The 72089-nt window shown below is 36.4% G+C and overlaps 2 protein-coding genes and 1 pseudogene across 2 annotated transcripts; 2 read left to right on the forward strand and 1 right to left on the reverse strand.

The window, feature by feature from the left end:
* Positions 1-32824: 32824 nt before the first annotated feature.
* LOC142163293 (protein RALF-like 19) lies at positions 32825-33166 on the reverse strand. The gene has a single exon (XM_075220565.1). The coding sequence runs from the start codon at positions 33164-33166 to the stop codon at positions 32825-32827; it is 342 nt and encodes a 113-aa protein (XP_075076666.1).
* Positions 33167-34651: 1485 nt separating this feature from the next.
* Positions 34652-38120, forward strand: LOC107826130 (anthranilate phosphoribosyltransferase, chloroplastic-like). Its single transcript, XM_016653078.2, has 10 exons — positions 34652-35017; positions 35115-35258; positions 35532-35693; positions 35787-35870; positions 36146-36334; positions 36547-36637; positions 36745-36804; positions 37141-37259; positions 37437-37571; positions 37654-38120. Exons 1-10 carry the CDS (start codon positions 34832-34834, stop codon positions 37684-37686), a joined length of 1203 nt encoding a protein of 400 aa, XP_016508564.1. The 5' UTR covers positions 34652-34831; the 3' UTR covers positions 37687-38120.
* A 296-nt stretch (positions 38121-38416) lies between these two features.
* On the forward strand, positions 38417-42483 carry LOC107826131 (serine/threonine protein phosphatase 2A 55 kDa regulatory subunit B beta isoform-like; annotated as a pseudogene).
* Positions 42484-72089: the final 29606 nt, after the last annotated feature.

Consider the following 72089-nt stretch of genomic DNA (forward strand, 5'->3'; position numbering starts at 1 on the left):
CAAGGTTTGGGTAAACATGTAAATCTTAGCACAACCTTCCATTTATAGACCGACGGGTAAGCAGAGCGGCCTATTCAGACACTTGAGGACATGTTGCGTGCTTGTGTTCTTGATTTCAAAGGAATCTTGGATGATCATCTACCACTCATAGAGTTTACTTATAACAACAGCTTTCATGCTATTATACAAATGGCACCATTCAAGGCATTATATGGGAGGAGGTGTAGATCTCCTATTGGGTGGTTCGAAGTTGGAGAAGCTGAATTGATAGGACTAGACCTCGTGCATCAAGCTATGAAAAAGGTTAAGATCATAAAGGAACGGTTGAAAACTACTCAGAGTCGTCAAAAATCCTATTCGGATGTTCGTCGCAGAGACTTAGAGTTCAAAGAAGATGATTGGGTGTTTTTTAAGGTCTCCCCCATGAAGGGTATTATGTGGTTTGGAAAGAAAGGGAAATTGAGTCCGATGTATCTCGGGCCGTATAGAATCATTCAAAGGATCGGTCAGGTGGCATACAAGCTCGAGCTACCACCTGTGATATCATTTGGTATACCCGGTATTCCATGTGTCTATGTTGAAGAAGGTAGTGGGAGATCCATCAGCCATTATGCCAATTGAGACCATTGAGGTTAATGAAGAACTGTTATACGAAGAAATCCCAATTGCCATTCTTGATAGGCAAGTGCGGAAGTTGAGGAGTAAAGAAATTGCCTTCGTAAAGGTGCTATGGCGGAACTAGCAGGTTGAAGAAGCTACTTGGGAAGCCGAGGAAGATATGAAAAAGAATTACCCTCATTTGTTCGAATAGCCATGTAGTAGTATCTATGAAGTTACTTCCTTTAAATTTTGTATCACTTGTTCAGTTAATGTAAAAGTGTTCTATGAAGTTACTTCTATGTTGCTTATGAGGCCATAATTGGTGTTGTTTCTGTTATGTTACGTTATTTGATCATATATATGTTGTTAGGTGTGATGTTAGGGTGGTTTTGATGATTCTCTGACAGGTGGATAGGCCGAATTATAAAGGAAACTCTGCTGAAATTTCTGAAAAGTTTGGGAGTTAGTCAAAATTTGGGAGTTTGAGGTGTGTAAGAAAAGAGATAAGTTATGATAAGCGTTTGGGGAAGACTCTACTTCTCATTCGAGGGCGAATGATCCTAAGCGGGGGAGAATGTAAGGCCCCGGAGAAATTTCGTTAAGTAAATTAAGGTTTTGTGGTACCAAGGTAGGCTAATATATTGTATTTTCAGAGTTTTTGGGTTGAACAATGTGTTGGGGAGTTGAAATTTTTCGGCCTGGAGAGGTCAGGTCTGTAGCACGCTAGACCAGGCTTTAGCCTGGCGATGCCAGGTCTGTAGCACGCTAGACAAGGCTTTAGCCTGGCGAGGCTAGGTCTGTAGCCCGGTTTGGAACTTCAGAGTATCTATTCTTCTATCACTATAACCCGACCCAACTTCGTTAAATACACCCAATGAGTCATTTTTTAGGAGAAACCTGATGCTTTAGAGTGAGATAAGGAGTCCTAGAGAGAGAAAGTGATCTTCACCAAATCATCCTTCAATTCTTACACAAATCTTTGAAGATCAACAAGGAAAACACACTAGATCTTCATCCTTGAGATTGAGGTTGCTAAGAATTCCAGAACATTGTAGAGTTTAAGGAAGCTCAATTGAGGTATGTATGACTAAACTATCTTCTTCTTAGTATCAAACCCCTGGTGTTCAGAGTATTTGGTGTAAGTTCCTAACTTGATCATACTAGAATTGGCTGCCTTAATATGTTGTGTTGAAAGATTTATGTTCAATAATTATTCTAAATGTTTATTGTGTCATCATGCTATTTGAGAATGTGTTTGAAATGAGGAATATGTGTTGAGAAAGGTTAAGAATTCGTGTCAAGAGTCGAATAAAGCTTGCTAACCTAATTTGTATGAAAAGCCTCCATATGATTAAGATTTTCCAAGCTTTTTCCTTCATGCCGTATATGATAGGACTTATTGACGTGAATGATACTGTTATTTGAATGTATACAAAGGGAAAAATTTGAATTGTAAGATACGGACAAGTGACAAGAATGACTTAATAAATGAGGCTACTCGTGCCATGTAACGAAAGATGGGAAGAAAATGTGAATTGAGTTGAACAATTGAAAGGATGATGTCTCAAGTGGGATGGCCTAGTCGATCTGGCCATGATCGGACACCATGCCGCACACATAGTGATTGTAAGCACGTGAATTTTGCCCTATATGAGAAATACTCCCAAAAAATGTAAAATAAAATGATTTTCCTTGGTGTGCAATTTTGAGTACTTTTGTGATATTTTTAGATAATTATTTGTATTTGTCTGTGTTTGCTTATTTGTTAAATTAATAAAAAAAATACAAAAATATGTCGCATTTTGAATGTAGGATTTAATTCTACAATTGTTAGTAATTAAATTAGTTTTACAAAAATTAAAAATTACAAAAATAGGCATCTTTTGCATTTTTAGCATTTAATGTCCAAATGAACAATTTTATGCTTAATTATTACTTAATTGCGTGTTAATTGTTATTGGGAGTTAATTTGCGATTTTATAACTTAATTTAGTTCTTAATAATAATTTAAGTATTTTTATAATTTAGTTTTAGAAAATAAAAGAAGAAAAGATAACAAAAATACAAATAAAAATCGGATTGGGCCACTTCTTCAATTTTCAACCTCAGGCCCAAACAATTTTCCACGACCAGTCCACTTCACACGGGTCGACCCGGTCCGCCCCATTAACCCATTAACCCAACACCCCCCTTCATTCAAAAAACAAAACAAAAGAAAAAACAAAAAGAACAAAAAACCCTAAAAACCAAACTACCATCCGCCTCCCCCCTCCATCTTCTTCTTCCCCAAAAACTCAAACACCCCAACGTCCATGGCTGCTGCCATTCACCAGCCCCGTCAACCACCAACTCCCCCTTGCGTCGTCACTATCCCGTCGACCACTGCCCAAACCACCACAAAAACACCACCTCCTTCCTCCAGTACCACCCGCGAACCCTACTGCCCAAACTGCTAGCCCATCGACTTCTTCCTCCGTGAAACCCATCACTACTGTCGCAACCATTCCTACATTGAAGCCGACGACCACAGCTATTGCTGCTGCGTCGTCACTGCTCAAACGACCCTCCACAGCTGCTCAGTCCCGTCCAAATGACCACCGGAGCCCCGACGAGCAGCAGTTGTTGCTGTTGCGTCGTCACTGTTCCATCACCTTCTTCCACCGTTACACCCAGTCACTGCCATGGCCAAGCTCATCGTCGACCAGCTGCTCATGTTGCTGTGTCTTCTCCTTCGACGTCCTTAAGCCGAACAGATCCATCGAGCTGCTGCTACTGTTTCTCTTCCTCACGCGAGCACCAAATATGCCCCCAGCTGCTTCTGCCTTCCACTTCATCGTCCAGTTTGCTATTGCGTCATCAACGTGTTCGTCGTCGTTTGGTTGAGCTTTGGTCGAGGGTCGCCGAAACAGTCCGTATGTATGATTGTTCGATTCGGTTAGTAGATTTTCGAGTTTTATTCTGTCCGCATTTTGTTTTGATATTTTCGAATCTAAAATCGGCGAATGTTTGTTTTGTTCATGTTTATGTTTAGATATTTGGATTTTGGTTTTGTTCATGTTCATGTGTTGTTTGTTAAATTAATTTTTCAGATTTTAAATGAAAGATTAATTAGTTATTTTTCATGTTTATTTCATGTTTGTATTGTTGTTTAAGTGAATATTTGTTAGTTTAATGTTTGTTAGATCCAAATTGAAATTTAATTGGTTATTTCTTCAATTTGTTTCATGTTGTTATGTATTTTCCAGAAATTAGTAATGTTGTTTGAACCATGTGAATCCGTCATGTTTTGTTGCTTAAAAATAGATTTAATTCATGTTCATCTTTGTTTGAAGTTCATGTTTAAATCCAGTGATTTAATGTGAGTTTGTGTTTGTTTTTGATTTGTTAATTTAATTTGAATCATGCATATTGTTGTTTGTATTATTGTCTCTTTGTTCATCCATTAATGGTCTAAATTAACCAGGATTGGTTCCCGATATGGTTGATTTATTTCCATTAATTTGGAGTTTGTGTTGTTCATCATGTTCATGTAAATTGTTGTTGAAGATTGTTGAGAAATTGGTCATCTTGACTATATTTTGGTTGAGTTATGATTAATTGATTGTTTAGAGCAGAGGGGTAATTTGGTAAATTGCATTGCATTCGGGGGTAGATTTGTAATTGCAATAAGGTCGGAGGGGTAGTTTGGTAATTGAACATTATTTTGATTCTTTATGTTAAGCATGGGGGACAAATATAATGGGGTGGGGTTTTTGAGGTATTTGTTTAATATAATGGGGGACAAGACAAAACATAATGGGGAGGAATCTTGTACTTTTTTAATATAGGCATGGGGGACAAATTATAATGGAGAGGAATCTTGTACTTTTTTTAATATAGGCATGGGGGACAAATTGTAATGGGTTGGGAATGTGTTAGTTATTTAATGTAGGCATGGGGGACAAAATTTAAAATAAAGAAGACATTTAATAGTGGGCCAAAGCATGCCGTTGGGGGAATAATTTTGGGGTTGGGAATTAAAGACTTGTCTTGCTATATATATAGGGTCATTTGGCACATTTTAGGGAGAGGTTTTTAGGGACTAGAACTTGAACCTTGAGAGGATTTTTAGGAGAGAAAAAAAGAAGAGAGTTTTTAGAACTTGAATATTATTAAGAGAGACTCGGAGAGTTGACATACTTTGATACTTGAGAGAGTTTGTGATAGTAAAAGAGAAAGATAATTTGAACTTTCACTCGAATAATTCTGTTTGTTTTTCTTCGAGTGTTATTCAAAATCCGAAGCTACTGCATCTCGTATCTTTTCTCTTCTCTGCTTTGATTGTGATTGCACTTTGGCACTGCTGATTTTTCAATCCGTTGCTGGGTTATTCTACTGGTTGTTACTGGTTTTGCGGTGTTGCTGAACCTGCTGTTGCCACGTTATTACTGTTGCTGACTCCTACTTCTTTTTGTTCTTGTACTGCTGTTTCCAGGTACACATTTGTACACTCTTGGCTTGAAGCGAAAAAATGAAATATTAATCAGGCTCCTGTTTCTATTGAATTCTTTTGTTTGATCTGTGTTTGAATATTAATTTTCCTCTCTTGGTATAAAAATGTAGTTGATTGATTAAATGAGCAATGATGTCGCATATGTATAACTTCTTCATCTAATCATGATAGTTTACATTAATCGAAGAATAGTTAATCTGTTTTGATATTATTGTGTATTTATCTCATGTTCTAGCAAATAATAAAATGTGGAATGAAAGCAGTTTTTCCTTGTACAAACGCGATCGCAATTTTCCGTTCACATTAGCCGTAACTTAATAACTAATAAGTTGCGTTTTTCAGCATGTAAATAATTAGGAGATTTTTCTTTTATTTCAGAGACGAACTTAATAGAAAATGTAGTCTCTATAGGTTTATCCTTTTAAAATAAAAATGAGACGAGCCTCGCCAAATAAATTACAAACCGCCGGGGCCCTCAATAAAATACATAACCATTAACTAGACTTTGGATTTGGCCGTTTAATGAACCTTCACGGCCTCTTCCTAAAATAACAATACGTTAGACTCTTTAAGACGCGCCTTAATAAATCTTACTTTCTTAAACTCGGGTGCACATTTATGTGACCCAAATCTAATTCTCAACGGAGTCGAAATGTGTTTCCAATCACGGGTACATTGATTGTGACGTGGTTCGAGATGCGTGTCCATGACGTTGCAAATTTATTTTAAAAAATAAGAATGAGATGATGCTCGCCAAATAAAAATACAAATTGCGGGACCCTTAGTAAATATTTGCTTTAAAAATTGTTTAGACTTCGGGATGGACCGTTTAGTAAAATTCCACGGTCCTACCCAAAATAAATACGCTAGTCGCTTTATGCGCGCCTTTAATAATTTAATTTCCTTAAACTCGGGTGCACATTGATGTGACCCAAATTCAAATCTCAACGGAGTCAAAGTGTGTCGACGACCACGGGTACATTGATTGTAACGCGGTTCGAGATACATTTTCACAACGTTGCAATTCTTGATAAAAACAGTAAATGATAAAAGCGGTTAAAAGTTAAATTTTGCACATAAGCTCACACTTGTATAAAATCAGATAATCAAGCCGAATATAACAGTTGAGCGACCGTGCTACAACCACGGAACTCGGGAATGCCTAACACCTTCTCCCGAGTTAACAGAATTCCTTATCCGGATTTCTGGTACGCAGACTGTAATATGGAGTCATTCTTTTCCTCGATTCGGGATTAAAATTGGTGACTTGGGACACCCTAAATCTCCCAAGTGGCGACTCTGAAATAAATAAACAAATCCAGTTTCGATTGTCCTTTAATTGGAAAAACTCCCTTGCCCCCCCGCGGGTGCGTAAAAAGGAGGTGTGACAGCTCTGGCGACTCTGCTGGGGATGTAAAACCCAGAACCACTGGTTCAGGGTTAGAAATTCGAGATTAAAATAACAGTTATAGTTGGCTTTATCTGATTTTTACATGTTTGAGCCTAAGGTGCTAAATGTTGCTTTTACCGCTTTGATATTGTTTGGACTGTATATATAAACTGTGTCGAAACCCTTCTCTTCTTACCTCCGGGGAGAAGCTCGCTGGTCGAGACTCCCTATTCTGTTAGTGTCAATACCTGAAAATAAGAAAGAGGCCGGACAAGTTACAAAGCCGGACGATCCCACGGGTCCCCGGTACGTAGCCCCCTCCTCGACTCGAGTTGTCCGCTCGGGTACACAATCTAGAACAAATACCCAGGTTATGAACCTAGAATAACTCAACTTCATGCCGGATCCCTAGTAGGAACGTTTGTTTGCATCACGTGCATTTGACTTTGGAGGCTCAACACAGGGGTCGGGTCTGTCTAGGACAGGTGTACCAAAAATGGAAATGACCATCCTGATGCATCTTACTTGCTACTACTTGCGCATTTATTTGATTTAGACTTGTGTGTTGACTGTCTTGTGAATATCAGGAATAATATTTTGAAATGCGAAAAAAAAGGAAATAGCGGTTAGAGAATTGATTGCTTATTTTTTAATAAAACCAAATGCCTGAATACTGTCAAAACTCTGCCGGAATTTTAAGAAAATGAGAAAAAAAATGTTTAGTTTGTTTTATTAAAAGGAAAAATATATATAAAAAAAATATCATCATTGTTCTGTTTTGTTTTTCAAAAAAAAAATAGAAAAGAAAATGTTTATTTATTTGTTTATGAAAATGCAAAAATAAAAAATAATAAAAGAGTCTTTCTTTATTTGTCACAAATATATATATTTATATATATAAATCCAAAAAGTTTTTTTTAATTTCCAAAAAATATATATATGTCTTTATTTGTTGCAAAAATATTTGTCTTGAAAAAAAGTCTAGAAAAGTTTTTAGACCCCCAATTTTCAAAACAAAAAAAAATCCAAAAATATTTTCCCATTATGGACTTCTTTAGAAAGTCTTTCTAATTTTTTTTATTTTTATTTTTAAAAAATAATAATAAAAAAAATCCGAAAATATTTTGATTCTTCTTTCAAAATTGAAAAGAAAATTCAAAATTCAAAAAAAAACATTTTTAGAAGCATTTCTTTTATTAAAAAGTAAAATTCCAAAAATATTTTCTTTTTCTTTAGAATAAGAAAAAAAAACGAAAATTCAGAAAAATATATCTTCCTTTCACTTTTGAAATTCTCAAAGTTTAAATCAAAAGAAAAGGAATTTTTACAAGTCTTTCTTTCAATAAGAAATCAATCAAAAAAAATACTTCCTTTCTCTTTTAAAGTAGTTCTTTCGCAAATTAAAAAAAAAAGGTTAGTTCATCTACTTATTCTTGACTGCCCGAACTACGCGGGTTTGATTCTCACCGGATGTGAGATACGTAGGCAACCTCATCGGGTCCAACCCCACCTTTTGCTAAAATAGCCAAAAGCAAATAAATAAATAAATAATAAAAAAAACGTCCAAAATTTTAATTCTGTCATAAAGAGGTCGGGTGACGTTGTTTTGTCAAAATATAGCCGAATGTTTCCAAAAGGGACGCTGGAAGGCTGACTTTGCATAAACAGCCACCTTCGGGTCATATTTAAGATTTGGTCCAGTTGACCCACACAGCCTTAAAAATCTTCGTCCCCGAGACGTTGAAAGGCCGTGTTTGCAATATTAACTTTTCCAATTCGAAAAACGATAAAAAGAGTCATAAATAAGTCAGGTGATGTTGTTTTGTCATAAATAGTCGAATGTTCCCGAAAGGGACGCCGGAAGGCTGACTTTGCATAAACAGCCACTTTTTGGGTCATGTTTAGGATTTTTGGTCTAGTTGACCCACACGGCCTTATAAATCTTCGTCCCCGAGGCGCTGAAGGGCCGTGTTTGCAACACCAGGTTTTTATTGTAATTCGAAAAAAAAAAAGAGTCAGCGGTCAGGAGAATACCGTTTGAATTTTGTCATAATAAGCCGAGCCAGCTTCGGCCGCGTCTTAAACCGTTCTTGCCGAAATAGCCTTAGAGTATCTTTCAGTTGTCGAAAGGTTATTTTCGTAAAAGAACGGACAAGTTTGTAAAGTGTCAAAAAAATAATCCTCCCCGGCCTCAAAATTCATGTGAGATTCGGAAGGGGCCACATTTGCAAAAATAGCCGTTCGGTTGCATTTGTCAAACGGGGAAAGAAACTGGCCGTTTGTAAATCTTTTGATTAGAATATGTGGGTTGTTTGATTTTCGAGTTTGTAGGTCATCTTCAAACCTTTGAAACCCAGTTTGTTTTAATATGAAAATTGAAAAAAAATATTTATTATTGTTTATCTTTATTTGGTCCGAACTACGCAAGGTCTGATTCATGCGGGGACATGATACGTAGGCAATCTCCATAAGATTCGACCACCACTAAAAAAAAATAATAATAATAATAATAATAAGAATAAATAAATAAAGGAAAGTGTGGGAAATTTTCGGAGGGGCACAATTGTATCTCTGATATATGATTGTCTGTCAAATGCCCTAACACTAACGTTGATGGCTTCCCTTTGTTGTGTTCATATATAGAAAAGTGGTTGGTTGTGGTAGCTTTTCCCTGCAAAGCAAAATCAAAGAACAATGGCTCAGAACTGCAGAACCGAGTGGGTCGGTATCGATGACCGACAACAATTGGTCGAACGGAATAACGGGTTGGTAGAGGAAGTGAAAATGTTGAGACAACATGTGGCAGATATGTATCAGGCATGGATAACTGGAAAAGCACCACCCCCTCCACCGCCAAGCCTCTTGAACTCTGTCATTTCCCAAGCACCCAACACCATAACGGAAGATCCCCCATACTCTCCATCCCAACCCACTTATGGCAGCTTTCCCAGCTACCCGAGTAGCTCCATCACTCCTCAATGCTTCTCCGCTCCCCAACACCACTTCTTTCCCCGCCATACTTCACTTTCCAGGCACCCGGCTCCAAAAAATGCCTACCCACCTACACAAGCCTACCAAAAGCCACCTGGATCAGGTTTCCGGCCCTGTCAACATGCAAGAATGAAGAGGCTGCTGAAACGAGGAAAGGCTCTCACCCCCTTTGGGGTATCTTATGCCAGTCTGTTTGAAAGGCTAAGGCATGCTGGCTCGATTGAGCCACTCCCCACATGTACTCTAAATCCACTTGCAAGGAGCTTTGATCCGGCAGCGCGATGCGCCTACCACTCCAATGTCATAGGGCACAACATTGAGAGCTGTCATAGTTGGAGAAGGGAAGTAGAGAAAATGATCCGAGAAGGGCGGGTTGTGATTAATAACAGTGACATGGAGCACTCGAACCCCCTCGAGAACTTGCCGACGGAGGTTGATGAGATTGAAGCTGGTAATGGTCTCGGCAGTATTGATGCAAAGCTCAGTGGCTAAAATGCCAATTTTGATAAAGTGAGAGGACGTTTCGTTCCTTGGTCAGCAAGAGAGAAGCTTGTGGTGGCTCATTTTGTTGTCATTTCTGTTGTTCGGATTATTAGGGTTATAAGTCGGATGTTGTCTTGTCCAATTTGTTTTAGGATTTTGTTCTAGATTGTTTTGTTTGTTTTGTTATTTAAACCATTTCACTGGTAGTCTAATACAAAATCCGGTCTTTTATTATTTCCAGTCATCTTTTTGTTTAGTCCTTTTATCATTTTTGTTCAATGCCGATTCTAGGGACATGACATGCGCACCTAGTTTGGGCCTAGTCTTAAAAGTTAATCATAAAACCCTAGGAAGGTGATCAAAGCATTTAAAGGAAATAAGAACGGTTTGAGATTATTTGGAGCCCGAGTCATGTGGAAATGGGGCAAGTTAAACACAAAGAAAACCGTTAAAGAAAGATTTGCCTAAATTGGCATGAGGGTCGTTCATAATAATGAGAATGAGAGTGTCGCCCAACGGTGCTTTAGAAGGGACAAATGAACAAACATATGTTGAATATAATTGTCAAGTCCAGCACCATCGGAAGAGACTATAAATCTATTGTTTAATTGTGTTGTTTGCACTTGGCATGTTTTGAAGACTGGAATGACGAAGGCATTTTGTTCTGCTACCCAAACACTTTATCCTTCGTTAACCCCTTTTGAGCCTTATTTATTTTCCTTTCATACCCCTCGTTCGGAATTAGTAGCAACGAATAGAATACGCAAACGCGGCAGGTAAACAAAAGAAAAAAAAGAGAAAGAAAAGAAAACAACAAAACGAAAAAAAGAAAAGAAAATGGTAACAAAAAAAAAGTCAAATGAAAAAGAGGAATTGGGAACTACGTTTGACCTGATTCCTCAAAGAGGATACGTAGGCGCTTCACGGCTCGGTCATAGTTTTGAAAAATAAAAATAAAAATCAATTAAGATATCCCCAAGCAAGAAACTGGGGCAGAGGTTGCGTTCGTTGTAAATAAATCTGGTTCCGAAAGTTGTAATTAATAACCCAGAATCGATGCACTTTTGAGCCTTTAATACCCTTTCTTTCTAGCCCTATCCAAAACCCACATTACGGTCCAAAGAAAGACCTTCTGATCAGTCTTCAAAAGATGCCAAGTCAGACAAATGAAGAGTCTTACCGGCGAACATAACATTCTGTTCCACAGCAGAAAGGACTCTAATCTCCAACAGAAAGAGTCATACCAGAAACACTCCAAAATCCCCAGCTGGAGAGAGATATAAAACGAGAGAGTCTTATTGGTGAAAACCTTCACAGGCACCATAAGGCGATGAAAGCTGAGAGAGGAACAAAAAATGAGAGAGACTTGATAGCGAAAACCCTTCGGGCACTACAAGTCGAATAAGATTAAGAATCCGATGGGGAATCGCCAACTGAAGATCTTGAAAGATGATTGACGGTAAAGGATAGGCCACATGCGCATGTCATGGCCATTAGAGTCGGTATCTGCATTTGATAGGTTTTATTTATAGTTTCTTTTGTTAAAGAGTCGTCTTTCCCTTGGTCTTTTTATTCTGTTCTTTTTTTATCTTTTTCCTTTCATAGAAAAATCCCCAATAGAGTCTGTCTGGTCAGAACAAGTATGAATTGACTTCAAAATATGCCATCAGCTTTCCAATTATGCCAGATGAGATCTGACTAGTGCACCCAAATGGTATAGTCGTCAAGGAACAAGCGCGAGGCCAGTGTCAAAAAGATATCCCCAAAAGGGAGTTGACAAAAAGATTGACAAGTGTCAAGAGGGATACCATCGCCTTTACCAAAAGTTATAAACCTCAAGGCCAAGGCCCATGAACAAAGCAAGGAAAGCAGTGTGCATGATTTGGGGAAATTCATGCTAGACTAAAAGGTCGGGGAAATGCCAGTTTCCGAGCTATGCCACGAAAGAAGAGGGATATCCCCAGCAGGAAGGGATTATCCCCAGCACATAATATCATCCCCAACAAGTTGTGGAGCACAGAGCAAGGAAGAGAGAAAGGGAAAGCCATCCCAGTAGGAGTATCACAACCAACCACCACGTTTTAAACTAACAAAATTTTGTTTGATTTGAAGCAGGTAACGGAGATGGCATTGATGCCAGAACTGCATGCCACAAGGGATATTATCAAACTGGGACAGAAAATTTTCCTTCAATTTAGAAAAATTTTCTGGAAGTCAGGTACCCCCAGCTGATAACATTTTATCCCCCAGCAGGTAAGTAAATAATCCCCAGCAAGTGTTGAGGTAAGACATTTTCAAGCCTTAAGGATATTTTGGGTTCATCCGCCCTCGAATAGGATATTTTGGGTTCGTCCGCCCTCGAACAGGATATTTTGGGTTCGTCCGCCCTCGAACAGGATATTTTGGGTTCATCCGCCCTCGAACAGGATATTTTGGGTTCATCCGCCCTCGAACAGGATATTTTGGGTTCATCCGCCCTCGAACAGGATATTTTGGGTTCATCCGCCCTCGAACAGGATATTTTGGGTTCATCCGCCCTCGAACAGGATATTTTGGGTTCATCCGCCCTCGAACAGGATATTTTGGGTTCATCCGCCCTCGAACAGGATATTTTGGGTTCATCCGCCCTCGAATAGGATATTTTGGGTTCATCCGCCCTCGAATAGGATATTTTGGGTTCATCCGCCCTCGAATAGGATATTTTGGGTTCATCCGCCCTCGAATAGGATTCTATTTTTAAAGTTGTTGTCCATGCCAGGCATCCACCTGTATAACGAGAGGAATACTTTCAGTCTTTAAATTTCTTACCAGGCGCCTACCTGTATAACGAGAGGAATACATTTCAGTCTTTAAATTTCTTGACAGGCGCCCACCTGAATAACGAGAGGAATACTTTTGTCTGTGCATTTCATATTTTAGGCGCCCACCTGTATAACAAGGGAATACATTTTGTGTCTTTACCATTAGGCGCCCACCTGTATACCTAAGTTGGTTTTAGTTTCACCCATAGGAGATGCATTTCCTCCTAAGTTGGTTTTAGTTTCACCCATAGGAGATGCATTTCCTCCTAAGTTTGTTTCAGTTCTACCGATAGGAGACGCACTTCCTAAGTTCAGTTCTACCCATAGGAGACGCACTTCCTAAGTTCAGTTTTTACCACAGGAGACGCACTTCCTAAAAAGTTTCACCAATAGGAGACGCACATCCTAAGTTTATTTCACCCAATAGGAGACGCACTTCCTAAAAAGTTTCACCAATAGGAGACGCACATCCTAAGTAAGTTTCACCGATAGGAAACGCACTTCCTAAGTTAAGTTTTACCAATAGGAGACGCACTCCCTAGATCCATTGTACCAATAGGAGACGCACTTCCTAAGTTTAGTTTCACCAATAGGAGACGCACTTCCTAAAAAGTTTCACCAATAGGAGACGCACTTCCTAAGTTAAGTTTCACCGATAGGAGACGCACTTCCTAAGTTAAGTTTTACCCATAGGAGACGCACTTCCTAGATCCATTGTACCAATAGGAGACGCACTTCCTAAGAAGTTTCACCAAGAGGAGACGCACTTCCTAAGGAGACGCACTTCCTAAGAATAATTTCACCAATAGGAGACGCACTTCCTAAGGAGACGCACATCCTAAGATAAGTTATTTCACTAGTAGGAGACGCACTTCCTAAGAATAGTTTCACCAATAGGAGACGCACTTCCTAAGTAAGTTTTACCCATAGGAGACGCACTTCCTAAGTTTATTGTACCCACAGGAGACGCACTTCCTAAGTTTATTGTACCCAATAGGAGACGCACTTCCTTAAAGTTTATTTTTACCCATAGGAGATGCATTTCCTCCTAAGTTTGGTTTAGTGTTACCCGTAGGAGATGCATTTCCTCCTAAGTTTAGTTTTACCCATAGGAGATGCATTTCCTCCTAAGTTTAGTTTTACCCATAGGAGAGGCATTTCCTCCTAAGTTAGTATTGAAGTTGGGAGCCCGCCCAGATAACAGAGGCATACATTCAGTCTTTAATTTTCAAGTATTGAAGTTGGGAGCCCGCCCAGATAACAGAGGCATACATTCCAGTCTTTATTTTCAAGCATTGAAGTTGGGAGCCCGGCCCAGATAACAGAGGCATACATTCAGTCTTTACTTTCAAGCATTGAAGTTGGGAGCCCGCCCATAATAATAGAGGCATACATTCAGTCTTTATGTTTCAAGCGTTGAAGTTGGGAGCCCGCCCAAATAACAGAGGCATACATTTCAGTCTTTAATTTTCAAGTGTTAAAGTTGGGAGCCCGCCCATACAATAGAGGCATACATTTCAAGATTAAGTCAGAAGACAATAAAACAGAGGGTTACAACAAGAATCCCCAGCAGAAAACAATAAAATCCCCAGCACCGGGAAACAGAAGGTTGCAACAAGAGATCCCAGCACAAATTCAGGCGCCTGAGTCAAATAGAAGAAAAGAGGCGTCTTGAAACAAGCAGCTGGTGAACATTAAATCATGCCCAACATAACAAGTCTGATGAAGAAAGTCGTACCCACCAGAGGAACCGCCAAAAAGCTTAATGAAGAAAGCCATGTCCCCAGCGGACCGAGCAAAATGATATTCAGAAAAGCAAATGGCCAGTATCATTCCAAGTTCAAGGAAGAAAAGCACCGGAAGAAGCACAAGCCGACAAGAAAGCAAGGCAACAAGAAATAATTTCAATCTAGCCTAGCTTCTTGTTTTATTTTAAGCACGGTGTAATAAGGAGATCAGTAAGCAGTGATAACAGCATGCAACAACAGTAACATTGCAGTCCCACGGTAGTCCCAGCTACCAAAACTTCCCGAACTACATTAACCTGATTCCCCTTTAGCCAGGGATATGTAGGAAACCTTTGAAGCAAAGGTTCGGTTAAATCTTTTTCAAAAAATGCTTCACACGGAGTACTCAGACGGGCAAAAATCGCTCGCTTTATCTTTGCACGAAAACCCTTCGTGTCTCCGGGCAAAGAGGGGCAGCTGTAAGCACGTGATTTTTGCCCTATATGAGAAATACTCCCAAAAAATGCAAAATAAAATGATTTTCCTTGGTGTGCAATTTTGAGTACTTTTGTGATATTTTTAGATAATTATTTGTATTTGTCTGTGTTTGCTTATTTGTTAAATTAATAAAAAATACAAAAATATGTCGCATTTTGCATGTAGGATTTAATTCTACAATTGTTAGTAATTAAATTAGTTTTACAAAAATTAAAAATTACAAAAATAGGCATCTTTTGCATTTTTAGCATTTAATGTCCAAATGAACAATTTTATGCTTAATTATTACTTAATTGCACGTTAATTGTTATTGAGAGTTAATTTGCGATTTTATAACTTAATTTAGTTCTTAATAATAATTTAAGTATTTTTATAATTTAGTTTTAGAAAATAAAAGAAGAAAAGATAACAAAAATACAAATAAAAATCGGATTGGGCCACTTCTTCAATTTTCAACCCCAGGCCCAAACAATTGTCCACGACCCAGTCCACTTCACACGGGTCGACCCGGTCCGCCCCATTAACCCATTAACCCAACACCCCCCTTCATTCAAAAAACAAAACAAAAGAAAAAACAAAAAGAACAAAAAACCCTAAAAACCAAACTACCATCCGCCTCCCCCCTCCATCTTCTTCTTCCCCAAAAACTCAAACACCCCAACGTCCATGGCTGCTGCCATTCATCAGCCCCGTCAACCACCAACTCCCCCTTGCGTCGTCACTATCCCGTCGACCACTACCCAAACCACCACAAAAACACCACCTCCTTCCTCCAGTACCACCCGCGTACCCTACTGCCCAAACTGCTAGCCCATCGACTTCTTCCTTCGTGAAACCCATCACTATTGTCGCAACCATTCCTCCATTGAAGCCGACGACCACAGTTGTTGCTGCTGCGTCGTCACTGCTCAAACGACCCTCCACAGCTGCTCAGTCCCGTCCAAATGACCGCCGGAGCCCCGACGAGCAGCAGTTGTTGATGTTGCGTCGTCACTGTTCCATCACCTTCTTCCACCGTTACACCCAGTCACTGCCATGGCCAAGCTCATCATCGACCAGCTGCTCATGTTGTTGTGTCTTCTCCTTCGACGTCCTTAAGCCGAACAGATCCATCGAGCTGCTGCTACTGTTTCTCTTCCTCACGCGAGCACCAAATATGCCCCCCAGCTGCTTCTGCCTTCCACTTCATCGTCCAGTTTGCTATTGCATCATCAACGTGTTCGTCGTCGTTTGGTTGAGCTTTGGTCGAGGGTCGCCGAAACAGTCCGTATGTATGATTGTTCGATTCGGTTAGTAGATTTTCGAGTTTTATTCTGTCCGCATTTTGTTTTGATATTTTCGAATCTAAAATCGGCGAATGTTTGTTTTGTTCATGTTTATGTTTAGATATTTGGATTTTGGTTTTGTTCATGTTCATGTGTTGTTTGTTAAATTAATTTTTCAGATTTCAAATGAAAGATTAATTAGTTATTTTTCATGTTTATTTCATGTTTGTATTGTTGTTTAAGTGAATATTTGTTAGTTTAATGTTTGTTAGATCCAAATTGAAATTTAATTGGTTATTTCTTCAATTTGTTTCATGTTGTTATGTATTTTCCAGAAATTAGTAATGTTGTTTGAACCATGTGAATCCGTCATGTTTTGTTGCTTAAAAATAGATTTAATTCATGTTCATCTTTGTTTGAAGTTCATGTTTAAATCCAGTGATTTAATGTGAGTTTGTGTTTGTTTTTGATTTGTTAATTTAATTTGAATCATGCATATTGTTGTTTGTATTATTGTCTCTTTGTTCATCCATTAATGGTCTAAATTAACCAGGATTGGTTCCCGATATGGTTGATTTATTTCCATTAATTTGGAGTTTGTGTTGTTCATCATGTTCATGTAAATTGTTGTTGAAGATTGTTGAGAAATTGGTCATCTTGACTATATTTTGGTTGAGTTATGATTAATTGATTGTTTAGAGCAGAGGGGTAATTTGGTAAATTGCATTGCATTCGGGGGTAGATTTGTAATTGCAATAAGGTCGGAGGGGTAGTTTGGTAATTGAACATTATTTTGATTCTTTATGTTAAGCATGAGGGACAAATATAATGGGGTGGGGTTTTTGAGGTATTTGTTTAATATAATGGGGGACAAGACAAAACATAATGGGGAGGAATCTTGTACTTTTTTAATATAAGCATGGGGGATAAATTATAATGCGGAGGAATCTTGTACTTTTTTTAATATAGGCATGGGGGACAAATTGTAATGGGTTGGGAATGTGTTAGTTATTTAATGTAGGCATGAGGGACAAAATTTAAAATAAAGAAGACATTTAATAGTGGGCCAAAGCATGCCATTGGGGGAATAATTTTGGGGTTGGGAATTGAAGACTTGTCTTGCTATATATATAGGGTCATTTGACACATTTTAGGGAGAGGTTTTTAGGGACTAGAACTTGAACCTTGAGAGGATTTTTAGGAGAGAAAAAAAGAAGAGAGTTTTTAGAACTTGAATATTATTAAGAGAGACTCGGAGAGTTGACATACTTTGATACTTGAGAGAGTTTGTGATAGTAAAAGAGAAAGACAATTTGAACTTTCACTCGAACAATTCTGTTTGTTTTTCTTCGAGTGTTATTCAAAATCCGAAGCTACTGCATCTAGTATCTTTTCTCTTCTCTGCTTTGATTGTGATTGCACTTTGGCACTGCTGATTTTTTAATCCGTTGCTGGGTTATTCTACTGGTTGTTACTGGTTTTACGGTGTTGCTGAACCTGTTGTTGCCACGTTATTACTGTTGATGACTCCTACTTCTTTTTGTTCTTGTACTGCTGTTTCCAGGTACACATTTGTACACTCTTGGCTTGAAGCGAAAAAATGAAATATTAATCAGGCTCCTGTTTCTATTGAATTCTTTTGTTTGATCTGTGTTTGAATATTAATTTTCCTCTCTTGGTATAAAAATGTAGTTGATTGATTAAATGAGCAATGATGTCGCATATGTATAACTTCTTCATCTAATCATGATAGTTTACATTAATCGAAGAATAGTTAATCTGTTTTGATATTATTGTGTATTTATCTCATGTTCTAGCAAATAATAAAATGTGGAATGAAAGTAGTTTTTCCTTATACAAACGCGATCGCAATTTTCCGTTCACATTAGCCGTAACTTAATAACTAATAAGTTGCGTTTTTCAGCATGTAAATAATTAGGAGATTTTTCTTTTATTTCAGAGACGAACTTAATAGAAAATGTAGTCTCTATAGGTTTATCCTTTTAAAATAAAAATGAGACGAGCCTCGCCAAATAAATCACAAACCGCCGGGGCCCTCAATAAAATACATAACCATTAACTAGACTTTGGATTTGGCCGTTTAATGAACCTTCACGGCCTCTTCCTAAAATAACAATACGTTAGACTCTTTAGGACGCGCCTTAATAAATCTTACCTTCTTAAACTCGGGTGCACATTTATGTGACCCAAATCCAATTCTCAACGGAGTCGAAATGTGTTTCCAATCACGGATACATTGATTGTGACGTGGTTCGAGATGCGTGTCCATGCCGTTGCAAATTCATTTTAAAAAATAAGAATGAGATGAGTCTCGCCAAATAAAAATACAAATTGCGGGGCCCTCAGTAAATATTTGCTTTAAAAATTGTTTAGACTTCGGGATGGACCGTTTAGTAAAATTCCACGGTCCTACCCAAAATAAATACGCTAGTCGCTTTAGGCGCGCCGTTAATAATTTAATTTCCTTAAACTCGGGTGCACATTGATGTGACCCAAATCCAAATCTCAACGGAGTCAAAGTGTGTCGACGACCACGGGTACATTGATTGTAACGCGGTTCGAGATACATTTTCACAACGTTGCAATTCTTGATAAAAACAGTAAATGATAAAAGCGGTTAAAAGTTAAATTTTGCACATAAGTTCACACTTGTATAAAATCAGATAATCAAGCCGAATATAACAGTTGAGCGACCGTGCTAGAACCACGGAACTCGGGAATGCCTAACACCTTCTCCCGAGTTAACAGAATTCCTTATCCGGATTTCTGGTACGCAGACTGTAATATGGAGTCATTCTTTTCCTCGATTCGGGATTAAAATTGGTGACTTGGGACACCCTAAATCTCCCAAGTGGCGACTCTGAAATAAATAAACAAATCCCGTTTCGATTGTCCTTTAATTGGAAAAACTCCCTTGTCCCCCGCGGGTGCGTAAAAAGGAGGTGTGACAGTGATAATTATACTGGATTGATTGATTGAAATTGTAGATATGGTTGATGTCTCAAATGAGATGACCTAGCCGATCGGGTCGAGATCGGACTCCGTGTAGGAACACGGTGGCATTGTGGATTGTGGCACATGGCACTAAGATTATCAACCTAATAAGATGGAAATTGAACCGGAAACTATGTGATCCTTACTTGATGTTTTTTGCATTTGTTTGAAGCTCTTATTGTACATTATGACTGCTTCCCCTTTATTTCATTGTTCGTTTATTAAGATTGGTGTATAGATTTACATACTAGTACTATTCGACAGTACTAACGTCCTTTTTGCCCGAGGAGCTACATCTTTAAATGGATGTAGGTGGTTCCACAACAGACAGTATTGATCGCAGCTAGTGGCGTACCCTCTTTCCAGCTGACTTGGTGAGCCCCACATCATTTCGGGGCCCTATATCTTTTGTATCTCATGTTCACCTTCTTATCATATTTTGAGGTATAGTCGGGGCCTTGTCACCAACACTTTTATAACACTTTATTTTGTATCTACTTAGAGGCTCCGTAGACATTGATGTGGGTTGTATATGGGTATTGGGAAGGTCAATGAATTATGTTGTGCTTTGGATTTCTGTTTCACTAAATCGTAAGATGTATGTACCTTAAAACTTAACAATGAGGTACCTAATGAATCGGCTAAGTATTTTACTTGTATGATCTCCTATGGTCTAATTGATGAAATCATGTCTTCTCTTGATCGTAAGTGAGTCAGGTAGAATGTGTCTAACAGGCTTGCTCGGCCGGATTCACTCGGTTGAGCGCCAGTCGCGCTCCCCGAGCTTGGAGCGTGACTCTATATATATATATATAGAACATGCGTTGCACGTTATCGACCGTTCGTAAATGTTCAATCTATCAAAATCTCGCATTGAACATTCGAGCGGAAGAATAGTTAAATTTATGAAAATAATATTTATATAAATGTGATAGTTAATGTGGATGAAATTGCAACAATCTTCAATTATTGCACATTAACATAATAATTGAATTCAAAATGACTCGACATTTTTTGAACCTGCAAATATTCTTAATTTAGTTAAGTTAGATATTTATATGCACTAATAATTTAGAAACATTATCTGTAAACAATATTTTTTTGTGTGTATGTTTTATGACCCTTGATCCGTAATGACCAAATGCTTCTGTCAGTTGTAAGGATGGTGTATAGGATATTAGCCTTTGAGGAAAAGAAAAATTGGCATAAAAAATTTAAGTTTTAGCTATAGATTACTTAACGAAAGGAAATGAGTCCCGACAAAAAGAGTTTTTCTTTGAAACTTTTGGAATTCCTATTTTTTGTCACTTAAATAAACGAATTGGGTCCCAACATGAAACTTTCGAAGTTTCTGAAAATTGATTGTAATTACAATGTTGTTCAAAGAATAAAAAACTTTATTGAATAGTAACATGTGTGGTAAGATATATTTCGTCTTCCTCCTAGTTACTATTATTTAAAATTAGTATATTTAATTGAAAACTAAACTCAAAAATATTGATCTCAAATAAATTATGTTGACTCAACACAAGAGGCCATAATTGTTTGGCATCTAAACCTGCCGCATCAAAATATCAATTGCACAAAACTCGTGATAAAAAATTGGTAAACAAGTTTTAGGCATATGCATTTTGAATTTGTGGAAGTCTTTTGGCTCAAGTCCAGTAAACCTACAATTCAGAAAATTAAAAATTAACTGCATGTGATTACTATAATGATAGTTCAATATGGTAAATTTCACAAATAATTATATAACTATGACTTTTTTCACGAAAGTTATTTAACTATATTTTCTCACACAAAAATCATAAAATTTTCATTAACTCACACAAAACTCATATTGACTGCAAATATATAACTTTCCGGTATTATTTTCTTGTTCCATATTTTTTTAGTCTAATAAATAATAACCCAATTAAAATAGAAGAATATCTATTGTGCCACTCCCAACAATAATAGCCGATATATATATATATATATATATGTGTGTGTGTGTGTGTGTGTGTGTATGTGTGTGTGTGTGTGTATTATGTACGTATAATATACATAATCTATATATTTTTTTCGCTAACAAATGCAATTAATTTGGGCCGATTGATTATTTTTCATTAAAATAGTAATGACCCAACCCAACTGACCCAATACTCATATACATGTATTAAAATAATATTAAAGTTGGATCCTTTCCCACAAAAAACTTAGTTTGAAACGCATAAGATTCTGATCAAAAATGAAAAAGAAATAAGAGGTATAATTAGAGAGCACTTGAAACAAAAATGCTATAAATTTGAATGAAAATCTTGAAATGAAAAGTGAAAAATAGATGTATCATATTTTGAAGGATTCACTTTTAGTATTATTTTAATTTTTATATATGGGTAATAGGTCGGGTGGGTCGGATTAGTTTGTGTCATTCCTATTTTAATTGGATTATTATTTATTATATAGAAAATAAAAATAGAAAACCGTGAAATAAGAAAATACTACTGAAGAGTTGTATTTTAGGTCACCAAAATTTTTGTGTGAGTTAGTAAAACTTTTATAATTCTTGTGTGAGAAAATATAGTTATATAATTTTGATAAAAATAAAAAAAATCATAATTATATGGTCATTTGTAAAATTTACCCTCCAATATTTAAAGGTCATAAATCAAACATGATCACATTTAATATTTTTGAGTATATGTTTGTCTCTCAACACTTTGCTTCTAAGTAAGAGTGCTTTAGCCTTTACCAGCACAAGTTGCCCATTGTTAAGAAATTAATGAAATCTAGTGAGAAAGTGTTATAAATATAACCCAAAATAACAATATAGAACAAGCAAAAACAAACTAAGAGATATAGAGAGAAAGAGAGGAAGAGAGATTCTTATTTCTTCTTCAATTGTGTGTATTTTCCTATCTATTACAAGGCCTTTATATAGGCATAAAAAGTGAAGAAAATATGTCATGAAATATGTCATTGAACATACAAAATATGTCATTGAATATGTCATTAAGCATTTGAGATGAAGATCATGGAAGAAGAGTAGACATCCACCATAATGTGATATTTATCATAACATTCCCCCTTGGATGTCCAAAGATAATGTGCCTCGTTAAAACCTTACTAGGAAAAAACCCTATGGGGAAAAAAATCCTAGTGAAGGAAAAAGAGTACACATGATTAGAAATACGCCCTTTTATTGCCTCATTAAAAACCTTGCAAGAAAAACTCAGTGGGACAAAACCTTGTAAGGGAAAAAGAGTACAACGCGTATTAACTCCCCCTGATGAGAGAATCAACTCACATCCTTGAGCCTTCGCATCCCAATTTTGTACACCAGTTTCTTGAAGGTTGATGTTGGTAGAGATTTGGTGAACAAATCAGCCATATTATCACTTGAACGAATTTGTTGTACATTGATATCACCATTCTTTTGAAGATCATGTGTAAAAAATAATTTTGGTGAAATGTGCTTTGTCCTATCTCCTTTTATGAATCCTCCTTTCAATTGGGCTATGCATGCTGCATTGTCTTCATACAAAATTGTGGGTAGTTTTTCATACTTCAAACCACATTTGTCTCGGATAAGATGTATTATAGACCTCAACCAAATACATTCTCGACTTGCTTCATGAATAGCAATTATCTCAGCATGATTAGAAGAAGTAGCCACGATTGATTGCTTAGTCGATCGCCAAGATATGGCAGTGCCGCCACATGTAAACACATAACCTGTTTGAGATCGAGCCTTATGCGGGTCAGATAAATACCCAGCATCGGCATAACCAACAAGATCGGGATTGCAATCATTGCCATAAAATAAGCCCATAACGGTAGTCCCTTTTAGATATCGCAATAAAATAAGCCCATATCAGGTTTGTCCCTTTTAAATATCACACGTGTGGTTACTGTTCACGTGTGTGGTCACTGTTCACCCACGCGGTTACTGTTCACGCTGCTAAAAAAATACAACAGCAGCCAGAAATTGCAGCACTTTTCTTTTTACTAAAATGGCTCTAACTCCATCATACGAACTCGGAATTCGATGATTCTTGTTCCTATGAGTCACAAATAATGATACGAACATAGTCCTTCAATCTAAACTCAATTCGGAGCTCGTTTGCTCAGTGTGATATCCATTTCGCTCGTTAAACAATTAACTCATGTTTCGTGTCAAAAACTCAATCGCGACTTGATGAAATTAGACCAAACTTTCCAGATCACTCCTATAATTCATTATTTAAATTTTGGAAACCTCGAAATAAAATTTCGATCTCTAGAACTAAAAATGGACCTTTGGATCATTACATGTTTATGCTCAAACGGCAAAAATCTTTCAAAAACTCTTCCAAAACTTATCCAAGCCTCATGGGACCCCGACCAAATATGCCAACATAATCCATAACATTATTCAAACCTCTTCCAATCATCAAAACACCTCAAACAACATCAAATTATCCAAAACTCATCGAATTCAAGCCTAATTTTCTAAAAACTTCCGAAATACATTTTCGATCAAAAACCCGACCAAACCACGTCCGAATGACCTGAAATTTTGCACACATATCCCAAATCACCTAACGTAGCTACAGCAACTCTCAGAATTTCATTCCTACTCTCGGATAAAAATCTCACCTATCAACCGGAATTCGCCAAAATACTAACTTCGCCAATTCAAGCCTAATTCTACACCGGACCTCCAAAATTACTTCCGATCACACTCCTAAGTCACAAATCATCCCTCGAAGCTAATCGAATCATCGGAATTTACATCCGATCCCTCCAACTCATAAGTCAACATCCGGTTGACTTTTCCAACTTAACCCTTCTTAAAAGAGACTAAGTGTCTCATTTTCTATCAAAACCAATCCGATTTAACTCTAACACACCGAATACCGATAACGAAACATGAAGAAGCATAAAATGGGGGAAATGAGGCAGTAACTCACGTGACGACGGGTCGGGTCGTCACAACTACAGGCCAAAAAACTTCACGTTTTGCAAGTGAACTTAACTCTAATTGTATTGCTTCTTGCCATTTTGGACAATCAAGTCTTTGTCGACATTCTCCAACAGATTGAGGTTCAAGATCCTCACTTTCTTGCATAATACTAGATGTAACATTATATACAAAGATGTAATCCACCACTATACCCATTCGATTCAAATTTGTCTCAATATCGATTGGATTTATTGATAGTTCCTTATTTTCTTGAGTCTCAGGCTCATTGATTTCCTCATGAATCTCAGGATTGGTTAAATCGTGAATTTCATTATGAGACTCTTTCGTAGTGTCATCTTGATTATTTGTTTTCCTTTTTCTAGGATTTCGATCCTTAGAACATAATGGTCTGCCACGTTTTAGGCGTGCTTTTGACTCATTAGCTATGACACTAGAAGATTGTCCAATAGGGACATCAATACGGACTGGAACATTCTCTGTAGGGATATGTGATTTTGTTATCCTTTTCAGATCCGTAAATGCATCTGGAATTTGATTTGCTATTTTCTGCAAATGGATAATCTTTTGCACCTCTGTGTCATAAATAGAGGCACGTGGATCAAGATGAGACAATGATGTATTTTTTCACAAAATTTCACGTTTGGTTCCACTAATTTCTCCCCCTAATTTTGGGAAAAATGCCTCATCGAATCGACAATATGCAAAACGAGCAGTGAACAAATCTCCCGTTAATGTTTCAAGGTAGCGAATAATGGAGGGCGATTCAAACCAAACATATATTCCTAACCTTCTTTGGGGACCCATCTTGGTGCGATATGGGGGTGCTACAGGCACATATACATCGCATCCAAAAATTCTTAGATGAGATATATTAGGTTCATGACCCAAAACTAATTGCAACGAGGAATATTTGTGATAATTTGTCGGTCTGAGACGAATTAACATTGCTGCATGCAAAATGGCGTGACCCCAAAAAGAAGTGGGCAACTTCGTTTTCATGAGTAACGGTCTTGCTATCAATTGCAGACGTTTAATTAAAGACTCTGCAAGGCCATTTTGAGTGTGAACATGAGCTACAAGATATTCCACTTTTATCCCAATTGATAAGCAATAATCATTAAATGCTTGGGATGAAAACTCAGCATCATTATCAAGTCTAATAGACTTAATTGGATTATCGAGAAATTGTGCCCGTAATCGGATTATTTGTGCCATTAATTTTGCAAACGTGAGGTTGCGAGATGACAATAGGCATACATGAGACCATTTAGAAGATGCATCTATTAAGACCATAAAATATCTAAATGACCCACTAAGTGGGTGAATAGGTCCACAAATGTCCCCTTGTATACGTTCCAAAAACGCAGGGGACTCAATCCCAACCTTTGTTGGTGATGGTCTTATAATTAACTTGCCTTGATAACAAGAAGTGCAAGAAAATTCATTATTTAAAAGAATTTTCAAATTCTTTAATGGATGCCCATTTGAGTTTTCTAAGATTCATCTCATCATAATTGATCCAGGATGGCCCAATCGATCATGCCAAAGTACAAAAGTATTGGAAGCAGTAACCTTTTGGTTTAAGGTAGAATGTGCCTCAATTGCACTAATTTTTGTCCAATACAGGCCACAAGATAAAGATGAGAACTTCTCAATAATTCTTTTCTGGCCAGAGACATTCTTGGTAACGATGAGATATTCCATATTATTCTCATCTATTGTCTCAATATGAAATCCATTTCTGCGGATATCTTTAAAACTCAACAAGTTCTTCTTGGACTTGGAGGAGAACATTGCATTCTCTATGATAATTATTGTTCCCATAGGCAGAGTTATAGTAGCTTTTCCAGAGCCTTCAATTAGATTACTACTACCAGAAATTGTAGTAATATCTGCCTTACACATACTTAAATGAGAGAAATATTTCTTCTCTTTGAATATTATATGTGTTGTACATGAATCAATTAAGCAAATATTTTTACATTTGAACTTTGATCCAAGTTTGCTTTGAAAGATATCCATATTTGTTTCCCGTAGTTTGACATACAAAAGAAGTATATGAATAAATATTAGTATTTTTAGAGAAAAATGGAAAAGAAATAAAGTTAAACCAATAATTCAATATCAGCCTTTAATGCATTGTTTTTTGGCAAATTCTAATTATTATACAAATAATTACACAAAAAATAATACAAGTACACATATGACTAATACAACTACAACAAATTTATTTACATGTATAAATTATTTGTATTTTCCTACACATTGTATAAAAAATAATTGATCCGTGTAAGAAAAGAACATACTCATAAAAAAATCAAAAGTTGTTCCAGGGTGCTTGTAAACCTTTTCTTAAAGAGAATTAAAGCAACGTAAAGGAAAGTTAAAATTGTTAAAAGATCACTGAGACTAGAATACTAATTAATAGGATATTACTCCTTGTTTGTGAAAGTTATAAAATTTCGGAAATAAATATATTCTTAAGAACTACATAAGAAGAATTATAAAGTGCAATAAAAATTACGAGATGTTTATTCATTACATACTACGAGTAGGAAAGCATAAAAATTAAATTGCTCAATCATCTCTAACCACAAATCCATCACCGATCAAGTGGTTTATTTTTTCATTAGGGTGCTCAAAAAAATTCACATCCAAGTGAGTGATGTCAAATTCATTGTCATAGACAAGATTGGCTTCAGGGCCTTTATTCTTCAGAGATGCTTGATAAAGCTCAACCAAATATTTTGGTATGCGATAAATTTTTGCCCAATGCCCTTTTCTACCGCAACGATAGCATTTAGTTTCTGAACCCTCTGCGTTTAGCTTCTCATATTTCCCTTTCCATTTTTGGAAGTTATTTTTCGGCGGAGGATGATTAATACCAGGAAATTTTCTTCCTTGGATATGGCCACGACCACGACCACGAATATGACTACGACCTTTTCCACGATTAGCATAATGGGAATACACCTCATCCTCTTTAGGCAATGGTGTAGACCCAGTGGGTCGATTTTCGTGATTTCTCATAAGCAATTCATTGTTTCGTTCAACCACAAGTAGAAGAGAAATCAACTGAGAGTACTTTGTGAAGCCTTTCTCTCGGTACTGCTGTTGCAAGACCATATTGGAGGCATGAAACGTTGTAAACGTTTTTTCAAGCATATCATAGTCACTGATATTATCTCCAAAGAGTTTCAATTTAGAAGTAATTCTAAACATAGCAGAATTATATTTAGAAATAGACTTAATGTCTTGGAGCCTAAGGTGAGCCCAATCATATCATGCTTGTGGAAGAGTGACCAACTTTAAGTTGTCATATCTTTCCTTTAAACTATTCCACAAAACAAGTGGATCTTTCACTGTGAGATATTCAATTTTCAACCCTTCATCAAGGTGATGGCGCAAGAAAATCAAGGCCTTAGCACAGTCTTGGGTAGATGCTTTATCTTTATCTTTAATGGCGTCTCCAAGACCCATTGCATCTAAATGGATTTCAGCATCTAATACCCATGTCATATAGTTCTTGCACGAAATTTCAAGGGCAACGAACTTTCTTTTCATAATATCAGACATAATTTAAAAAATACAAATTTGAGAAAAATTATACCTTAATTTTATCAAAGATCTTCTTGAGATAGTAGAGCCTCGTGATGATAACGTGTTATAAAATATAACCCAAAATAACAATATAGAACAAGCAAAAACAAACTAAGAGATATAGAGAGAAAGAGAGGAAGAAAGATTCTTATTTCTTCTTCAATTGTGTGTATTTTCCTATCTATTACAAGACGTTTATATAGGTATAAAAAATGAAGAAAATATGTCATGGAATATGTCATTGAACATACAAAATATGTCATTGAATATGTCATTAAGCATTTGAGATGAAGATCATGGAAGAAGAGTAGACATCCACCATAATGTGATATTTATCATAACAGAAAGAAAATTTAAAATGCTAACATGAAAATAGTTTGGGTTGATACAATAGCAATATTTTAAAGAAGTCTCTTTTGTCTTTATTATTCTTTTCGCCATTTATATTACTTATTTCATAAACATTAATAGCACGAACAATTCTCAACGTCATACATATCTTCAACAATTATGCTCCTTTTAATGCTACTGATTTTAACTTCTTAATAATTTTGACCAAAAAGTGAATTCCTTATCTTTACATAAGGTCATTTCGGTATAATACTCTGACTTTTTTTAAAAAAGAAATTTTAATTGTATTACCCAAAGAAAGAAATAGCTAAAATATTAGTTTACTAAAACGTAGCACAAAAATATTCAAATAGTCATCAACTTATATATTCCGGGGATCGATTCAATATAATCTTTAACATTACAACCTATCAAGAATCTTAATGCATTAAAAAATTATATTGCTATGTCGTTTTACGTTCAAGCCTAGATTTACAATTAGAGCACGTATTAATTGCATTAAATAACTTTGTCTATTATTCGTTAATTGAGATAAATATATAATATTTTAACTAATTCTAACTTACTTTTTATGCATAACTATTACTCCATATATTTTTTCCTCCCAATCGGTGCCTTTGCTTCCATCCTGTACAAAATTGTCAAGGTACTATATAATAAATAACAAATATTAATTATATTGTCCGCTCACAGCTTTTAAGTATGTCAAGCATAAACGTATTTGAATAGAATTCTTCGACAAGTTCTTTCTCTTAAACTAAAACAAATCCGAAACAAAAAGGAAAATAACAATATTACTATTATATCCAATAATAGAGTTATATTTTGGGCTATTTGGGTCTTCCACCATTCTATATATTCATGTTTTTATAATAACTAGTATCTATGAACGTGCGTTGCACGTTAATAATGGCACGTGATGATTTAAACATTTATTTATATGAAGGAATAATAAAATTTAATAATGAGAAAAATTTTATGTTTAATAACACAACAATCATCAAATGCCAAAAAATATTATTACATTAGCATAATACATGAATTTAAAATAAAAGAACATCATCAAAACTTACACAAATAATCAATTTTGTCACGTTAGTTAGATAATTATGTATTATAGTTTAAAAGTATTTAATACGATTGCATATTAACGAATACTTCTTTGTGGATAATTTCTTTTTTCCCGTATATGTTTCCTCCTAATGCTTTGGTTGCTCTGCCTTAACCACAACTCTTGTTGCCGATCTTGATATCCCTCTTGAAAGTGCAACATACAGTTGTTCGTGCAAGAAAACATACTGCGATAAATATAGTCCAATATTTAGGATGTTTTTCCTTGTGCTTTATTTATTATATTTGCAAAACATAAACATACTAAAACTTATTTCCACACAAATTTAAAAGAATATCCTTAGTTTCGGAAGACAAAAGTTGAATTCAGTGATAAGAATATACTTAGAAGTACATTGACCCGTTTCATAATTTTTGCATGTATGATATTATTGTCAAAACTTCTATATACCATCTGTGTGCTATTACATAAGTTATTCGACGTATCTAAGTTTTTCAGTAGCATGATGGGCATATTCTGTTCTTGCTTTTATATTTCTTGTTAGTTGAATCTTTTTCATTTGAGGCCAGAAGTATAACTTTGGGAAGATAGCTTTTACAGTCTCAGCTTTTGTCGATTTTGAAACTACTGGTAGTACTTGATAGAAATTACCTCCCAAACCGTTAATTTTCTACCAAACGGTTCATTAATATCTAATATATCTCTAGAACTCTAGGCAATTATTTCGATCGTTTGACACTTAGCCATAAGTGCTTCCATCCCATATTATCAATTTTGGTTTCCTTATAAATTTAGCACCATTACTTTGCTTTGATATATTTGTGATGATTATTTAAGTTGTTTGAAAAGGTATACCAAATCTAAAGTCCTCACAATAAAATTGTTGTTGGTACACCAGTTGCTATTATTGTTAATAGTGTCATGCCTCTTAATATGATATTTGCAAGTAATACATGACATAGAAATATTATTTCGATTCCGTCGGAGGCATCTACAAAGAATAATCCCGTTATACCAGAGTCGACTCTTAATATAGTTTGGAAATCCTGTTCTTGATTAAGATTAGCTTTGATTGTGCTTCCTCAGACACTTGTATAACATTTTGATTCTTAATAATATACTATTCTTTTTACTTTGTGTTCTAACACTCTTTTTTATTGAATAAATTTATGTACCCTAAGATGTTTTTTAAAATTTGAATAAGAATTTTACTCATATGATGAATTTAAAAAATAATTGAATTAGATTCTCTTGCTAAATATTAATTTTAAAATTTAATTATTTGGCTTTAACATAAAAAATAATTTATTTTATGTTGATTCAGATCTTAATATTAGTTCATCTCTTGGTTTGACTATTTAACCTTAATTATAATTTTATCCACCATAAATTTTATTTTCAAAGAGTAAAAGATTGATATGCTATTTCACTTTTAGATCATTATGCTTGTAGAATCATTAGTGGTGTTGACTCTTACCAATCATTATTTTTCTCTCTATCACACATTTATATTCTTAAATATTTTCTTAATTGTTTTTAATAATTTGGTATTTTTTAATATTACACGAAAAATTGATTAAAATATATTATTTGAGTAGAAAAATACTTTAAATATAAAATAAAAATATATTAATGTGGGGGTATCTTTTTCTCAATTTCAACTCTTTATGCAGTCCATTTAATATTACTTTTATTTTTTCTTGGTATTGGACATTATAGAGTGGTAATGTATTGCCAATGGAGGATTCTTATGAAATTAATTTTATAAAACTTTCCTACATATTTTTAATAAGAATTTAATAGACAAAATTTTATTCATTTTAAAATTTTAAATATTAAAGATTAGCATAGAAGGTATTGTTGTCCAAAAAATAGGTTATTACAGTTATGTCATTTCCTTATGAGTTCTTTTGCTTAATATTTTAGGGCTATTTGGTATATTAATATTGTATTTATACTTTTAGAATAATATAGTCTCTCTTTTTTCTAAATAAATTTGGACAATATACTACATTATCAAACTAAATTAGTAATAGGACATTATAATACATTTTTAAATTAAATTACTAATAGAAATTTTTAAAAAGTATATCCTAAAAGTAATAGGATTACATGACTAAAAATATTTAATTGTATAATTGCCTATATTACGTCATACATGCAAAAACATTATATGCCATCTATATGACCTAACACATGAAAAGAGATTCCAAAATTTAGGTCAATGAAAGGATTTTGATTGTTCAATTTTATATGAATTAGACATCCGAAAGTAATTATACTAATAGGATTCCTAAAGTTAATCATGTAGGATTCCTATCGTGTAGAATTGTCCTAAAACTAATAGGATTAGAAGACTAATATCTAGAATTCCGGTTGTGCCCTTTTCTTATGAGTTATTATGCTTAATATTATAAGGTTATTTTTGTAAACCGATATTGTATTCATGCTTTTATAATAACTAATTTCTATTTCACGTGCCTCCGATGCCTCCCGTTCATTCTTCTTCATTTCATCATTTTGTTGTGTTGTTCTGTTCATAGGTCCCAAGCCCTTCTTAGAAAGCCCTCTTCCCTCTCCTTAAGTTAAGAAGCACGTATAGCCCAAACTATTCCGAAAATGTTTATTTAAGTCAATAAGTATGTATATTTTGAGTTAAATATTATAAATGTTTTAATTTGGATACTTGTATTAGAGTGTTCTTATTTATAGATTTTGATTTTTGAGTGTGTAATATTGAGTAACGTAAATATAAAAATTTGATTGTATCTAAATTTCTTTTTCATATTCATATTTTTAGAAATTTATTTGTATCTTGTGTAATTTTAAGCTATTTAGTTCCATTTTGTTATTTGGTTATCACAACGTTATTATGATTTTGGTTTGCATTACATATATAAAACTTCTATTTTAAGCAACTCATTATCTAACTTTAGCAATTACTTATGGTACGTGTTTGTAATATTTGACACAAGATATTCGTGCAACGCACGAGTATAGAGACTAATTAATCAAAAAGACTTTAAATAGCCAATTTGAAAACAGAATTTGCAGAATAAATATTCAAATTCAAAAACCTAAACTATCTTAACTAATTTATCCTATCAAATTAAAATTTAAACAAAGACTCCTCCTGCGACTAAACATAAGCTATATGAAGAAGTTCCTTTTTGTTCCTGGCGTTGCTTATCTCCCATTGTTCGATCCATCGTTCTCTGGAAGAGTATCACAGAGAGTTTAATTTTTATACACTAAATATTTTTTTTTTAAAAACACTACTATGGACAGCTAATTGTGCTCCTGTGAATGTTTAGAAAGGTAGAAATACCTCTCGTAGGTTAAAGGATAAAGAAATTCATGTCCTTGGACGAATTTAATTACATCAATATCATCCAACTCTCTAATTGCAGGCGAACAAATTAAAATTAACAATCACACTGACCATATATAGATTTCTTATGATGACCAATTACTTGTCAGATCTACCCATTGGCGCAAAAAAGTTGGGAAGAACGAAAAAAGAAACTTGAGAAAATTGAATATAGATTTCATATGATGATCCAAGAGATTTGAGAAATAAAAGATAGATCTTCAAGAATTGGTCCTAGCACATCGAGTTATTTCACTACAGCCACGACGATAGGGATTAATTTCTAGGTGTGAACTGCAATCGTAATAAGAAGCTCCTCGTACATTACATGGAATACTATCGACAGAAAGTGCTGCATAGCTAATATAGCTATCTTCGGCTTGCAGTATTCGTCTGGCACCTGTATTGGAGCCTGCAATTGCAACTGCATGGTCGCAAAGCATGCTTGCAAAATCATGACCAAAGTTGGTATAACGATATTTGTGATCATATGAAGATGATGATATAGGATCAATAATCATCGCTAGAACTAAAAAGAAGATTATCTTTAGTCGGAGATCCATGGTGTTATTTTAGTGTTTGTATTCGTGTGATAATTAATGGTAATTGTTGTGAAGTGTGGAAGGTGAAGAAATGGAGATTTTGATGAAATTTAAGGGGATGATTTTAGAAAATTTTGACACATTATGTGATTTTATAACGTTTCATGCTAGGTGTAATATATAGATTGTTTGATATGCCCGGGTCTTGCTCCTTCATTGCTATGATTAAGTACTTTTAGATCAAGACTTCTTTTCAATTCTAATTAGTATTATTGTACGTTTTCTTTTAAATTGTGTTGCTTTGGGCGAGTTCCACTTGAAATGGTGAGTAATCCTCCACTTAAATCATGTGATGAATATACATAGATTGAATTTTAAAATCAGAAGAAAACAAACAAAGAACAATGAAAAGAAAGTATTTAATAAAACAAATTCATATCGCATAGTGAACTTCCATATCCTATCAACATATATAGATTCTCTAGCAAAATCAAAATCTGGAATAAAAAAATCATAAAGAAAGCATGCAACTAAAATTTCCTGGAAGTAGCAAGAAATCATCCGACATGAACATTAGATGAAGCAAACAAAAATAGAGAAACGCACTACTCCTTCACATGTTATTCCTCTTTGATGATTTGTAAGCCGGGTTGATGCCTTAACCCCCACCAGCAGATGGTGTTTGATTTTTAAAAAAAGGAGTGTGTACTCCAATTACTTTGCCTATATAATTCTTATTTTACTATGAACAAAACATACTTTTAACAAAAAATTATCCTTTTTTTTTGTTTGGTTCAAATTTTCTTTGAATTCAACTTAGCCTCTATGTTTTGCAATGAAAGTCTCTCACCGGAATCAAAAGTATGTTCACATACCACAAATTAAACCTTTTTTTAAAAAAAAATTAAACCTTAATGAAGATAAGATGATTATAATAAGGAGTATTGGATTCGAAGCAATAGCTATTATTTTAGTTTAGTAGGACTACTAATCATGATTCTAGTTATAAAGAAATTCAAATTTTTTTACCTACAATAATTATAATACCACGTAAGGTGGTTGAAGTAAATGCCGAGACCTATGTTAATTTTATTTGGACTCTAATTTACGAAATATATCCTTTACGTCTTTGTCCATTAAATGGTGTATGATATTTTAAATGTTAAGAGATATTGAGGGGCATAAAAGTACGTTAATATTTTAAGAATATTTTTATCATATAATATTTAGCATAAAATATTCGTGTTTTATAATAATATATATATTGTAGCTATAAAACCACTTGACTAAAGTTGTTTTTGAAAATTCCTCAATTTTTTATTTGAGGAATCACAATTGGTCCTTGTCACGTGTTCCTTTCTTGATCATATTTTATTTATCCCATACAAGTCTAGGGTTTATAGGCTAGAAACCCTAATTTATGAATCTGCGCCCTCCTAGTTTTGAATGTAATATAAATAAATAAAAGATAAATAAAGAATAAAAAAAAGTACCCAGAAAACTAGTGCGTGTTTAATGTCATATGATTGATATTCCTTCTGCTACCCTTCACCAAACTAACTGTACACGCCACACGAACTCAGTTTCTTATTACTTTTACACCCCAAGCCCTTAGCTTCTTCAGTTTCAGTTCATTAAATTGGATAACAGAAGCTGCCTCCTTTCATCTGGCAAACTGCTAAAGACATGGCTCTGTTTCATAGCCGCATTCCGTTTTCAGCATCTGCATCTCTTTTTGCAAAAAGAGACCTTACTAAATTGTTTCTTGGAAGTAACCCACTTGCCAATATCACCCAAAAAAAGTTTTCAACTCTTCATTATGCTTTGACCAATTCCTCCAATAAGCAGTCATCCATATCCACCTTTAGTGAGGTAATAAACAAGGAAGCTTTTTTTTTTTTTAACTACAATGCTGAATTGGGATTTTCTTATTGTGATTAAAGCTTGTTCCTTTTTGTGATTGATTCAGTTGATCGAGACTTTAATTAGTAGGAAAGACTTGACGGAATCTGAAGCAGAAGAATCTCTTGATTATTTGTTGGATGGTGCTGATGAAGCTTTAATTAGTGCTTTTCTTGTTCTTTTGAGAGCTAAAGGTGAAACCTTTGAAGAAGTAAGTTCTTTCTTTAACTATTGCCATATTGGTAAAGGTTTATGTATACCCTTTGAATTATAATTTAGGTGAAATAAATATTTTAGTACAGTATTTCCTTTCTGATGAAATTTTTTTCAGAAAAAACTATGCTTTTTGAAGAACAGGCCCTAATTTAAAATATACTGTAAAGCTTCCATTTGGATGTAGAATCCTCTGGCTATGAATCTGATTTCACAGAACCAGATTGTCTTTATTCGCTCCTTCATTAATCGAGCTAATGATGATAATTAGGTAGTGGGATTGGCAAGGGCAATGATAAAGCATTGCAGACAAGTGGAAGGCTTAGGCGACGCGGTTGATATTGTTGGAACAGGAGGGGATGGTGCAAACACGGTGAATATCTCAACAGGTGCTTCAATACTTGCTGCAGCTTGCGGTGCAAAAGTAGCCAAGGTTGACAGAGCTCTTTTTTGTTGTCCAAAGTTATTTAATTTCACCAAAAACTGTGGACATTTGAGGCTAAAAATTTGTGGGATTAAATTGCAGCAAGGTAATAGGTCGAGTTCATCCGCTTGTGGGAGTGCAGATGTATTGGAAGCACTAGGCATTGCCATTGAGCTGGACCCTGAGGTTGGTGATATTGCTGTTCTTGGCTGAAAAATGTTGGTAGTTGAGGACTTTTAATATTGTATTGTAGTTCTTAAGATTTTTTTTCTTGAAAAGAGAAAAGTGTGCTGTAGTTTTAAGAAATGAAGGTTTAAAAATGAAGTTTGCTATCGCATTAGTTAATATTTGCTTTATAAGGAGAAACACTAGATTTGGCGTTCACCAAATCAAATTATTAACGTAATTTAATTACTGAGCCATCTAACAACCATGCATTTATTCTTTGTTACTGGCTTCAGGGGGTGAAAGAGTGTGTAACTCGAGCTGGAATCGGTTTCATGATGGCTCCAGTATATCATCCAGCGATGAAGATTGTCAGACCTATCAGGAAAAAGCTGAAAGTAAAGACAGTGTTCAATATCTTGGGGCCTATGTTGAACCCAGCAAGAGTGCCGTTTGCTGTAGTTGGAGTTTACAAAGAAGACCTGGTACATTTTCAACTGTTGAATTACATAATATCACTTGTTCTATGAATGTGGCTTTAAGAATCTTGTAGTCTTAAATTATGTGAATTGAGGTGCTAAATTTTCTGGTCTTATCTCCATTCTACCCTTTGGTTCATAGCTTTCTGACCTGTTTCAATGTTATTCTTTATGTGTTGTGTACATTCATTTGGTGAATGAAACATCTCTTGTTGTAGGTCCACAAAATGGCTAAAGCAGTCCAGAGATTTGGCATGAAAAGAGCACTGGTTGTTCACTCAGAAGGCCTAGATGAGATGAGTCCTCTTGGTATGGTCTCCTTCCACGACACTAGTAAATATGTTGTCTTTGGTAACATTGTCCTTTTTAGTTTGACTTTGCTTGTATATCTTTTAGTATGACAATTCATTTCGCAGGCCCTGGATTAGTCCTTGATGTCACACTAGACAATATTGAGAAGTTCTCCTTTGATCCATGTAAGTAACACATGAAATCAGAAAAAGGGCAGCCCGGAGCCGGATGTATTTATTGCTTCGCACTGATAACAAGTGAATGCCGCCCTAAGTATTTGGTGAACTCTGCAGTAAAGAATGATGCAATATGATTAATGTGTTTTTCACTAGTCATATAACATTGTCTCTTTGGGGTAGGCTTCCTACATCATACCCCCTTGGGATGCGACCTTTCCCCGAACCCTGCGTGACCGCGGGATGCTTCGTGCACCGGGCTGCCCCCTTTTTTTATTTTTTTTATTTTTGTATATAACATTGTCTATGTGAAAAAATTAATCTGACAAGATTATTCTTCAATAGTGGACTTTGGTATCCCGCGTTGTACTCTGGAAAGCTTGCGAGGTGGAGGTCCAGATTACAATGCCGACATGCTCAAACGCGTGCTGTCCGGAGAAAAAGGGCCGATTGCTGATGCATTTGTAAGTTTCTTTGTCTGTTATGCTTCAAATATCCTTATAAACTTATCTGATTGATGTAGCTTGTTGTCAGATTTAAGGCTCCTCCTTATAAAAAGATTGACAAAGCACTTGTTTCCATTTTCAATAATGTCCTTTCACCTTGAAAGTTCTTACATTATCTACCAAACAAATTCACAGGCACTAAATGCAGCAGCTGCTCTCCTGGTAAGTGGACTTGTTAAGAATCTGGCTGAAGGAGTTGCATTAGCTCGTGAGACACTAGTCTCCGGCAAAGCACTGAAGACACTTGATCTGTGGGTAGAGGTTTCGAATGTAAGGAGAATTTCACTGTAATTTCTTTAGATAGAGACTTGATCACATAAATTCATACTATGTCTTGTTTACTAAATTCCAGGAGGTGAAGGAAGCAGTACCTCAGGTCGCTTGATCGACCTTCTGCATGAACTCATTGAAAATGCCAAACTGACCATGTTAACTGTTAAGTGCATTTGACCAGACAGAGATATTCTTACGGCTCAACTTCACTGCTAAGTTATTGTTAACAGATTCAGAATCAGAGAAAGAATGGAAGGCACTACTCAACTTGCAATTTTAGCTTGGAGAAGGATCAGAGAAAAGGGGTTAAAAAAAGAACAAAAGTAACTTTAGCTTTGGCTACTGAAATTTGTAAGGCAGCTGTAGATTTCTGTATACATTGCTTGTAATACTCATTAGTGACAATGACCAAGCAAAAGAATAATCAAGTGCAGAAAGATGTACCACATTTGGTTTTCCCTCTTCACGAACTTGTACAATCGCTACAAAGACTCTATTATCAAAGAAATAAGGAAAGGGGTGACATTTGGCACCAGATATTCGGAAGTGTGGAAGAGCAGCTGTGAAGTAGTACTATCATTTTTATCTTTTAAGATATTTCTGACTAAGATACTTAACTTGGTTAGATGCAGCTTTCTGAACTAAGAACTGTATCTAAATGTTCATCTATTTGTGACATACACCACACATGAAAAATAAAAACAGTGGGAAAATAAAAGAAGATTTCTCTGTGGTGAAAGTTAAGTATTAGCTGCATTGCATGTTCAGAGTCTGTAAAGATTGATTTTTTGTCTGTGCATTATGGAAAAAACTCCGGATGGCGTGTTCTTTCTTGATGAACTAAGATCCACTTGTTGGTTTCCATCTACTGTAACCTTACTAAGTTGTACAAATCAATTTACTGTTTTCTTCATTTGTTTCTTTTGCGGATCAAGGAACAGAAAGTAAAGAAAGTTAAACAAATGTACATCAATCCATTTGTGACTTCAGAGAATTCTCTTTTAGCTGATAAAAGTTTCATGAGTGGACAAAGTGAACCATCTCATGCTAATGGTACCAGGCTAGAATGGACTGACAAAATGAATGGCACGTTGCCCTCACATGTAGGACATGGAAGAGTGTTAATATTCACGCATTCTTTATTACATTTACTTCCCCAAATTATATGAATTTGACATGCTGCTATAGCTTGTGATTCCAGCTACTGTTGTAAATAGCTTGCAGATATCACAAATGTAGCTTCTAGAAGATGCAGAAGAGTGTATGCACATGCTCATGATTTCAACATCAATTCCATCTCAAACAATAGGTATTCTTCTGTTCTTGTGAATATTATGAATTTTAAACTTGCTCACTTGAAATGAAATTTGACCAGCCTCTGTTGTTTGTGTTTCTGATTGAGCTTGATCGATCAGACCAGAGGTATCCTTCTATAAGTAGCAGTACCAGAGAAACTCAATAGTGTGAAAGTTGTTTAACAGTTGAAAGAGTGCCAGTCGTTAGATAATTCTCTGGTTTTTTATACTTTTACAGCGATGGCGAGACATTCCTTTCTGGGGATGACCTTAGGATAAACGTATGGAACCTTGATGTCAGAGACCAGTGTTTCAACATCATTGACATGAAGCCAAAATATATGGAAGATCTTACAGGTGATCCCGGATGTCTTCTCGAAGTATTTCATATGCTGTAATCTACTGGATCTTTTCTCATGCGTGCTACTCTCTGTTAACCATTATTTGAAGTTTCCAGTTTAGTCTCCAAAAATATGGAGGTATATTTTACCAACTAATGATATGATGCCAAAGCACTTCGAGAATTTATAGGAGGCAAAATATGGATTCAGGTAGTAGCTTTAGGCCTCATAGGTAAACTTAGCAACATAACTGAAGGATATCTCTAGTGATACATTTATGTACCCAAAATCTACATAAACCTTGTATTCATGCTAGGGATAAGTTGAGTTGGGTGAGGGTCGGGTAGCTTCTTGGGCCTGTCTGGTTGATATGGAAGAGAACAGTTTTAGCCCCAGACTTGTGTTTTTTTTTGGGGGGGGGGGGTGTTGGTGGTGTTGCCATATGCTTATTTAGGATTTCGGAAAAAGTTTGGAACAACTGGCACTGCATTAGTCATCTTCTCAAAAGATTTGTGGAGGCAAGCAATCAAAGAATAATAGCCGGGCCATTATTTTATTAGGTTTATCCTGTAATTCCAAAGATGCATGCGGAAAAAAAAAGAATTAACTCTATAAAAAGAATGCTTGGAAGGAATCTGAAGCTGCCTTTACTCCTCTCCCTGAAGAGGACTTGACCAATAAATTTGAGGATGATTATCTACCTTATGACATGGGTAGAATAAAGTCATTAGGCTAAATTAGTTTCATTACCCTATGCTTCTTTTTTGCATAAAAAATTTGACCAGGCTGCCACCTAATAAAGGATAAAATGCTCATTGGGCCATTCTTTTATGTAGAGGTGATTACATCAACAGAATTCCATCCATTTCACTGCAATTTGTTGGCTTATAGTAGTTCACGGGGATTCATCCGACTTGTTGACATGAGGAAATCTGCACTATGTGATCACAGTGTGAAAATGTGAGTTTTATTCCCATCTCTATTTTATTTCTCTCATCTGTATGACGCATTTCAGCTTCTAATCTGCTGCCCTGACACAACTTCCGGTACTTATTTTAACAACCCGCAACTTACTTTTACAGATTGCAAGATGGGGGGAGCCGTGGCCCAAAAACACTTTTCAGTGAAATCATAACTTCCATATCTGATATGAAGTATGCAATGGATGGAAGGCATATCTTAAGTCGTGATTACATGACTCTGAAGGTCTTCTCAATTTCGATGATCCTTTTACTGGATAATACACACTATAAACAATGATTTGTTGTCATACCTGCATTTCTTTGAACTTGGTGCTATCTGTCAAGAAAAGAAAAGAAGTCAAGTATTTCTTACTCCCTCAGTCCCGTTTTTGTTTGAGGGGTTAAAACAAACTTTTCTTTGAGTTTTCTCAATTGTGTTTTTAGAATCTTAAAAATCTGACCCTTATTTTTAACCATATAATATGCAGTTTATTGATCTTTAATTACATTCCTCAAAAAATAAAACCGAGTGATTGAAAAAGGATGGAAGTTGTATTGATATGTGCTTCTCACCCATGTTTTACTCCTCAGTTAGGTGATTTATGCACTATTAAAAGTTTCAATTTAACATGCAAGAAACAAAACCGAGTGATTGAAAAAGGATGGAAGTTGTATTGATATGTGCTTCTCACCCATGTTTTACTCCTCGGTTAGGTGATTTATGCACTATTTATCTGGGAATTCAGTGTTTCTGACATTTGCGCGACTTCATTTTATGGGTCCTTAAAAGTGTATTCATCTTATTTTCTGCTTCTACCTTTGTTTTTGTTTTTTGCCTTTTTCTATGCCGCTTCATTTTGATTCTTTCATCTCTCATTAGTGGAATCTTCTTTGTTCTCTTCATCTCTGAGTGACATACAAATAATCTATGGCTTTGTTTGGTTCTTATTTCCTGTGATCCTTGACTTCTTTTGACGTTTTACATTCTCTATCATTAGATGGATCTGTAATTATATCTTAATTGTTAACTATTTGATAGTTATGGGACACACTCACATGGAGACTTCCCCAGTTGCAACGTATAAGATTCATGAACACCTGCGCCCTAAGGTATGAGGGTCTTCATCACAGGCATTTCTCAGAGTTGTACTGAGAAATAAACAGTTGGTGATGTGGTGTAACGTGTGAATATGCTATTTATTCAAATAGATTGATAGTATTTTCTGATTTGCAGTATAATTGATATAATACATGTTGTGTGGCAGCTTTCTAAGCTGTATACAAATGACGCCATTTTCGATAAGTTTGATTGCTGCCTGAATGGAGATGGACTTCAATTTGCAACTGGATCTTACAGGTTTATCACAGCTCTAACTTATGTGAACATATGAAATGTTGTACTGATGTTGTGATATTGTACTTTCATTTTGTTGATCTTCTATACATATGATGGAATTTGGTAATCTGTTGTTGATTTAGCAATTGTCTTCTTATATTTTCTTGTGGATCTGAGAATGAAGATGGCATCACACTGGAAGTTAGAAAAAGTCCAAATAGGTAACCCTTGTACTAAAATGATCTTAATATTGTCTTTCTTCTATTATATTCTTGAATTGATGCTTCATTCTTCCTTGAATTTGTAGGAAACCAACCTCTCAAGCTACTACAAGGCCTCGAAGGTCGTCATTGAGCAACTTGACTCGAGAATTTTATCGTCAAGGTAGCTAGTAACAGCCATGCATGTGCTTGTGCATGATGAAGTGAATTTTACACCTATTGTTTACACCAAGCCAATGAATTTTACCCTAGTAATTAAAATTTAAAGTGAGAATACATATCAATTAACTATGATTAAGTGATAAATGGGTGAATAAGATACATGCCTTGCATTCATTGATTTGGTTTAAACCCCGGTCACCGATATGGGCAAGGTTTTACCCTTGTAAGGGTCCATAATTCATCAATCAATTGGTGGCAGATCTAACCTCCTGGCTTTGAAACCTGGCATATTTTGTCATCTCATTTACATTGCTTTTTGTTGATAATTTCAGGACAAGATAGCTCAGAAAATGAGATTTCCTGTAATCTTAAGTCCATGTTGCTGCATCTGGCTTGGCATCCAACGCACAATTTGATGTTCTGTTGGAAGCAGCTTGTTCATGTACCATGCATAAAGTGCCATGAAGAGGACTGAGAGTAGTAACCTTCCTGTTCATGGGCTTTGCCCCCTGTAAATGGTATTTTGTCCCTGTCCATATAGTAACAGCATTTCTCACGTTGGGTAGTCATCTTGATCTAATCTCACAGGTAGCAGTCTGCCATTACAAGTTCCCATAAATATATTTTATGGACAGAAATTTTTTTGTTAACAATTAACAATTTTTTTGTTAAAAAATATACAGAAATTTGACGCTTGCATAAATATATTTTATGCACATCTGAAGTTCGCTTGTTTCTGCAATTTTTTTCATTTCCTGTTTCTCCTTGTATTTGATACTGGTACATGTTTGGACAGAGCTACAACCAGAGGCGGAGCTATGATTTCAAGCTTATGAGTTTGAGATTCTAATCATTTTGAGTTACTGGGTTCTAAATTAATAATTTATATATATTCAATGGATTTTTAAGATAAATACAGGGCTTGAACCCAGGCTATTGGGTTCTGTCGAATCTGCTTCCATCACTCTAGCTCCGACCTTGGCTACAACTATTTTAGTGATTGCAATACTGAAACAAAGAAAAGTAAGCAATATTGTTTATTCCATGTAGTGATGCATATATATACATGTACATCAGGTGCTAACAAAGGAAAGAAAATAAAAGAGATTCCTACAAATCTGCTATCTATATATGGGTTATGTACACTACTAAGAAACAACCTATATTCATTGTGTAAAGTGTCTAAGTTTCTGTAACACTCCCCCTCAAGCTGGAGCATATATATTGATTATGCCCAGCTTGTTACAAAGGTAATCAACTCGAGTGTCATTCAATGCTTTAGTGAACAAATCAACTGGCTGCTCTCCTGTCTTCACGTAGCCAGTGGAAATCAAGTTCTCCTAAATCTTCTCACAAATAAAATGACGTCAACTTCAATATGTTTCGTTCTTTCATGATACACTGGATTTGAGGCAATATGGAGTGCAGCTTGATTATCACGCCAGAGTTTTGATGGAGTAGGATGCTTTAACCTAATTTCAGTTAAAAGGTGATATATCCACATTATCTCACATGTTGATTGTGCCATAGTTCTATACTCGGATTCTGCACTGGACCTAGATACAACATTTTGTTTCTTACTTCTCCATGATACCAAGTTTCCACCAACAAATACACAGTAACCAGTAGTAGATCTTCTATCAATCTTGGATCCAACCCAATCTGCATCTGCAAAACAATCAATGTGAGAATGATCGTGATTACTGTATAATATGTCAAGTCCAGGAGCTCCTTTTAAGTAACATAAGATCTGCTCCAAAGCCTCCCAATGTTTAACTGTAGGCGCGGACATGAACTAACTAACCATACTCACTACAAAAGCAATATCTGGACGAGTCACTGTGAGATAGTTTAATCTCCCAATTAACCTCCTGTATCTATCTGGATCATTAAATGGATCGCTATCATCTTTCATAAGATGCAAATTAGGAACCATTGGAATACAGCAAGGCTTGGCAGCCAGCTTACCAGTTTCTGCTAGTAAGTCAAGACTATACTTTCTCTGAGATAGAAAAATTCCCTTCTTGCTTCTAGTTATTTCTACTCCCAAGAAGTATTTCAGTTGTCCCAAGTCTTTTGTATGAAACTTAGTATGCAAGAAAGACTTGAGAGAAGAGATTCCTGCATAATCACTCTATGCGATAACAATATCATCCACATATACAACAAAGAGAATAGATCCAGCTGTTGATTACTTGTAGAAGACAGAATGATCACATTTGCTCTTTTCAGCCCAAATTCTTGAACTGCTTCACTAAATTTACTAAACCAAGCCCAGGGACTCTGCTTCAAGTCACATAAGGATTTTTTCAAATGATAGACCTTGCCATACTCTTCCTGAGTAACAAAACCAGGTGGTTGCTCCATATATACCTCTTCATGGAGATCACCATGAAGAAAAACATTCTTAATATCCAATTGATGCAAAGGCCAATTCTCAGAAGCAGTTAGAGAAATGAACAAGCGGACAAAAGTAATTTTGGAAACCGGAGAGAAGGTGTCTGAATAATCCACCCCATAAGTCTGAACATACCCCTTAGCCACAAGTTTGGCCTTAAGTCTCGCCACAGAGCCATCAGAATTAAGTTTAACCATGAAGACCCACTTGCATCCCACTACTTTCTTTCCACTGGGTAAATCCACTAAATCCCAAGTGTGGTTTTTCTCTAAGGCATGTATTTCCTTAAGAATTTCTTCAGACCTTCCAGGATGATTCAAAGCCTCCTTCACCGTTTTGGGTATAGAAATAGAGTCTAGACACACAATCAAAGATCTATATGCAGGGGACAAGTGGTCGTAGGAAACAAAATTAGCAATAGAATATGTGGATTTGCAAGTGCGTATACCTTTGCGAAGAGCAATTGGAAGGTCAAGGTCTTCTGGAGAGTCAGGAGGAGGTAAATTTGATGATGAAGGAACTGATGACGAAGGTTCTGATGTAGAACATGTATCATTCGTCTGTTGCCTCCGCAAGTAATCTTGAACGATTGGCGGTCGTTCTAACACAGTTGGAGCTGGTGCTGAAGGCAGAATAATAGATTGGTGCTCGATAGAACTAGGAGATGGAGGAACATCATCTCGTTGTTCTGTCAAAGTACGTATAACCTGGTATACTAGCCACTCATCTTCCTCCCCCTGACTTGTAGAAATGGGATGTGCATAGAAGAATGGTATAGTATCTGAAAATACCACATCAATTGACACCAAATATTTGCCAAGTTCAGTAGAATAATATCGATACCCTTTCTGAAGGCGAGAATAGCCAAGAAAAATACACTTCAATGCCTTGGGATCCAATTTGGTAATAGATGGTTGAACATCTCGAACATAATATGTGATTCCAAATACCTTAGGTTCCACCGGAAATAATGCCTTGTTTGGAAAAGGGACACTGTAAGGCACATTACCACCAAGCACGGTAGATGGCATGCGATTAATCAGAAAGCAAGCCGTAGAGACCGCATCAGCCTAGAACTGTTTAGGAACCTTCATTCGGAACAAAAGTTGTCCGAGCTGTCTCAAGTAGATGCATATTCTTCCTCTCAGCTACTCCATTTTGAGAGGGTGTATCAACACATGAAGACTGATGCAGAATACCATGTTGTCTCATGTACGACTAAAATAACTCTGACATGTATTCTTTAGCATTATCGCTCCTTAGAATACACACCGAAGTGTCAAATTGAGTTTTGATTTCAGCACAGAAGGCAGAAAAGTGAATAAACACTTCAGAGCGTCTCTTCATAAAGTAAATCCAAGTCATTCGAGAAAAATCATCTACAAAGGTGACAAAATACTTATGCCTAGTTTTAGAAACAACGGGACATGGTCCCCAAACATCAGAATGAACTAACTCAAAAGCTGACTCAACTCGTTTATTAACCCTTGGACTTAACGAGATGCGATGGTATTTTGCAATCGACATGACTTACAATCCAATGAAGAAATATTCTGAAACTGAGGACAAAGCTTCTTCAACAAAGGTAGAGAGGGGTGTACCAATCGACAATGTGCTTCAAAGGGAGACACAACACTAGAGCATGCAATAGACCGTGGCTCCCATTCATCAAGGATGTAGAGATCACTGGATAAATATCATTTACCAATAACCTGTTTTGTTGTAAGATCCAGAAACAAACAATGATCGGGAAAGAATGCAACACAACAATTAAGGTCTTTGGTGATTTTACTAACAGAAATCAAGTTAAGGTCCAAGTTTGGTAGACTTAATATAGATGACAGGGTAATAGAGGAAGTTATTTAACAGTCCCAAATCCAATACTGCTACAAGTTGATCCATCAACTACAGTAACTGGAGAGGGTGCTTTATGTGAGTGAAAGCTAGAAAAAATATTTGGATTACCTGTCATGTGATTTGTGGCACCTGAATCGATCACCCATTTATTGGAAGATGTGAAAAACATGTTTTATTTGACCCAGCAAAGGCAGTAACTGAATAAGATTCCTTAACTGATTTATGATTTTGAATGAATTTTAGAAACTCATCCGAAACCAAGATTGTTGGACTAGAAGTTGTTGCATTATTATTCTTTACCATCATTTTTTTTCTTTGAATAACAAACCGATTAAATTAGCAGAGATCCCCAAAGCTAAAAGATGCCAAAACAGATCTCCGGTAAACACGAAGTCAACAATCTATTTAACAAAACTTCACTTCAATAATCCACTCAAACAAATCAAGAACCAAACAAATATGTCCCAAATCAAATAAAATCAGAGACCAACAAAGTTTCTGATAAGGGAAGACCCAACAGATAATATCAAGTCTCAAATTGTAACAAAGCTTCTTACAAGGAAGACTCAACAAATACCAATTCACAAGACAAGCAATCAGATGCAAGAATATTGTTCCACAACCACTTCAGTATCCCAACAATAAACCAAACAGTAGAAGAACTCAAAGCTGACCAAAATTGGTGCTATCAGAGGATAACCAACAATCGATTGAAAATATCAAGCTGATCTCAGAGAACAAAGCTGGACAGAGAATGGACCACACACACACCTCACGTGTTTGCCGGAAAGTTTTGGTCAACTCTGGCGAGACAAACTCAACTCCGGCGAAGCCACAGATGTGGCTCTGATACCATATAATTAACAAGGTATGGAAGAATCAAATTGGTATGTTATTCCATGTAGTGATACATATATATATATACATGTACATCAGGTGCTAACTAAGGATAGAAAATAAAAGAGATTCCTACAAATCTGCTATCTATATATGGGTTATGTACACTACTAAAAAACAGCCTATGTTCATTGTGTAAAGTGTCTAGGTTCATTCTGTAACATACTCAAAAGTGTTTTTCAACAATTGATGCCTGGAAGGTACTTTTGATCAGTTAAGCCGAACAATGTCAAAGTCATCGGTGATCTATTGCTATCTTTCTAGGGAATTAAGGACCGAATGCAATTTGCTCATTTTCATTATATTCCGCAACAATTGACAGTCAGTTCCATCATAGCGTTGTACCCTTCCAAGATGAATAGAAAAACATCTTACCAAACACACAAACTTGGTCTTTCTCAAGCCTCTATAATGAACAATCTATGTGTTACTTGTATTTGCTGTTCATGGTACTATATATAGTGAGGAAACTGATAAACTAGCAATTGCAGGGGCAGCCTGCATATATAGATGATTCAATCACACACAACTTTAAAAGCTCTCTGACGAGAGAGATTATTATGTAGTTTTAACTCCCATAATATAGAATCTTTTCCTTATTTGTGAAGGATGAAAAGCAAAGAAATCTCTTAGTCATAACAAGATGACATCAAATGGACTGCCATTCACAAGCAACCCTCTGTTAGAATTAGTTTTCACTCACTTAAAACCGTTTACGCTTAAGACGACTATCTTACTGTCAAGCTAGCTTGGTTGCCCTTCATATGAGGACTCATCTTCGTTCAATAGGTAAACAAATGGAGTGCGCATTCAGCCTGCTATATCATTTGAAAGAAACATTATGGAAAAAATTTACTCACATTTGCTGCTTACGTGAAACTAATTAGTTACCATGATTAGCATAGAAATAAAGGAGAATGCTAGATTACCTGCAGCATGTGCTAAGCATGGGCCCACAAATTAGTATGTTCTATTTCCTTTGTCTTGTGCTTATTAACGTGTTTCCTGATATGTTTTGCTATTCTCTTATGGTTTCCTACGGAATATTTATACTATAAGCACTCATTAGGAACCAAAACTTTCTTCTTTATCTGTATGATTTTAGGCCTAAAACAATAAACATAATCACAAACACAAGTATACTGGGTTTGTCATTGTTGTATAGAAGCAAATATATATTTTGAAAATATTGTTTACTTGTTAGAATGCCAAAGATGAGATTAGGAAATAATAGGATAGATAGAAGTTAGAAAATAAAAACAAACTTCTCTAGGTAGTATGTGTATATGCAAAAGTATGAATTTTCATTTTCTTTAACTTTGTATAGATTCAAATTTGATACAAAGATAGCCTCCTAACACGTATTGTTTATGTTTGAGATGTGGTTCAAGACTAGCATCTTGAGTTGTGCAGAAAATACTGGGATGGGTGCAGTTGAATTTCGGCCATTAACTAAATATTCGATCAAGAAGCTATACATTAAAATGAGGGGAGAACATTAGGGTCTCACGGAGGAGGTTACTATATAATAATCTAGGAGCCCCTAAATGGATTTCATTATTAGGATGGTGGCACATGAAAAAAATATTAGAGACAAGCTACTACAACGGGGAATGGATGTTTCACAACTCTGTCCTCTTTGCAATATTGGGAATGAGAGTATATTATATTTATTCTTCCAATGTGAGTTGTGTGCACAAAATTTGGAGCTAAGATTCCTACTTAGCAAGAGATAAACATGATGTCATTGGATTGGGCAGAGGAATTAAAACGGGCTGAAGCTTATGCAAAGGGAAAAAGTATTGAGGCAGAGATATATAGAATGAAACTTGGAGCAAGTAGCGTGACAGTTGAAATCTCCTAAATTCACCTATGCATAGATTAGAAGATTCACGTAGTCGACACAATTATTATCGTTAATGTAATCCTACTTTCTTTTATTCAAATTGTTCAGATACTTTTGCATACTTAAAAAAAGAAATTACGAATGAAAATATAACCATAAGTAAAAGACATTTAAATAAGGGGAATGCTTTAAGAGGGATTAGAGAAAAAAAATTCATTTCTTTGCGGTTGTTCACGTTTTATTTTTTTAACATTTGTTTATTTAAGGATATAATATAAACAAGTTGAATGTCAAGAAAGAACTAAATTTAGCAGCGTCCAATGATAAACTATGATAAAATTATGTATTTTATTTGCCCATGATGATATAGTTTTGTTGGCACAAAACATAAAGAAGAAAATTTTGTGCAATATTTTGTTAAACTGTCTTAAATAGATATTCAGGTCTCAAAAATCAGAAATTTTAGATGGTTGACTTTTTTTTCTCCGTCTTGTTCGAGTCATGTCCTCGGGGAGATCGGGTCGTGGGGAGGGGGGTAGGGCAAGGGTCAGGGGATGGGACGGGGCCCAAAGGGGGTAAAGGGAACAAGGTAACCTGTAGGTTGAGAATTGGATCGTAGAATATAGGAATGTTGATGGGTAAGTCTATAGAGCTGCGCGAAGATTCTCCAGAAGATGAAGGTCAATATAGCGTGTGTGCAGGAGATTAGGTGGGTAGGATCGAAGGCGAGGAATGTAGACGGGTATAAATTGTGGTTCTCCGGAGTCGTGAAGGGCAAGAACGGAGTAGGCATTTTGGTGGATAGGGAGCTTAGAGAGTTGGTGGTAGAGGTTAGACGGGTGAATGATAGATTGATGGCGATTAAGGTAGTAGTTGGAGGGAGCACTCTGAATGTCATTAGCGCTTACGCGCCACAAACAGACATGGACGAGGAGGTTAAAAGGCGCTTCTAGGAGGCGCTGGATGAGGTGGTGTGGGTATTCCACCTATAGAGAAGCTATTCATAGGAGGGGATTTCAATGGTCATATTGGGTCGTCTGCTGGTGGCTATGGTGAGGTGCACGGTGGCTTCAGTTTTGGTGATAGGAACGGGGGTGCTACCTCACTGTTAGATTTCACTAGAGATTTTGAGTTGGTGATCGTGAACTCTATGTTTCCGAAGAGGGAGGAACATTTGGTTACTTTCCGGAGTATGGTGGCTAAGACTCAAATTGACTATCTCCTCCTCAAGAGGTGTGATAGAGGGTTGTGCGAGGATTGCAAGGTGATCCCGAGTGAGAACCTCGTAACTCAACATAGGCTACTAGTGATGGACGTCGGTATCTTAATAAAGAGAAAGAAGAGATTTGTACGGGGTCAGTCGAGGATCAGGTGGGGAGCTTTATCTAAGGATAATGCGCAAGAGTTGGAGGGTCGGCTGACGAATATGGGTGCCTGGAAAAGTGGTGGGGACGCTAGTGCTATGTGGACAATGACGGCGGATTGTATAAAAGAGGCAACAAGAGAGGTGTTGGTAGTTTCGAAAGGTTACTCTGGCGGGCACCGAGATGACTGGTGGTGGAATGACGTGGTCCAAGGTAAAGTGGAAGCCAAGAAAGTAGCATACATTAAGTTAGAAGAGAGCACCGACGAGGATCAGAGGAGAGCAAACAAAGAAAGATATAAGGAGGCTAGGAAGGAGGCGAAATTAGCGATCACAGAGGCTAAAACTGCTGCTTTTGGTCGACTTTATGAGTAACTTGGGGGCAAAGGTGGGGACAAGAAGTTATTTCGGTTGGCCAATCCGCGAGAGAGAAGAAGGCTCGCGACCCGGATCAAGTGATGTGCATCAAAGACGAGGACAGTCGAGTATTGATGGAAGAGGTCTAGATTAGGCAAAGATGATAGTCTTACTTTCATAAACTTCTGAACGAAGAAGGGGATGGAAACATCATGTTAGGGCAATTGGGGCACTCCTAGAGTCATCGAGACTTTAGGTATTGTAGGCGCATTAAGGTTGAGGAGGTCATGGGTGCGATGGGTAAGATGAGTCGGGGCAAAGCGACCGGACCAGACGAGATTCCAGTAGAGTTTTAGAGATATGCGGGTAGAGCAGGCTTGTATTGGCTGACTGGGTTGTTTAGTATTTTCTTTAGGACAAAGAGGATGCCTGATGAGTGGTGGTGGAGTACAATGGTTCCAGTGTACAAGAACAAAGGGGATATCTAGAATTGTAATAACTATAGAGGTATCAAGTTACTAAGTCATACCATGAAAATTTGGGAGAGGGTAGTGGAAGGGAGGATAAGGAGGGCGGTGTCTAAATCGGAAAACCAGTTTGGGTTCATGCCGGGTCGTTCTACTACGGTAGCTATCCACCTTATCAGGAGGTTGGTGGAACTATATAGGGATAGGAAGAGGGATTTGCATATGGTGTTTATTGACCTAGAGAAGGCATATGACAAGGTCCCTAGGGACGTCCTTTGGAGTGTCTGGAGGTGAAAGGTGTGTCAGTGGCTTACATTAGGGTGATAAAGGATATGTATGATGGAGCTATGACTCGGGTTAGAACTGTGGGAGGTAATTCAGAGCCTTTTCCAGTGGTTATGGGGTTATACTAAGGATCTACGCTCAGCCCGTTCTTATTTGCTCTGGCGATCGACGCACTGATACACCATATCTAAGGAGAGGTGCCATGGTGTATGTTATTCGCTGATGATATAGTTCCGATTGATGAGACGCGAGGCGACGTTAATGGGAGACTAGAGGTATGGAGGCAGGCCTTGGAGTCTAAAGGTTTCAAGTTGAGTAGGACTAAGACGGAATATGTGGAATGTAAGTTGAATGACGTGACAAGGGAAGCAGATGTGGAAGTCAGGCTTGACTCACAGGTCATCCTCAAGAGAGAAAGTTTTAAGTACTTAGGGTCAATTATCCAGGGAGATGGGGAGATAGATGGGGAGATAGATGGGGATGTTACACACCGTTTTTGGGTGGGGTGGATGAAATGGAGGTTAGCGTCTGGAGTCCTGTGTGACAAGAATGTGCCACCGAAACTCAAAGGTAAGTTCTATAGAGCGGTGGTTAGACCGACCATGTTGTATGGAGCTGAGTGTTGGCCAATCAAGAATTCACATATCCAGAAGATGAAAGTAGCAGAAATAAGGATGTTGAAATGGATGTGTGGGCACACTAGGCTGGATAAGATTTGGAATGAAGATATTCGGGAGAGGGTGGGCCTGGCTCCCGTGGACAAAAAGATGCGGGAAGCGCGGCTTAGATGGTTCAGACACGTGTGGAGGAGAAGCCTAGATGCACCGGTTAGGAGGTATGAGCGATTGGCTTTGGCAGGTACGAGAAGAGGCAGATGACGGCTTAAGAAGTATTGGGTTGAGGTGATCAGGCAGGACATGGCGCTAATAGGTTTTAAGGTTAAGTTTCAATGATGACAATATTATCTTCAATTATATTTTCAGGGTAAAAAACAAAAAAAGGAAAGAATAGAGATAATTATCAAGAGTGCTACTGGATTCAAAATGAAGAAAGAAGGAAGAATTAGTTGCTGCATTAATGATCATTAAGAGGCAGCTCGACCCAAGGAGTGAACGAAGATTCAGTTACAATAATTAATGGCCAATCAAGATGCAGTTTGACTCAATCAAGGGAACTCAGATTACCAAATCTTGATCAAACTATTTTTGAAAAATTCACTCACTAAATCTCTCCTTGAAATTAGCTGTGACATAGAAAGTCACATTCGAATCTGGGCCAGTCAAAGAGCAAGATTCAAAGAGGCATCTTTTGGGTTAAAACCCTTAATCAAAGATCTTATGCCTCCCGTTTCCAATAAGGAATTAACGACTCTTTTCTTTGGTATAAAAGGAAGCTCTCTCAAGAAGAAGACCATGCAACTACAAAAAGAGTATTCCAAATTTATCTACTTCTTAGTTCAAATACTGTAATCTTGAGTTTTCAGTGTCTCAAAAGATAGAAAGATCTAGAGTACAAAAGAAAGTTGTGTCACTTGATTAGAACTCAATTGCTGATTCTATAGGTTGATGCGTATACATAAAGATACTATCATTTGTGTAAATTTATTCAAAGATCTTAATGGAACCCTTGTGACCCAAGGGAACTAGATGTAAGTACCACAACGGTACTGAATCAGTATAAATCGTGTGTATCTTACTATCACCCTTTGCAACTTTTATTTCTTCTGTCTCGTGGATTAGTCAACTAATAGCTATATCAGTCGACTAAATTTTAATTATGCAACAATTCACCCCCCCCCCTTATTTTGATGATTACACTGATGAACAAGCTGCTATCGTCACTGTAAATGCAAAAGCAAAAAATCTACTGTACAACGCTATCGGTGGAGAAGAATTTGAAAAAATATTCAGCTATGAAACTGCAAAAGAAATGTGGGATAAACTGGAAGTCACTTATGAAGGAACCAACAAAGTAAAGGAGACTAGAATAAATCTCTTGGTTAGGGAATATGAACTATTTCAAATGAAGGATGGAGAATCTGTTGAAGAAATATTTTCTAGATTTAGCAAAATCCTTGGAAACCTCAAATCATTTGGAAGACCCATCAAACGTGGCTAACAGGTTAGAAAGATCCTCAGAAGTCTACCTACAATTTGGCAACCAAAAGTTATCGCTCTAGAATGTCAAGACCTGGACAAAGTTTCCTATGATGAACTCAGAGGTGATTTGATCGCTTTTGAGAAAACTCATCTTGATAGACAAATTCAAGAGAAAAAGACAACCGTTGCTTTCAAGGCAACCTTGGTTGAACCTGAAAATGAAGATAAAGTAAAAGGAGGAGAACAAGATGAAAACGTTGCAATGCTCTCGCAAGTTGTGACTAACATGATGAGAAGGAACAAAAACTACAGAAGAGGTAAGATTAATTTCAGGAAAGGAAGGGAAAGCAATGAAACAAATAAGAATGATGGAAGGTGTTACGAATGTGGAAAACCCGGACATGTCCAAGCTGACTATCCTGAGTTAAAAATGAAGCTAAGAAGGAACGTGCAAAAGAAGAAAGCTTTTGGAGCATGGAGCGATGAGGAGGAATCTGATCATGAGGAAATTGCAAATATGTGTTTCATGGCTCTTAGTGAAAATGAAGAACCAGATAAAGCTACACTAATGACAGACAGCAATGAAGAAGAAGATGATTCAAGAAGACCCTATTCATCATTGGATGAAGGTACTAGTGAAGTTCGTACTCCTTTATGTCCATCTTGTTATGAACTTCAAGAATTTGTTGATATTGCTCTTGCAGACATTGAAAGAGTAGTAAATGAACTCAAAAAAGTCAAAAGAGAAAAGGAAAGAGAAAAGAAGGATTGGGCCCAGAAACTAGAAATATATGAAGTTGAACGTGATATACTTCAAGAAGAAGTAAATGAACTCAGGCTTCAATTGAATGGTCTACAAAAATCTTCAAGTTCTAGTTCAATTCAAAATGTTCCTATTAGAAATAAAATAGCATGCTCCTTTTGTGGTAAAAATGGGCATAGCACTAACAATCGCAGGAACAGAATTAGAGCTGAGAATAATTCTAGAAACTTCAATAGCTCATCTTGCACCTACTGTGGAAAAAGTGGTCATGCCTCAAATCATTGCAGGTTCAAAAATAATAGGAGATGGATTTGGACCAAAATCTTCAAATCAAAATAGATCTAACCAGTCAGGACCCAAGCAAGCTTGGGTACCTAAAAATAAATAATCTTGTTTTGGCAGGAGCACCACAAGAAGAATCGAAAAGGAAAATGGTATCTCGACAGCGCGTGTTCCATACATATGACAGGTGACAAACAACTGTCCAAATCAGTCACCAAGCTAGATGGAGGAACAGTTACATTTGGTGATAAATCCAAAGGAAATGTTATTGGTGTTGGAAAGGTTCCATTAAGTTCTACGTGTGACGTGGATGAAGTTTACTTAGTGGATGAACTCGGGTACAATCTTCTCAGCATCAGTCAACTATGTGACAATGATTATGAGGTTCGTTTTAAGAAACATGGCTGGCTCATAGAAGACGAATCAAGTAATATCGTCCTCTCTAACAATAAGGACAGAAATGTCTATACTATCAAAAACCTTGAAAACTTTGGGGATCAAATTTGTCTTTCTTCTATAATTGAAGATCCCTGGGCTTGGCATAGAAAACTTGGGCATGCAAGCATGCACACCATTCAAAAACTTTCAAAATATGATCTTGTCATTGGTCTTCCAAAACTAGATTTTTCAAAAGATCACATATGTGATGCATGTCAATTAGGAAAGCAAACTTGATCCTCTTTCAAAGTTAAAAATACTGTTTCTACATCTAAACCTCTTCAACTACTGCACATGGATTTATTTGGCCCCACTAGAACTGCTACTATTAGCGGTAAGAAATATGCTTTTGTTATTGTAGATGATTTTTCTAGATTTACATGGGTTATATTTATTAGTCATAAAGATGATGCACTAAAGAATTTTGAAGTCTTTTGTAAGAAGGTTCAATGTGAGAAAGGTTATTACATCTCTTCAATCAGAAGTGATCATGGAGGAGAGTTTGAAAGCAGAGCATTTGAAAATTTCTGCAATGATCAAGGAATCTCTCATAATTTCTCTTCACCTAGATCTCCTCAGCAAAATGGTGTAGTAGAACGAAAAAACAGAACCTTGCAGGATATGGCAAGAACGATGATAATGGAAAACTCTTTACCTCACCGCTTCTGGGTAGAAGCTGTAAGTACAACAGTTCATATTATCAACAGATATCCCATTCGTCCTATTCTCAAAAAGACTCCCTATGAACTATGGAATGGTAAGAAACCAAACATCAGCTACTTCTATCCTTTTGGATGCAAATGTTTTGTTCATAACAATGGTAAGGATAATCTGGGCAAATTTGATCCAAAAAGTGATGAAAGTATATTTCTTGGTTATTCTCCCTCTAGTAGAGTTTACAATAAGAAAACCTTATGCATTGAAGAATCTATTCATGTTGTTTTTATTGATACTAACCCTCGCTCAAGGAATGAACATGTTACTGAAGATGAGGAAATTTTGTGTGCTCCAAAATCTATTATTGTAGGAAAAGATCATCAAACTGAGTCAGCTAATCAACAGAATCAACCAGCTGAGGTTCCTTCAGAAGATCATGACCTATCTCAACTAGATCAGTCGACTAACATAGCTTCTGGCAATACTCCAAATGAATGGAGGAACGAACCAGGATATCCTCTCAAATTCATTATTGGAGATCCACAGGAAGGAATAACCACCATAAGATCACCGAAGAACAAGTCTCATGTAGCTCTCATATCTCAAATTGAGCCCAAGAAGATCGATGAAGCTCTAAAAGATTCTCATTGGATCAACGCTATGAAAGAAGAATTGGATCAGTTTGAGAAAAACAAAGTCTGGGAATTAGTTCCAAAACCCCAAAACTCCTCTGTTGTTAGGACTAAATGGGTATTCAGAAACAAACTGAATGAATCCGGCCAAGTCGTTCGAAATAAATCAAGACTGGTGGTTCAAGGTTATTCTCAACAAGAAGGAATCGACTATGACAAAACCTTTGCACCTGTGGCAAGACTTGAATCCATCAGAATATTACTTGCCTTTGCTGCCCACAAAGGATTCAAACTGTATCAGATTGATGTCAAAAGTGCGTTCTTAAATGGTTTTATATCTGAAGAAGTATACGTAAAGCAACCTCCTAGATTTGCAAATGCTGCTATACCAAACCATGTATACAAGCTTACTAAAGCCCTGTACGGTCTCAAACAAGCTCTGTGAGCTTGGTATGAAAGGTTAAGTTCTTTTCTTTTGAGTCAAGGTTTCAAACAAGGTAAAATAGATACAACTCTTTTTATTAAGCAATCAAATTCTGGTAATCTCATTACTAAAATTTACGTTGATGATATTATTTTTGGAAGTCCTAACACTACCCTTTGTGAAGAATTTGCTCTTTCCATGAAAGGTGAATTTGAGGTGAGCATGATGGGAGAACTAACCTTCTTCCTTGAACTTCAAATAAAGCAGTCTCCTAAAGGAATCTTTATCAGCCAATCAAAATACACCAAAGAGCTTATCAAAAAGTTTGGAATGGAAAATGCTAAGGCTATTGGTACTCCTATGAGTCCAACTACTGTGCTAGATGATGACAACAATTGGAAAATGGTTGATGAAACCATGTATGGAGGAATAATTGGATCTCTACTTTATTTAACTGCTAGTCGACCAGATATTATGTTTAGTGTATGCAAATGCGCTAGATTTTAGTTAGCTCCTAAGGAATCACATTTGACTGTTGTCAAACGTATTATTAGATATCTAATTGGTACTACTGAATTCGGACTTTGGTATGATCAATCTAACAATTTTTCTTTAAGAGGTTTTTCCAGATGCTGATTTTGCAGGAGACAAAACTGATAGGAAAAGTACTAGTGGGACATGTCAATTACTGGAAATGCTTTAGTATCTTGGCACAACAAGAAACAAAATTGTGTTGCTCTTTCAATAACTGAAGTAGAATACCTAGCTGTTGGAAGTTATTGTACACAAGTTTTATGGATCATGCATCAACTCCTTGATTATGATTTATGCCTTACTGCTACTCCTATTTTTTGTGATAACACCAGTGCTATCTGTCTATCTAAAAATTCTGTACATTATTCTAAGGCAAAGCATATAGAAATTAAACAACATTTTATTCGTGTTCATGTTGCAAAAGGTGATATAGCATTAGAATTCATTAGCACTGATTCTCAACTTGCAAATATCTTTACTAAACCTCTTTTAGAAGAGAGATTTTGTATCCTTCGAAAAAAGGTTGGCATTCTGCCAAATTTATAAACTAATTGCCTGTTTAATTGTATAAATTATTCTGTATGCTTTTAAATATTTTATTTTCTTAATTATCCGTGTACTAATCAATTTCTCTAAAAAGCTGCAATTATTACGTGCAGTCATTCCAAACTATCACTTCCTTCTGTACTTGACCCTTCCGATAACCAAGACACCTCTTCACTTCTCCCAAATCCCTAATAAAAACCTCTATCTTCCCAAAACACCTCCCTCATTCCTTACCAAACACCCTTCCGATTTCTCCATGGCCAAAAGAAATCCTTCCTTTGCAACAAGAAAAAGTCATAGGTTTCAAAAACCCCCAAACACAGAAGGAACGGTGGATATAGAATCATCTACTGATTCAGACCTACTCAAAACTGAAAATGACAGCAGTGCTTCATCTGACGATCAACCCATTAGCCAGAAAAAGGTAGGAAAATGCCCCATGGAGCAAACCCCTAAAAAGGCTACATGCAAAAAGGGCAAGGTAGAATACTTGGATTTCGGCCTTGAAGACAAGCTAATCTTCTATGGTCCCAGTGAAAAGACAAGGTTTGAGTCCTATAAGTCAAAATCCATGGCTTATGGAAGATGTGTAAGTCTCTCTCTTATGCAAAGTCTTCGTTGTGATGTGACTGGAATTTTGATTTCCAGCATCTTTCCCCTGTGTTTGACACTCTTGGAAATTTTGTGTATGAAGAACCGGTTCGAATGTTTTATGCAAATCCGTTTATGAATGATAAGGATGACTTAGAGTCTATGGTCTTAGGTTCTAGAATTATGTTGGACTCCTACCAATTTAAAAATATCTTTTCTGCCAAATTTAGTGGGTATGATGTATTTGTCCAAAATTCTTGTCCCAAAGACTTTGATGTGTCTTTTGAAGAAGCAAAAACCTTTTTGTCTGATAATCCCCCTGACATTGGCCCCAAAAATTTGAAATTTGAACACCGGGTTTTGGCCTACATGATTGCCACTACTTTACTTCCCAGGTCTGGGTCCCTAAGTTCATTATCCACTAGAGATGTCTTTGTCCTTTACTGTCCGGTCAACAACAAGCGCCTTAATTAGTTTGTATGGATCCGTTAATATATGCTTGAGAGTATCAGGGATATTTCCTCGTCTGCTGCTTGTCTGCCCTACGGCATTCTTGATTCTCATATTCTAGAAGTCATGAAGGTTGATTTAACTCCTTTTACCCCCAAGCACATCTCCAGTACCTATGATAAAACAACTTTCTCTATGATGGGTTACACATTGGGTGAAAATGGCTGGGTTAAAAGGGCCAAGGTTGAAAGTGCTCCAGCTTCTGTAGATGTTCCAGTTGATCAACTAGTCCCTCAGTCGACTACCTCCCAGAGTCTTCCACACATTCAACAACAACTTGATGACGTCAAGTTGCTGCTGGTGGAAATGAAAGAACAGGTAGATAAAATCAGAGAAGTCACTAAGGAGACAGGTACAGATGTAGCAAAGCTATGGATAGACATCGGGGCTACAAAGAGACAGGGAACAAGGGCTTTCAATTCCATGACTGAAAAAATGGACAAGCTCATCAAAGATGTTGATAACTCCTATGACTCCTTCTGCACCAAAGTGATCAACACCCTCAAATACTTTCTAGGTTGTCATTAATTATCTCTGGTTGTTTTGTGACAAACAACTTATGTTTCTTTTGTGTGGTTTTTAGACTATTACTTTTGGGTCTGTACTAAATTAAGCCTCTATTGAAGGCTCTACTGCTCTAACCCCTTTAGTATGTTTATTATATATATGCTATGTGTTTTTGTATGTTATTCCTTTTTCCTTTATTGATTGATGTCAAAGGGGGAGAAAAACTGGGAGTCAACACTTAGGGGAGACATGAGCACAACTTTCCAACATAGGAACAATTCAACTCAAGGGACGCACTAGCTCCAGGGGAGAAACTCCTAAAGGGAAGTATCTTAAGATTATTTAAAGATTCTTTAAATCTTGTTTACTCCCTCTTGATTGTCATCATCAAAAAGGGGGAGATTGATAAGTTTTAAGGTTAAGTTTCAATGATGACAATATCATCTTCTGTTATATTTTCAGGGTAAACAAAAAAAGGAAAGAATGAAGATAATTATCAAGAGTGCTACTGGATTCAAAATGAAGAAAGAAGGAAGAATTAGTTACTGCATTAATGATCATTACAAGGCAGCTCGACCCAAGGAGTGAACGAAGATTCAGTTACAATAATTAATGTCCAATCAAGATGCAGTTTGACTCAATCAAGGGAACTCAGATTACCAAATCTTGATCATTCCAGTTTCGAAGAATTCGCTCATTAAATCTCTTCTTGAAATCAGCCGTGACATGAAAAGTCACATTCGAATCTGTGCCGGTCAAAGAGCAAGAATCAAAGAGGCATCTCTTGGGTCAAACCATTAATCAAAGATCTTATGCCTCGCATTTCCAATAAGGAATTAATGGCTCATTTCTCTGGTATAAAAGGAAGCTCTCTCAGGAAGAAGACCACGCAACTACAAAAAGAGTATTCCAAATCTGTCTACTTCTTAGTTCAAATACTGTAATTCTGGGTTATCAGTGTCTCAAAAGATAGAGAGATCTAGAGTACAAAAGAAAGTTATGTCACTTGATTAGAACTTAATTGCTGATTCTATAGTATGATGGTATACACAAAGATACCATCATTTGTGTAAACTTATTGAAATATCTTAAGGGAGCCCTTGTGACCCAAGGGAACTCGATGTAAGTACCACAACGGTACCAAACCAGTATAAATCGTGTGTGTCTTACTATTGCTCTTTACAACTTTTACTTCTTTTGTCTCGTGGATTAGTCAACTAATAGCTATATCATTCGACTAAATTTTAATTAGGCAACAATTCACCCCCCCTCTTGTACTTTCAGGCGCTACTTCATATTTTCGAGGACATGGCTCTTGATAAAAACATGTAGAGGTGGGGCATTAGGGTGATAGGCTAGGGGATAGTCGAGAGTTCTTTCCTCTTTATACCAGGTAGTCTGATAGAATTTTGTTTAGGTTTGTTAGCGGTCTATGTTGTGTTCACATTGTTGTTTTGCATAGTTTTGTGTTATTGTCCTCTCACTTATTCGTTGTTGTTATTTTCTTTCTGGCATCTTTTGTTATTACATGATTTTTCTCTTGTTTCTTTTATGATATTATTGTCTCTCCCGTTGAGCCGAGAGTCTCCCGAAAACAATCTCTCTACCATTTTTGGGGTATGGGTAAGGTCTGCGTACACTCTACTCTCCCAGATCCCACCAGTGGGATTTTACCGGGTATGTTGTTATTGTTGTTGTTGTTGTCTTGTTCGAAATAGTCCCTATCTGCCTCACTTCCGACCTTTAAAATTTCAACCAGAAATCTCATTGCAAAAAATCTTGTTTACCTACTTCAAAATGGAACAATCTTTAAATTGTCTTCTCTTGTTTGTTTTTATATTAGGCTTTGGATTTTATGAAAAATAAAGTGACGAACAAAAATAAATTTGTATTTTTCTGATGAGTGGGGATGGAGATGATGGCAGAATTCGATATGAGTAGATTTAATAGAAGGGGGAGAAGAAACATGATGGTACTCTCCCTATTTCCCCCCACTAACAATGATGAAAACTGTTAGGCCCCGTAAAGTTTTACTTAGAACTCGGGGTTTCGTGATACCGAGGTAGGCTAATATGTTTAAGGATTGCAGAACTGCGGTATGAACCTTTTGGATTGTACAGTGCGTTGGGGGTTGAAAGAATAATTTTTACAGTACATGGCACTTTTGCGCTCAACTATGCGACCGTAGAACCCCTTCGCGGATCGCAGATCGGCTGCAGAATGCAACAGAACCTAAGCCAAATTTTGAAGTACATTTTGCGGTCAATTATGCGGCCGCATATTCATTTGGTAGACCACACATCTGTCGCAGAACCACCATGAAGATTTACGGAGGGAGATTTCATGGCGCGTTATGCGATCGCATAACTGTTCTGCGGGCTGCATAACGGCCGCAGACCTGACCACACCTGTCCAGTTTTGGGACCATTTTTGCGGTCCTTTGCGGGCCGCATATTCATTTTGCGGTCCGGTCTGCGACCGTAGACCTGGTTTCGTAGGCTTAAGTTTGAAAAAATTTCACCCGATCCCATTTTTATAAAATGACTTTGGGGATCATTTGGTCTAGTTTAAACGGCTATTTTAGAGAGAGGGAAGTATCTTAGAATTAGAGAAGGAAGCCCCAACCCCTTTGTTCATCAATTCTTGTCCCAATCTTGAAAATTCAAGGGAATAACTCACTAAACCATCAACTATCTGGGTAAGACCTTGTTCTAAAACCTTCATGCAATTGTTATGAGTTAAAGTAAGTTGTAGAGTTAGAGATAGGCCATACATGTGCCATTAGGGGGGTAGTATGTGGGGTTGTTGAACTATTTCGGGTAGATACTTGTTGCAATTAGTTGAGAGAGGAAATGATTACCATTGTAGAATCCTTGTATTCAATTTTGCATGATAAGTGCTTGATGAAATTCCCAAGAGACTTATATCATGAGAATCCTTCTAATTTTGATTCAATTTTATCATCTTCCTATAGATTGAAATTGCTAGGAGTATTTGGACGTTGTAGTAAATTAAGAAAAGCTCAAGCGAGGTATGTTGGTTAAACTTCTCTCTTAGAATCAAATCCCATGATGTTCTCATAAGTTTCAAGTATGATGGGCCAAGCTTTTATTCCTCATGTTCTGAGTTACTCCTTATAAATTTGACCATTCCGAATAAGCTTGTGTTGAAAGATATATACCCAATATGTGTGCCAAATGCTCTTATCATATTATGTTCTCCTTCGAGAATGTATTTGAACGTAACCAATGTGTCTAAATTTATGAGTTCAATCATGTTTCGATTGCAAGTTATCATGCCAAATTGTGGAGGAAAGCTCAATGTACTTAAGACTCTTATTTTCTCATATGTATACTTAAAGTCTTGATTAGAAATGCCTTGTTGTTGATAATCTATGATGATGCTTGAAAGTGAAAGATGTGAATATGAGATGTAAAATGTGGCCATCGTGCCAAGAATGAGGATTACCATTGTGGCCACTAGTTGTGATGACCAGATAGGTTATCTAAAGCTTTAACCCTTAATTTTGAAACTTCAAGTAGCTCATTTTAGCCTTTTTCGATTTGCGGGCGCAGTCGATGTCTTTTCAGAAGATTTTTATGTGAAAAAATTGATTAATACGTGAAATTGTGCCTTAAAACTCATTTGAGTTGACTTCGGTTAGTGTTTTGAGCAAACAGACCCAGATCAATATTTTGAAGGTCCCGGTGGGTCCGTATTGTGATTTGGGACTTAAGCGTATGCCTAAAATCGAATTCGGAGGTCCCTAGCTTGATTTTTTGCAATTTGTTGAAAATTAGAATTTTAAAGGTTTAAAGAAATTTCAAGTTTGACCAAAGTTTGACTTTGTTGCTACCGAGTCCGGATTTTGGTTCTAGAGCTTGGTATAGGTTTATTACTATATTTATGACTTCTTTTCAAAATTTGGTGCAAAACAGAGTTAATTTGACGTGATTCGGACCTTCGGTTGTTAAAATGAAAGTTCTTAAGTATCATTGAAAATTTCATTCGTTTTAGTGTCCGATTCATAGCTCTAGGCAATATTTTGGTATTTTGATCGCGCGAGCTAGTTCATATGATGATTTCTAACTTGTGTGCATGTTTGGTTTGGAGCCTTGAGGGCTCAGGCGAGTTTCAGATAGGCTTCAGAGTGATTTAGACTTAGAAAATAGCTGGTAAAAAATCTATTCTAGTGCAGGTATTTGACCTCGCAATTATGATGTCAGTGTTTGCATTTGCGAAGAATCAAATTTGTTGTCATGATCGCAATTGTGAAGAAAATCTTCGCATTTGCGAAGAGGGGGTGGGTCAGCTGAGATCACATTTGCGGAGGACCATAGTTCGCATTTGCGATGATAGCAGAGATGGAGCTTCTTCGCATTTGCAAAGCATGTCTTGCATTTGCGGGGTTCGCAATTCATGTCGTAATTGCGACATTTGCGCCTGGTCAAAAGCTGAGATAGATGGGATTGTAGCCCATTCTTTCAAATTCTTAACTCTAAACACCTTAGAGGCGATTTTCCCAAGAGCGTTTCTTCCTAATTTCTTTGGTAAGTGACCTTAATCTACTTTCTTTCAATTACCCATTACATTTCTTAAGTTTTTGTTATTAAATCTAGGATTTTCATGGTAGAAATTGGGATTGGGTATAATTATGGATTTTTGAAAAATTAGAATCTAGACCTCGAATCTCATTTGAAGTTCTAAGGATTGGTAATTCTAGACAATACTAGCTTATTTCTTGAGGCTGTAGTTATTATTTTTAGTTGACTATCTTATTTTGTTCCGTATTTCCATTTCTATCTTTATTATATATTGCATATAGGTTGTAGTGTAGGTGACCCGCTTTAGCCTCATCGCTAATTCGTCGAAGTTAGGCTCGGCACTTACAGAGTACATGGAGTCGGTTGTATTCATATTATACTCTGCACTTCTTGTGTAGATTTTTGAGTCGGTCCCAGCGGTGGCTATTAGCATGCTTAGATTGATCAGCGCAACGGAGACTTGAGGTATAGCTATTCAGCATCCACAGCTCCTGGAGTCCCCCTCCCTTTTATTTAGCTGTGTATTTTCATTCAGACAGCTTTGTATTTATTTCAGACCCTTGTATGTACTATTCTAGTAACTCGTGCACTTGTGACACCGGGTCTAAGGATTTTATCAGATGTTTGGCTGTTTTAGCTTCCACAAATTTTACTTTTGACCATTGCACTTATTTCAGTTCTTTCTCATTAATTAATTTCAAACTGTTAAAATGGATAAATTCTTCTAATGTTAGCTTGCCTAGCAAGTGAAATGTTAGGCATCATCACGGTCCCGATGGTGAAAATTTTGGGTCGTAACATTGGTATATCGGACGGGGTCCCGATGGGCTCGGGTGAGTTTTGGATCATTTTCATATTTTTGCGCAGATTTGGTTTCGGTGTTTGACATCTGCCACTTCTGCGTGGTTTGGTTCGCTTCTGCGAGATTGTGGCATGGTCAAGTGTTTTGCTTCTGCGCGTGAAGGATAGCGGGTGCAGCGGTCACATCTACGGGATTGAGGCTGGAATTGAGTGTTCGCTTTTGGTGGTAGTATTTTGTGCTTCTACGGTCTCGCAGATGCGGTAGCAGTTGCGCATGTGCAGCTCTTGGTCTGATAAGTTAAAGTCGCAGATGCGAGATTTTTGCTCGCAAATGCGGGCTTATAGGTGTGTGTCTTGTCTGCAAATGCAGAAATCCCTAGGCAGATATATATCGAGATTTTGGTTCAATATATTACAACTTGAGATTTGGAGCTCGGTTTTGGAAAATTTTGGGGAGGATTTTCACCATATGAATTGGGGTAAGTATTTTTGACTCAGTTTTGATTATATTTAATGATTCCAGCTTCGATTTTGGCAATTGATTTATGATTCTAAAAGATAAATTGGGGGGGGGGTTGTTTAAACTTTTCTAAATTGAATATTTGAGATTTGAACATCGATTCGCAGTCAGATATGAGTAAAATTAGTATGGTTGGACTCGTACTCAAATGGGTTGCCGGAACTTGTGAGTTTTGTTGGGTTCCGACGTCCGGGCCTGGGTTGACTTTTTGGTTGACTTTGAGTATTTGATTAAAGATTCGACCATTATCATTTCAGTTTGTTTTCTATGAAATTATTTGATGATTTGAGTTACTTTTGGCTAATTTCGAGCCTTCCGGAGGTCGGTTCGCACGGGAGGCATTTCTAAATTATTATTTGGTGTGCTTGGTATTTGATTTGGCTTGTTTGAGGTAAGTAACATATCTAAACTTGGATTTGAGGGTAATTATCCTTGGGAACTATGTTATATGAGATGTATTGGAATGATGCACATGCTAGGTGATGGACGTGTGGGCGTGCACCGAAGTAATCATGATCTGAGTTGACTTTTATACTATTACCAGACTTGTTTTGCGATCATACCTTATTATATTTGTGTTTTCCCTACTTGTTTGATTATATGAGTTGTGATTCATCTTAGAAATTATGTTTAGACTATGTGCTTATTTCGTTGAGACCTAATAAGGCTATTTCTATTATTTTGAGCTATCTAACTTAACTGTAGTTATACACTCAATCATGATTCTTCATTTGCATATCATATCTCAGTCTCTGTTCATTATTCGTTGTTACATCAAACATTGTTGTTGTTTCCATATGTGGTACTGTATGGGTTGAGTGATATGAGATTGTGAGCCTTTGAGACTTAAGAGGTTGATGACGGAGGTAGGCCTTAACGTCGTGTTGAGAGTGATATTTGGATCGGGTTAGAGGTGGGCTTTAGAGCCGTGTTGAGAGTGATATTTAGATCGGGTTGCACGCCGCAACAGGCCATATTGGCTTTATTGTTATTTGGATCGGGTTGCACGCTGCAACATGCCATATTGGCTTTTGATTAACGCTTGGGTAGGATCCGCCCTCCGGAGTATGACGTGCCAGTAATGGACATGCACAGTGATATATACACGTGCTTTGGTGAGGAGATTTTAAACCAGCCACCCGTATAATGTTGAGTCATTGTGTGGATGAAGTGGAGCATTTGAGCCAGGCACCTTGGGTGCTGAGAGTGAGTGTACTTGATGATATCATTGTGACACTATTTTGACATGTAAATCTGATATGTAGGCATAGGATGTATTTTTCTTATGTTAGACGCTAATATGACATTTTTTATGACTTGACATGTATATTTGACATGTAGGCATAGAGATGTATTCTACCTCATGCTAAACGGTAATGTGACATTTGATAACTTGACATGTACATTGACATGTAGGTATATAGATGTATTTTCTCATGTTAGTTGGTAAACAAAAAGTCTTATCTGTTGTTGTGAATTAGAAAATACAGTTCTTTTTTATAAACTCATGTCTAAAGGATTTTCGTGGTAAGATTTGGCCTTTGAATGTTATACTTGAAAAGGATGTCTACTTTTCCGTAAATGTGAACGAGCTGAGCATAATATCTCTTGATTACCTTTATTGTCCTCATTATTTTATACGAGTTGTTTTTGGCCATTGGTGTTGGACACTGACCTTCGTCCGAGCTCGTCAGTATTTTCAACCTAAGGTTAGATTTGTTAATTATTGAGCACATGGGTTCGGTTATACTCATGTTACACTTCTACACTTTGCGTGCAGATCTTGGAGTTGATGTTGTTGTGCATGGAGGGAGTTGGCATCGAAGATGTTCCATTGCCCTTGGTAGTTTTCTGTTTATATATATTTCAATTAGATGTTATAATTTTGTTTTATACTAGCTTTGTAAATCTAAAGTCTTAGTAGCTCATGACTTGTTCTACCGATAATTGAGTTATTGTATAAAATTTAGTTATTTCACTTCTTGACTCTTATCTTTGTTATTAGAATTGTGCTGATTGTTATTTGGCTTACCTAACGGGTTGAGTTAGCTGTCATCACGACTAGGTGGATATTGGATCATGATAGCTTTAGCTTTTCATTTCATATTTTAAGACATTGAGTAGCCTAATTTGATGATTTATGACTGTCACACCTCCTTTTTCCGCCCCCGCGAGGGGTGAAGGAGTTTTTCCAATTAAAGGACAATCGAAACGGGATTTGTTTATTTATTTCAGAGTCGCCACTTGGGAGAGTTAGGGTGTCCCAAGTCACCAATTTAATCCCGAATCGAGGAAAAGAATGACTCTGTATTACAGTCCGCGAACCAGAAATCCGGATAAGGAATTCTGTTAACCCGGGAGAAGGTGTTAGGCATTCCCGAGTTCCGTGGTTCTAGCACAGTTGCTCAACTGTCATATTCGGTTTGTTTATCTGATTTTATACAATTATGAGCTCATGTGCAAGTTTTAACTTTTAACCGCTTTCGTCATTATTATTATATATTTTTTTTAAGAATTGCAACATCATGGAAATACATCTCCAACCACGTCACATCAATGCACCCGTGGTTGTTGGCACATTTCAACTCTGTTGAGATTTGGATTTGGGTCACGTAGATGTGCACCCGAGTTTTAAGAAAATTAAATTATTAAAAGGCGTGCCTAAAGCGACTAGCGTATCATTTACTTTGGGTAGGGCCGTGAAATTTTGCTAAACGGTTCATCCCGAAGTCTAAGCAATTTTAAAGCAAATATTTACCGAGGGCCCCACAATTTTGTATTTTTATTCGGTGAGACTCATCTCATTCTTATTTTTTAAAGGAATTTGCAACGTCATGGACATGCATCTCAGACCACGTCACAATCAATGTACCCGTGATTAGAGACACATTTCGACTCCGTTGAGATTTGGATTTGGGTCACATAAATGTGCACCCGAGTTTAAGAATGTAATTTAATTAAATCGCGTCTAAAGAGTCTAACGCGTTATTATCTTTGGGAAGGCAGTGAAATTCACTAAAGTCCATCCCGAATTCTAAGTATTTATTATGACCAATTATTGAGGGCCCCGCAATTTGCATTTTTATTTGGCGAGGCTCGTCTTATTATTTATTTATTTTTTAAAAAAGATAATCTTAGAATGACTACATTTTTTTATTTTTCGTTTTTCTCTAAAATAAATGAAGAAAATGTCCTACTTTATTTACATACTTTCGAGTTATTATAGTTAAGTTTCGAAAGTGAGTCGTTTAAAGAGTTTACATGGGCAGCGCATAGAATGTTCTACATACAGACAGTAAAAGAAAGAAAAGACTACATTAAACTACAACTTCAAATCTTTCTCATTTTTTTGCATTCATGTTTCGAGTAGCTTACAAGATGAACCAGTGTATCGTTTGTGTACCTGGTATTGTCAATACAAGAAGAAGAAGGTCAGCAAAGTAGTATGTAACACAGCAACATACAACAGCAGAAAGCCCAACACAGTAGCTTCAACACCTCAATCTAGAAATCCCAGCAACACGGAGAAAACTAGTAAAAATGGAGAAGAAAAATAGTGCGAAAATCTCTCTTTATTTTTTCTTTCTAGATTTGAACTCTCTATGGTGTTCTTCCGCTCTCAATATTTCAGAAAATTTGGTTCTATCTTTTTTACTCTCTCCAAAATGAATTCTGTCCCTGTATATTCTATGTATCCAGAGTGTATATTGAGTATATACTGCTCTCTCCGCCCCCTCTTTTTTTCTTCTCTCTATCTAGTTTTTCCTCTTTTTTCCCACTCCCTTCTTCCTAAATTTTCTCTTCTATTTATAGCAAAATTTTTGAAATTTTCAGATTTATTTTTTTAATTAAAAGAAATCCCACTTACAAATTGCTTTTATTATTTTAGAAAAAGAAATCCCACCTTTATTTACTTTTATTTTTAAAATTCCAACTTTAATTACTTTATCTTATTTAAAATCCCACTTTTTATTTTTTTAAAAGAGAATCTCACTTTATTTAACTTTTTTTAAAAAAAAAACAAACCACTATCTTTTCTTTTTCTTTCAAAAATGTACTTTCAATTACTTTAAATTTTTAAAATTTTCAGATACCTTTATATTTATTTTTTAATTCCAACATTCTTTTACTTTTTAAATTTTTAAAAATTTCCACAAAACTTTTTATTTTTTTAAATTTTCTACATTCTTTTACTTTAAAAAAAAAAGAGAATTCCACATATTTTTTATATATTTTTTTTTATTCAATACTTCCCTTTTTCTTATTTTTTAAATCATTCCCGAAATTATTATTTTTGTTTTACAAAAAATATTTTAGGATTTTTTTATATAAAAGAAACAAAAAATAATAATAAAAATATTAATAGTGATAATTCAGCTTTTAATTTTTTGGTATGTTTATCCTATAATAAAAAGTGTAATAAAGCTAAAATAATAGTAGGTTAAAACCTCCTAAAATATTTACATAAAAGAAGTGATAAAAAAAATTAAATGTTGTCAAAAATTAGGTGTTCACAACTGCCCCTTTTTGCTCGAAAACACGAAGAGCTTTCGGGCAAAGATAAAGTGAACAATGCGACTAATTTTTGATCATATCGTTATTCAAAATAGGAAGAAAATAAAAAAGGAAAGGCGCAACCGAGTCCTGGTTTTGGACAGACTACATATCCCTGGTTATAAGGGAATCAGGTCGCGTGTAGTTCAGAAAGTTTTGGTAGCTGGGACTACCATGGGATTGCGATGTTACTGTTACTGCTGTTGCGTGGTGTTACCACTACTTTTCGATCTCCTTATTACACCATTGCTAGAAAGAAAACAAGAAGTTATACTAAGTTATGATCTATGAATTACAAAGATTTATTCTCGAGCTTGGTCATGTGATTGTTGCTGCCTTGTTGCTTTGTGTTTCCTCTGGTATTTCTTTACTTCTAGCTCGACTTGTGGTCTTCCTTTTGATTTTTGCTGGGGATTTTTGTTGTAACCCTCTGCTTTACTGACTTCAAACTTCAATGTATTCTCCTGTTCCGCAAGTGGGCTCCTGACTCCACCTTGACTTTTGAAAGATGACACAACCTCCATTCTCCAGGCGGGCTCCTGACTTCTTCAACAATCTTGGAATTTAACGCCATTCCTCTCTTCAGGCGGGCTCCTTACTTCAACTTTAAAAATAAAATGTCATTCCTTTCTTTAGGTTGGCGAGATTTCAACAACTTTTAAAAATAAAACACCTTTCCTCTCTTCAGGCGGGCTCCTGACTTTGACAACAACTTTTAAAAATAATTCAGCCTCCATTCTCTAGGCGGGCTCCTGACCTCAACAACAACTGAACATTGATAATCTTAAGAAAACTAAAAAAAATGACTCCCTTTTTTTCAAATTCAAACTTCTTCTTTTTTCAAATTATCCTAGGAGAAAATTCATCAGACTAGATTTTGATCCTAGGAGAAGATTCATCCGACTAAGATTTTATTATATTATCTTGGGAGAAAAATTCCATCGGACCAAGATTTTGACTCTAGGAGATAAATCGTCAAACTAGGTCCATTTTGTTGTGATCTTAGGAGAAAGATTCATCGGACTAAGATTTGATATCTTAGGAGAAAATTTCATCGGACTAAAATTTCTATCTTAGGAGAAAAATTCATCGGACTAAGATTTGATATCTTAGGAGAAAAATTCATCAGACTAAAATTTGATATCTTAGGAGAAAGATTCATCGGACTAAGATTTGATGTCTTAGGAGAAAATTTCATCGGACTAAAATTTCTATCTTAGGAGAACATTCATCGGACTAAGATTTGGTATCTTAGGAGAAAATTTCATCGGACTAAGATTTGATATCTTATCTTGGGAGAAAAAAATTCCATCGGACCAAGATTGTGACTCTAGGAGATAAATCGTCAAACTAGGTCCATTTTGTTGTGATCTTAGGAGAAAGATTCATCGGACTAAGTTTTCTATCTTAGGAGAAAAATTGATCGGACTAAGATTTGATATCTTAGGAGAAAAATTCAGCGAACTAAGATTTGATATCTTAGGAGAAAATTTCATCGAACTAAGATTGTATCGGGAGGGAAATTCATCAGATTAGGACTTTTTATCCTAAGAGGAAAATGTAAAGATCAATGATTTGAGAAACTTACCTTTGTAATTTCTTCTTTTCTTTTCTTTTTCCTTTGCGTTGCTTTGTTCTTGCTTGCTGGGGATAATACCACTGGGGGAGTCTCCTTTCTTCCCCTCCTTCAAATTTTTTTTTCTCTCAACACTGCTGGGGATAAAAGTGTTATCTTCTTGGGATAACGTTGTTGAGGATAACGCTGCTGGGGAATTTTATTCCTTCAAATCGATGCTTCATTCTTCTGGAAGCTGTTGGGGATGATAATGGCTTTTGCTTTTTCTAAACACCAGTTTCATCTTTTTGGTTCTGTCCGCTGGGGATACAACTCCTTTTATTAAAACTTATTGTGTTGGGGGCAACACTGGTTCAAAGACCACTTCCTTTGAGACTGGTGTTATCTTTATTCTTCCCCGAATGGGTACCTGACTTCCAGAAAATTTTCTAAATGAAAGGAAAATTTTCTGCCCCAGTTTGACAATCTCCCTTATGGCATGCATTTCCGACATCAATGCCATTTCCTTTACCTGTTTCAAATCAAACAAAATTTGTTAGTTTAAAGTGCGGTAGTTGGTTGCGATACTCCACTGGGATGGCTTTTCCCTTTCTCCTTCCTTGCTCTGCGTTCCACAACTTGTTGGGGATGATATTATTTACTGGGGATAATCTCTTTCTGCTGGGGATATCCCTCTTCTTTTGTGGCATAGCTCGGAAACTGGCATTTCCCCGACCTTTTAGTCTTGCATGAATTTCCCAAATCATGCCC

Source organism: Nicotiana tabacum, chromosome 8 (genome assembly GCF_000715075.1).
Source record: "Nicotiana tabacum cultivar K326 chromosome 8, ASM71507v2, whole genome shotgun sequence".
NCBI classification, from domain to species: Eukaryota; Viridiplantae; Streptophyta; class Magnoliopsida; order Solanales; family Solanaceae; genus Nicotiana; species Nicotiana tabacum.

Bases quoted from the DNA above. Each gene is read 5' to 3' on its own strand.
- LOC142163293 (XM_075220565.1), bottom strand. From the start codon at position 33,166: ATGGATCTCCGACTAAAGATAATCTTCTTTTTAGTTCTAGCGATGATT.
- LOC107826130 (XM_016653078.2), top strand. From the start codon at position 34,832: ATGGCTCTGTTTCATAGCCGCATTCCGTTTTCAGCATCTGCATCTCTT. The intron at 36,805-37,140 runs GTAAGTAACACA...ATTCTTCAATAG, and splicing joins GAAGTTCTCCTTTGATCCAT to TGGACTTTGGTATCCCGCGT. The intron at 37,572-37,653 runs GTAAGGAGAATT...ACTAAATTCCAG, and splicing joins TGTGGGTAGAGGTTTCGAAT to GAGGTGAAGGAAGCAGTACC.